Below are 72,089 nucleotides of genomic sequence, written 5' to 3'. Positions count from 1 at the left end.
CAGCCCCCATTCCTAGCATCCTGATTGGCCAGCGCCCCCTTCCACGGTGCTAATGTCTCGGGAGGATAGCTCAGCGGCAACGTGCTCGCCTTGGAAGCAAGACAACACGGAGCAACACAGGTTCGATCTCCAGGTCCGCTCTTAGAAACCTCTGGGTATTAAGCGCGTTATAAATAACCTATCATATCATATCATATTAGATGAAGATGGGTAGCAAGCCCACTCAAAAACCTGCTCTAATTCTGAGCTGCCAGGCAACTTGTATCATTTCTAGCTAAGATTTCCGACACGCTAGGAACAGCCGAACTGTACTACGTGATGTGACTGTCAATTTTCAAACCAAGCATTGTACATGGGTTGCCCTCCTTGTTATCTGAGAAAATCCACAATGGTGGCAACCAATGGTGACTACTCTAATGTTCCTTCTTAGATTTTGTGCTGACATCTGACACTCTGGACCACCCGATCACCATGGGATGTGGTAGGGGGAGGTGATCAAGGTCTGGTACAAAGCCTACAACTGGTTTGCTTCCCTGTTTCATAGCAGCCAATCACAATTAACCTACATGGATCTCACTTTAATGGAATACAGGTCACAATACCTGTTATGTCTTTCAGGATTTTCAATATCCCAATTCTAAATAATCTGTGCATATGCTGAGTTTGCAATTTTTAAAGACATTTCTCCATCGGCATTAATTTGCTGGTGATGATACCCATATATACATTTAGCTGTCAGGGAAGTAAGGGCCAGTAATGTTTAATATCAGCACTATATATAACTTAGTAATACATTGGGGCTCATTACAAGTATGGCGGTGTGGGAAGAAATTGGCGGTAATGGAATTACTTCCACTTTTCCTGCTCCGCCACACCATAAGAATGGCCCTGGAGTGTGGGATTCACCACCAGCATCATGCTAGACTTAAAACCTCCCACTTTCTGCCAAAAAACAGCAACATTGGTGGAATTACCGCCACAGTAATCCCACCAGCGGTAATTCTGCAAAAATACCCCATAGAGTCCAATGGACTCTCAAAAAATGGGGATCAACTCTGCAATTTGTAATCTGGCAGTAATTTCACTGGACCAAGTGGTGGTAATGGTAATTTTGTTGGGTGGCATTCCAGTGAATTTACCGCCTGAATGCCGCCCAACTCATAATGAGTGCAATTGGATGTTAATCATCTGGTTTAGGGACAGCTGACCATATGGAGGCCATTTTGCTTATAAAGTTAATGAAATACAAACCAAAAATACCCTATAAAAAAAGTCAACTTCCCAGGAAACTAGTGTATTGGTTCATTTGATGGCTCCTACCAATATCCTACCAATACTGCTGGGAATAATGACAATTTCAAATATGTGAGTCCTATTTCGGTACAAACGTCTCAGAGAAGCTGTTTAGTAATGGAGATTTGGAGCTACAAAGGGCGGGAATTGCCTCGAAGCCGGAGGTTCTCTGTATTATACTGAAAGCTGGCACTTGGGAGGGTGGTGGTGACGCCCTGGATGGGCATTTTAAACCTATGTCCTGGAATGTCACCAGTCTGAAAAGTAGAAGTATTTTCCCAGATTGTCAAAGACTCATCCAGGGTTTACAGATCACGAGGCAGATGATTAGATTTTCTTTTTCTGCTCAAACCTGAGATGCGCAAGAAATGGGTATGAAATTCGCAAGCAATAGATGCGCATGATTCTCAGAAATGGGCAAGTCAGAAATGCACTATTGCAAAGAACATGATTAGAAGAAAGGCAAAAGATGCTCTTAACGCATGCCACGTTTGGTGACCAGAAGGGGCAAAGATGCTCAAAATGTGTGGACAGCATGTCAATCAGCCTACTAACACATGCCACGAGTGGTGACCAGAAGGGGGCAAAGATGCTCAAAATGTGTGGACAGCATGTCAATCAGCATACTAACGCATGCCACGTGTGGTGACCAGGAGTGGGCAAAGATGCTCAAAATGTGTGGACAGCATGTCAATCAGCCTACTAACGCATGCAACGTGTGGTGACCAGGAGTGGGCAAAGATGCTCAAAATGTGTTCACAGCATGTCAATCAGCCTACTAACGCATGCCACGTGTGGTGACCAGAAGTGGACAAAGATGCTCAAAATGTGTGGACAGCATGTCAATCAGCCTACTAACACATGCCACGTGTGATGAGCAGAAGTGGGCAAAGAAGCTCAAAATGTGTGAACAGCATGTCAATCAGCATACTAACGCATGCCACGTGGGGTGACCAGAAGAGGCAAAAATGCACAAAATGTGTGCGCAGCATGTCTATCAGCCGACTAACGCATGCAACGTGTTGTGACCAGAAGATGGCAAAGATGCTCAAAATGTGTGGACAGTATGCCAGTCAGCCTATTAACGCGTGCAACGCTTTGTGACCAGAAGTGGGCAATGATGCTCAAAATGTGTGCGCAGCATGTCTATCAGCCGACTAACGCATGCAACGTGTTGTGACCAGAAGATGGCAAAGATGCTCAAAATGTGTGGACAGTATGTCAGTCAGCCTATTAACGCATGCAACACTTTGTGACCAGAAGTGGGTAGTGAGGCTCAAAATGTGTAGCCTGCATGTCAATCAGCCTACTAACGCATGTAACGTGTGGTGACCAGAAGAGGCAAAGATGCTCAAAATGTGTGGACAGCATGTCAATCAGCTTACTAACGCATGCCACCTGTGGTGACCAGAAGAGGCAAAGATGTGCAAAATGTGTGGACAGCATGTCAGTCACCCTACTAATGCCTGCAATGTGTGGTGGGTGACAAAAAGAGGTAAAGATGCTCAAAATGTGTGGACAGCATGTTAATCAGCCTACTAACACATGCCACAAGTGGTGATCAGAAGAGGCAAAAATGCTCAAAATGTGTGTGCAGCATGTCAATCAGCCTAACGCATGAAACGTGTGGTAACCAGAAGAGGCAAAGATGCTCAAAATGTGTGGACAGCATGTCAGTCAGCCTACTAACGCCTGCAACGTGTGGTGACCAGAAGAGGCAAAGATGTCCAAAATGTGTGGACAGCATGTCAATCAGTCTACTCACGCATGCAACGTGTGATGACCAGAAGTGGGCAAAGATGCTCAAAATGTGTAGCCTGCATGTCAATCAGCCTACTAACGCATGTAACGTGTGGTGACCAGAAGAGGCAAAGATGCTCAAAATGTGTGGACAGCATGTCAATCAGCTGACTAACGCATGCCACGTGTGGTGACCAGAAGAGGCAAAGATGCTCAAAATGTGTGGACAGCATGTCAATCAGCTTACTAACACATGCCACCTGTGGTGAGCAGAAGAGGCAAAGATGCTCAAAATGTGTGGTTAGCATGTCAGTCAGCCTACTAACGCCTGCAATGTGTGGTAACCAGAAAAGGCAAAGATGCTCAAAATGTGTGGACAGCATGACAGTCAGCCTACTAACACCTGTAACGTGTGGTGACCAGAAGAGGCAAAGATGCTTAAAATGTGTGGACAGCATGACAGTCAGCCTACTAACGCCTGCAACGTGTGGTGACCAGAAGAGGCAAAGATGCTCAAAATGTGTGGACAGCATGTCAGTCAGCCTACTAACGCCTGCAACGTGTGGTGACCAGAAGAGGCAAAGATGTGCAAAATGTGTGGACAGCATGTCAGTCAGCCTACTAACGCATGCCACGTGTGGTGGGTGACCAGAAGAGGCAAAGATGCTCAAAACGTGTGGACAGAATGTCAATCAGCCTAACGCATGAAACGTGTGGTGACCAGATGAGGCAAAGATGCTCAAAATGTGTGGGCAGCATGTCATCCAGCCTACTTACGCATGCAACGTGTGGTGACCAGATGAGGCAAAGATGCGCAAAATGTGTGGCAGCATGCCAATCAGCCTAACGCATGCAACGTGTGGTGACAAGAAGAGGCAAAGATGCTCAAAATGTGTGGGCAGCATGTCATCCAGCCTACTTACTCCTGCAACGTGTGGTGACCAGAAGAGGCAAAGATGCTCAAAATGTGTGGGCAGCATGTCAATCAGTCTACTCACGCATGCAACGTGTGATGACCAGAAGTGGGCAAAGATGCTCAAAATGTGTAGCCTGCATGTCAATCAACCTACTAACGCATGTAACGTGTGGTGACCAGATGAGGCAAAGATGTTCAAAATGTGTGGACAGCATGTCAATCAGCTGACTAACGCATGCCACGTGTGGTGACCAGAAGAGGCAAAGATGCTCAAAATGTGTGGACAGCATGTCAATCAGCTTACTAACGCATGCCACCTGTGGTGACCAGAAGAGGCAAAGATGCTCAAAATGTGTGGTTAGCATGTCAGTCAGCCTACTAACACATGCCATGTGTGGTGAGCAGAAGTGTAAAGAAGCTCAAAATGTGTGAACAGCATGTCAATCAGCATACTAACGCATGCCGCGTGGGGTGACCAGAAGAGGCAAAAATGCACAAAATGTGTGCGCAGCATGTCTATCAGCCGACTAACGCATGCAACGTGTTGTGACCAGAAGATGGCAAAGATGCTCAAAATGTGTGGACAGCATGTCAATCAGCCTACTAACACATGCCATGTGTGGTGAGCAGAAGTGTAAAGAAGCTCAAAATGTGTGAACAGCATGTCAATCAGCATACTAACGCATGCCGCGTGGGGTGACCAGAAGAGGCAAAAATGCACAAAATGTGTGCGCAGCATGTCTATCAGCCGACTAACGCATGCAACGTGTTGTGACCAGAAGATGGCAAAGATGCTCAAAATGTGTGGACAGTATGTCAGTCAGCCTATTAACGCATGCAAAGCTTTGTGACCAGAAGTGGGCAATGATGCTCAAAATGTGTGCGCAGCATGTCTATCAGCCGACTAACGCATGCAACGTGTTGTGACCAGAAGATGGCAAAGATGCTCAAAATGTGTGGACAATATGTCAGTCAGCCTATTAACGCATTCAACGCTTTGTGACCAGAAGTGGGCAGTGATGCTCAAAATGAGTAGCCTGCATGTCAATCAGCCTACTAACGCATGTAACGTGTGGTGACCAGAAGAGGCAAAGATGCTCAAAATGTGTGGACAGCATGTCAATCAGCTTACTAACGCATGCCACCTGTGGTGACCAGAAGAGGCAAAGATGTGCAAATGTGTGGACAGCATGTGGGTCACCCTACTAATGCCTGCAATGTGTGGTGGGTGACAAAAAGAGGTAAAGATGCTCAAAATGTGCGGACAGCATGTTAATCAGCCTACTAACACATGCCACGTGTGGTGACCAGAAGAGGCAAAAATGCTCAAAATGTGTGTGCAGCATGTCAATCAGCCTAACGCATGAAACGTGTGGTAACCAGAAGAGGCAAAGATGCTCAAAATGTGTGGACAGCATGTCAGTCAGCCTACTAACGCCTGCAACGTGTGGTGACCAGAAGAGGCAAAGATGTCCAAAATGTGTGGACAGCATGTCAATCAGTCTACTCACGCATGCAACGTGTGATGACCAGAAGTGGGCAAAGATGCTCAAAATGTGTAGCCTGCATGTCAATCAGCCTACTAACGCATGTAACGTGTGGTGACCAGAAGAGGCAAAGATGCTCAAAATGTGTGGACAGCATGTCAATCAGCTGACTAACGCATGCCACGTGTGGTGACCAGAAGAGGCAAAGATGCTCAAAATGTGTGGACAGCATGTCAATCAGCTTACTAACACATGCCACCTGTGGTGAGCAGAAGAGGCAAAGATGCTCAAAATGTGTGGTTAGCATGTCAGTCAGCCTACTAACGCCTGCAATGTGTGGTAACCAGAAAAGGCAAAGATGCTCAAAATGTGTGGACAGCATGACAGTCAGCCTACTAACACCTGTAACGTGTGGTGACCAGAAGAGGCAAAGATGCTTAAAATGTGTGGACAGCATGACAGTAGGCCTACTAACGTCTGCAACGTGTGGTGACCAGAAGAGGCAAAGATGCTCAAAATGTGTGGACAGCATGTCAGTCAGCCTACTAACGCCTGCAACGTGTGGTGACCAGAAGAGGCAAAGATGTGCAAAATGTGTGGACAGCATGTCAGTCAGCCTACTAACGCATGCCACGTGTGGTGGGTGACCAGAAGAGGCAAAGATGCTCAAAACGTGTGGACAGAATGTCAATCAGCCTAACGCATGAAACGTGTGGTGACCAGATGAGGCAAAGATGCTCAAAATGTGTGGGCGGCATGTCATCCAGCCTACTTACGCATGCAACGTGTGGTGACCAGATGAGCCAAAGATGCGCAAAATGTGTGGCAGCATGTCAATCAGCCTAATGCATGCAACATGTGGTGACCAGAAGAGGCAAAGATGCTCAAAATGTGTGGGCAGCATGTCATCCAGCCTACTTACTCCTGCAACGTGTGGTAACCAGAAGAGGCAAAGATGCTCAAAATGTGTGGGCAGCATGTCAATCAGTCTACTCACGCATGCAACGTGTGATGACCAGAAGTGGGCAAAGATGCTCAAAATGTGTAGCCTGCATGTCAATCAACCTACTAACTCATGTAACGTGTGGTGACCAGATGAGGCAAAGATGCTCAAAATGTGTGGACAGCATGTCAATCAGCCTACTAATGCATGCCACCTGTGGTGACCAGAAGAGGCAAAGATGCTCAAAATGTGTGGTTAGCATGTCGGTCAGCCTACTAACGCCTGCAATGTGTGGTAACCAGAAAAGGCAAAGATGCTCAAAATGTGTGGACAGCATGACAGTCAGCCTACTAACGTCTGCAACGTGTGGTGACTAGAAGAGGCAAAGATGCTCAAAATGTGTGGACAGCATGTCAATCAGCCTACTTACGCCTGTAACGTGTGGTGACAGGAAGAGGCAAAGATGCTCAAAATGTGTAGACAGCATGTCATCCAGCCTACTTACGCCTGCAACGTGTGGTGACCAGAAGAGGCAAAGATGCGCAAAATGTGTGGACAGCATGTCAGTCAGCCTACTAATGCCTGCAACTTGTGGTGACCAGAAGAGGCAAAGATGCGCAAAATGTGTGGACAGCATGTCACTCAGCCTACTAACCCATGCCACGTGTGGTGGGTGACCAGAAAAGGCAAAGATGCTCAAAATGTGTTGACAGCATGTCAATCAGCCTACTAACACATGCCACATGTGTTGACCACAAGAGGCAAAAATGCCCAAAATGTGTGCGCAACATGTCAATTAGCCTACTAACGCATGCAACGTGTTGTGACCAGAAGTGGGCAAAGATGCTCAAAATGTGTGGGCAGCATGTCAATCAGCCTACTAACGCATGCAATGTGTTGTGACCAGAAGTGGGGAAAGATGCTCAAAATGTGTGGACAGCATGTCAGCCAGCCTACTAACGCATGCCACGTGTGGTGACCAGAAGTGGGGAAAGATGCTCAAAATGTGTGGACAGCATGTCAGCCAGCCTACTAACGCATGCCACGTGTGGTGACCAGAAGTGGGGAAAGATGCTCAAAATGTGTGGACAGCATGTCAGCCAGCCTACTAACGCATGCCACGTGTGGTGACCAGAAGTGGGGAAAGATGCTCAAAATGTGTGGACAGCATGTCAGCCAGCCTACTAACGCATGCCACGTGTGGTGACCAGGAGTGGACAAAGATGCTCCAAGAACCCTATTCACAGTAGTTGGGCAAAATATAAACTCCAAAGAATACAGTTCAGAATTTCCTCCCCCAAAAAAGTGGAGCAAACGTGCCAGGAAAATGCGCAACTCAATATAACAGCAAATCTAGTGTGACATGCCACACCTTTGACACCACTGAACACACAAGAAACGGATGCCGTGTTTCATGAGGTGTGCGTATCCACATTGCCTGCACGTTGGAACATCATCCTGGTGCGCCAATATCCCACCATGCCACTGACAGAGAAGGATGTGTAGGACTACTGCGTCTGCCCAGGTAATATTGGGCATGTGAACATCATGTGAGCGGGAGTTTGACAGCACTCTCCATGAATCCAATGGAGCCGCTGCCACTCATGAAGAATGCAAACACAAATGCAAAGACACACTGCAAAAGGCTTCAATGCAATAATGTGTATTATGGGTCATATCACAGCACGCATGGTATATAGGACACACAATGAACACCCTAACCCTAAGTATGAGAAAATATTAGGTGAAAAAGACATTCCCCAATAATGGAGTCATGTACAAAGTGCCTAGAAGGATATATGCTCTTGCGGAGGCACCTCACATTCTCAGTGACTTTCCATACCATGAGGTGTCCCTGACGGTCTTTATTTATGGGTGCGATGTCTGTGGCCTCCTCCAACTGATCGTATGCTTGGGGTTGGCATAGGCAGGGTGCTCTCACCACTGCGCTATGGAACCGGTTACCGTCTTTTCATCGTTTTTGCAGCGGCTGTTGTCACTGTGTTGTTTTCACCTCGACCGTTTTGGTGATTTAAAACATATATATATATATATAATACACAGCCACGGTAGTGGCTGTGTAGTTATGGTTAAGTTGCTAATCCCCTAGGAAGAGCACTTTTTGGGCGGCTTATAACTTTGCTCCCCCTGGACAAATCCTCACGAAACTTTGCAAAAAAAGTATATGGCCCACTCTGAATTTCATTGCAAAGTTTGGTGAGGTTTGGTCCAGGGGGGGCAAAGTTATAGGGGGGGTCCCAAATTTTTTTTTTTCCCATAGACTTAATGGGAATAAACTTTGCTCACGCCTACAGCCCAAACCGCTAGACGGATTTTCATCAAATTTGTGGCAGGAGCGGCGGCTTGGTCCGAAAGTGTGCTTTTTTAATTGGTGTAAATCCGTCCAGTAGTTTTTTTTTAAATGACCCAAACGTAAGGCAAAAAAATGTGTGATATATATGTTCGGTCCGCAGACTCACTTCCCTGTTCGGTCCGCGGACTAGCCTCTGATTGGCTGTGCTGTCCGCGGACTGGCCTCTAATTGGGCAGAAAAATGTGCAGACTTTTGTGTGGTCCGCGGACACCGGGACGCAGCCGCTGATTGGATGATGAGAAAACGTGAAATGTGTCTGTTTTCCTGAAACGCCCGCCATCTTGGATTCGCAGACTTTTTTGGGGTCCGCGAAAAAAAGCAGCATTTCACTTGTCAAACTCGACAAACAATCTCTGTGGGTATGGGGGGGGTGAGGATGAGGATTGGATTGGATATGGCCATAAGAAGCCAAAAAACAGGTTGTTACACCCCCCCGAAAGTCTGCGAACACTCTGGATGTCCTGGGACAGTCTTGTGATGTTCGCAGACACTTCAGATGTCCTAGGACATCTGTACCTATTTCTGCATTACAGGCTTGGGAAAAGCAGTTTTTGGATGGCTTATAACTTTTGCAATACTCAATGAAACTGCATGTCATTTTGCAATTTTATTCTAGAACTAATCCTGAATGATTTTGCAAAATTTTTGGGATTCTGTCAAGAGGGGGCAAAATTAGAGGGGGGTCCCAAACTATTGTAAAGGCACATAAATGTGGTGTCATTTGACGAATTTGCACAACTGTCTAAACTGTTTAAACTGTCCACCATTGGAGGGTCCAGCTTCCCAGTTAGGGCAGCTCAATTGTGGAACTCCCTACCTCTCGCACTTAGATCTGACCAAACGTTCTACAAATTCAGAAAAAACACAATAAAGAGGCCGATTCATGGAATTAATGTGCGCTGAAATTTTCAGCGCAAGTGTGCGAAAGCGTGCGAAAGCATGCAAATCGCAGTGCCAGTGCGAAAATCGCAGCGAAACCCACGCACAGTGATTCATGGAAGTCCGTGCGCGTGTAAATCCCAGGATGTGCACCAAAATTCTGCGTGGCGCATGCTGGTGCACACGTCTCCAAACAGCGTGCGCTATGCGCACAGCGAAATTGCACATAGCGCGGCGCACACAACAAAAGTAGGAGGAACAGAGGGCGTGACATGTGGAATGGGGAACAACGCTTGAAAATGTCGGTGTCACGGGGGAAGTACAGGAGGCAAATGCGCGGAACGCCCACACGCACGTTCAAAATACGTATTCATGGATTCGAACGGGGCTAAAGCGTGCGCCAAAAAAGACGCGCTAATCCTGAAACACGTACGCCAGCAGGAAGCAGATGTACGTGGACCCGAGCAGCATAAAAGTGCACGCAAACAACACACAAGCTCAGACGCCAGGATGAATATACCGTTCCTAGCAGCAGTGGTCGTGGGATACCGCAGGAGGAGGAGGATAGTCAGGCCCAGAATTTTCACACCCAGAACCAGCCTTTTTGGGATGCCTGATGACCCGGTGTATGGGAGGTACAGGTTTCCACCTCACATAATACTCGACCTGGTGAGTGAGTGGGAGGATGACCTCACATCACCCACCCTGTGCTCCCAAGCACTCAGCCCCCTGGAGAAGGTCCTCAATGTACTGCACTTCTTGGCCTCTGGATCATTTCAGCGGACAAGTGCTATAGTGGGGGGGTGTCACAGGCCACGCAGTCACGCTGCCTACACCAGGTCTTGGCCATCATGACTGCACGCCCATCAGTCAGCAGGCACATATACCTGCTCAGGACACCTGCAGAAAGGCAGGCTGTCGTCCAGGATTTCTACGGGGTGGCACAATTCCCCAAAGTCCTAGGTGCCATTGATTGCACCCTTGTGGCTCTACATCCCCCCAGGGCATCTGAGCACATCTATAGAAACCGCAAGCACTGGCATTCCATCAACGTCCAGGTAGTATGTGATGCCAAGGGAATCATCACCTCAGTATATGCAAACTATCCAGGGTCCACCCACGACAGTTTTATTTACAGAATGTCAACCCTAAACCGGGACCTAGAAGCTGGGCGGCATGGCGATACATGGCTGCTCGGTGAGTATAAATGCCACAGCACATGCATGCATGTCACATACTGAGTAATGTCACAACCCCACTAATGATACCCATCACCACCTCCCCAGGGGGCAGTGCCTACCCTCTGAGCACCCGCATGATGATGCCAATTCGGAACCCCACCATGCCACCCGAGGTAAGATACAACACAGCCCACATTGCAACCCGGGGCATAGTGGAGCGCACATTCGGAGTGCTCAAGTCACGCTTTCGCTCCCTTGACCGTTCTGGCGGGCAGTTGATATACGCTCCCCCAGTAGTGTGAAGGATCATAGTGACAGCATGTGTCCTGCACAACGTTGCAACATGCCGGGGCCTGCCCATGGACATGGTGGTGCCCCCAGATCCCCAACCACATGCACGGCCGCTGCACATCGGAGGGGAAGGGCACAGGGTGAGGCAGCCCGTATGCAGCTGGTGGCTAATTACTTCACCTAAAATCACACCCCTGTGGAGTGCACACAGCCCTGGCACATACCATCTGACAATCAATGATGATGACATAAGGGACAGTCAACTGTCACAACCATCCTGAGATTGGTCACCTGGAAGTGTTACATTGTGTGCATCCCTACCTACACAAACACCACCAATGCTGTGTCATCAAAAGACACACTTCTATGCTGCTAAATTCATTAACCCCTTGCAAAATACAACATGACAACAGTGCCATGTCACCCAACCCCTCCCCAGCACCGCCACCCAACACACCATGGCATGTCATGCTATGTGAGAGCAAACAAAGCAATCCCCAAAACATGACACAAGTGTCACAAAGTACAGTGTCCCTAATGGAAACTGGCCACACACAAAATGCTCCCAGTAATGTAGAACTAACAACACACATGACCAAATACTTACCAACAATACAATGCAGCTACACAACCTCAAACATAGCATAAACATGACAGTACTAAGTTAAAGTAGTGGTAGTCTTACAACCTGATTATGCCAGCACATCGACCACTTCCAACTGTACAGTGTTGCTGCCACGCAAATGTGTAAGTGCACTGCTTACAACATGAACTCCATCTCCAAAGTAGACGGCCTTGTGAAGACATGAGGAATGAACCTTCAAATTAGGAGGAAGACGTGGATGCACAAGCACATATCTGTCATGATCTCTGCTTCCAAAAGATCAGGACTTGCCCGACTCCCTTGGAAGCAGACCCATAACCCCGGTTCCGAGTGCCAGCCAGTCCCAATTGGGACCTTTTGGACCCTGTCCTGGCGCCAGTGGCACCAGGCTCATAAAGATGCCCAGTCCCAGCGCTGGAAGCGCCGGGCTCATAATGCTTGGGTGGACTTACCTGCATCAGACCATGCTGCTTACTTACCTGCCAGTTGAACCCCTGATCCTCTTCTGTTTGGGACTACTTTTCCTGTTGGGTGGGGCAGGAGCCACTCCCTAGGTTCAGAACACTGTAACTCTTCTGGAAAGCAGGAACTCTTTTCTTACCTAGGCGTGGCTGTGGAAGGAGACACCTAAGCACTACAGGAGGCTATTTAAACCACACCCGATGGATGAATCTTGCTTTGCGCTATTCTGCATTCTCTGCAGCAGAACGCTCATCGTGTCTTCTGCTTCTGATCCTGGGCCTAAGGGAGCAAAGGCTTACCATCCTGGAATCCAGTCTTCAGCAGCACCTGTAAAGACAAAGAAAGAACAGGTTAGCACTACGGTCTTCAGTGGCAGCGCATCTCTTACCTGGTCCATCGGCTGTCACCAACGCCTCGTGCTGCATTCCGGCATCTGAAAGACAAAGGCTTACCTACTCTTCGCATGCTCCGGAGGTCTTCGCACTGCATTCCGGCATCTGAAAGACAAAAGCTTACCAGCTCTTCGCACGCTCCGGAGGCCTTCGGCGCTGCATCCCGCATCTGAAAGACAAAAGAAGGTGCGTTTAAAGACATTGGGCAACTTTATTACTCACGTGCCATTACTCCTTCCCACGCCGAATCCAGTGGGTATTCCAGCACCCTTCAGCTTCTCTAAAGCTCCGAACTTGTACCTGCAAGATAAAAGGGACAGTTAGTGCGCATCGTGAAGCAGGCTACAAGCGCTTACTTACGTGCTTCCAGGCGCTTCTATTCCTCACGCGGGTTCGATCCTCAACTCTCATCAGCCCGCCATCCGCCATCGCCGCAACCCTGCAAAACAAGAGATATCATTACAAAAGACTTTTAAGACATTTGAAGTGCCCAGAACTTACCGTTCGTGCAGTTAACGACGGACAGCAGTCCTCTGAGGTCAAGAGGCCTGCACCCTTATCCAGTGAAGAAACTGGTTACGGCACCCTGCCCCGAGGCAGATGGAGAGCTCGGCGTTCACTTACCTAAGACATCTTACTCTTCGAGTCAGACATACAGTGCACAGAGGTCCAGGTCAAAGAGCCAACCGTGTGTTACACATCACCTTTGAAGATACGGCATTCACCCAGTCAAGACCGGCGCCTCTGCGGGAATCAGGTGAGCGTTACAATATCAATACACCATGCAGTGTACAATACAACAACAATATCCACTAGGAATGTATACACAGTATTGACAACAGACTGCCCACACAGCTCATGGGAGTCCAACGTCACTGTGTAAGTCACTGTCACTTGGGCACACCCTTTGCAAGCCCATGGAAACGGGAAGCAGGAGGGGTGTGTGTCTCACGAACCCAAGCATCTAACCCAAACTCAGGACAAGCCTGCATGTGCCCAGCCGAATACAGTGGATGCCCACGGGAGCCACACAAGGCAACACACTGTAAAAAAAAAATCAAAAATCAAAAATCAAAAATGGCCATGTAGGGGCTGGGGTGGGGGGAGGCCACCCAGGAGGTCCGATGACAGGGTGCGCACCAACAGCCACCTGTGTGGATGTTGGGAAAAAAAACACCTCCATGGGCTCATGGCCTGCACGGCTATGCCAATGTGGGAGAACTGCTGCTGTCGCTCTCATCACCCTCTGCTGCTGCCATAGGAGGTGGTGGTGCTATGGGAGGCAGCCCACGCAAAGCCCTGGTATGGTCCTCCATGGCAGCAAGCATGCGGGTGTGGAAGGTCTCGTTCTGGAGGATTATAGTGCGGAGATCCCCATGCACCACATGACGTGATGCCCGGATCTCCTCCCGAGTTGCCTGCATCTCAGCTGAGAGCGAACGTGTGAGCCGCTCCAGCTGCTGTTCTGTCCTCAAGTTAGTGGAAGCCTCAAGGTCAACAAGAGTCTCCCTGAGGTGATGGATTTCTACCCTAGGGCTTCCCTGTGGCCCTGGGACTCTATTGATATTGATTGGCGTAGAGTCTCCAGTGCCGCCCGTCTGTCCCTGTGTTACACTTCGCCCTCAGCCGCACCACGATCCCCGGGTTCTTCCTCGTTCCTCCCGTGTACACAAGGACAATTGGGGAGTTCCAGGTAATGCCAGAATAAGGGACAGGAAAGTGATCGCCCTTCATAAAGGGTTATGGCGCCGGCATGCGCCCTTCTTATCGCGCTGGCAGCTGCCGTGGAAAATTGCTACACAAACTGCATTACCCAGAAAACCTGTCAAGGGCTGTAGTTCCCGGCGTTGATACGGGAGCCTCATTTTCAAACGGTACGCCTCCTTGTTGTTACTTATTCCACAGCGGCGTACAGAACGCTGCTTCTGTTTAAAGTTACAACCGGCATACTTTCCGAAGTGCTCTCTCTGTACTTTGATTTTGGAAGTTCCTGTTTTCCCGTGTACCGACCCTGCCTGCACACGGACTCCTTCTTCTTAAACCTTATTTTGATTTGTTTGCTGACCGCCCGTGTACCAGACCTCTTGCCTGCTTCCTGGACTCTTGGATAGTGATTTTGCTGTGTTAATTGACCGCCCGTGTACCAGACCTCTTGCCTGCTTCCTGGACTCTTGGATAATTGATTCTGCTGTTTTTTGATCGCCCGTGTACCAGAACCCTTGCCTGCTTCCTGGACTCTTGGATAGTGGTTACTCTGGTAAGAACAACTCTATAATTGGAATCCCTCTTTCATCAGACTGTCATCACGTCTGTGGATTTTGGCTTCATTTCTAAAGTGCATTTTGGAATGCTTTGCTTGGTGCACCATCCCGAAACCAGTGCGACCCTCGTTCCGCTCGGGAATAGCTGCCTTACTAACCTTCCTTTTTTTTATTTTATACTTTCGTTGTTACCCAGGATTCTTTACACCAATCTTACTTCCACCAGTGGTAATGTATAGTTTTCTTGGTTTTCAATATTGGAGAGTTACACATTTAGCTATATACTAAAGCCTCTTTGCTTTATAGGTTGTTCCAGTTCTTTTGGCTTAAGGGGAGTTAAACCAGGTACTACTTAAGGGCTATAGTCTTGGGGAAACCAGATTTAGAATTGACATATAGTTTAACTTGTTATCCTTTCCTTTACAGCCTGGGTTCGAGGTGGTGTGTTCTCCCCGCTCTTTTGATCGATCGGTCCCCTTGTCTGTACTGTTCAGCAGGTGGTCATATCGGTTTAAAGAGTTCTTTCCCTCACAGAGAGGAGGCTTGGGTGGAGGCTCCAACCCTTGCTCCTTCAAGCAACTCCCCAGCACTAGAGGTCCGGCCTGTTTCACGTACTCCCCATTCTGGTGAGTAACACCCTGTTGGACGCCAACATGTCCTTCCTGTGTGATTGGAAAATGGAGTATGTTGCCTGCTGTAGTTGCTCCATCTGCCTTTCAGGGGGGACAATGGAAGTGGCCACCCTCTCCATTGCTTGAGCCATCATCTCAACTGATGCTGCCTGTTGGGTTGCCATACCGTATATGGATTGTTCCCATTATTGCCTGGTGGCGTATGGCCACCACGTCGGTGGGCACCACACCTGTTTTCGGCAAGGCGATCTGCGCCTTGCTGTGCCGGCACTGCTTGAGACTGCAGGACTGCATTCCCCCTCTGATCTGCTGGCCCAGGAACAGGATCAGATGTTGTGTAGTGTGACCCTGCATCCGTAACCACCAAAGGCGGATTTACCAACACTGACATCCCCATAGAGGGTTCTACCCCTGGTGCAGGTGGGTTGGACAGAACAGAATCCCTGCCAGAAACACTTACCTGCGACGCCACATAGGTCTCATCATCCGAATCAGCACCTGAATAGAGGTCTGTGGAGGTGCACCCAGAGACACCCCTGGACAGAATGGTCTGCAGCAAGATTGGGTTCTCACCCACCACCACACCACGTCCCCCACTGGTGCCCGTTCGTTCCTGAGATCCCTCCTGGGTCTGCACCATCTCCTCAACCTCAACAGCATCAGGTGCATCATCCCCTGCAAAAACATGAAAGACAAAAAATGGAAACAGGCATTAGCACCATAGCACACAAATAGGCCTGACAAGCTACAGAACCAGTACATGATTTACACATGACTATAACCCTCTCATGCATGAACTGTCAATGAGTTGGAAGGGGAGGCAAAAGGCAGACACTGATGACACCAAGATGGAAGAGCAACACATTTGCTGCATGCTGGGTAGCACTGCCATCACACATTGGCCTGTGAGTGGCATGTCCAAAGCACATACATGACACATGCCATCACACAGATGGCATGTACCACAGCCTTGGTACATTCCACAAGTACATCCATATGTCAGTGAATGAATACTGTCAGCCATCCATGTGAGATGGACATGATGAGATGAAAAATGGTATATAGTGTGACAAAATAGGCATGTGCCACACACTGCAACACATCCAGTGTACAAAAATACAGGGATTGCAGGCCGATGTACACATCAATGGTTGTGCACTTCAACATGACAGGAAACAACTATCAATGTCCACATTCAAACAGGCCCCAAAAATGTATGTGATCAGGCCAATATTCAATCAGCCTGAATGGTCAAATCATTCACCTAACAAGGTAACACATGTGGGCCAATGTGGGGTTCATCAATGACAGAAGCATGTCACAAATTTGACAATAGGGCTGAGGAATGCGTAGCAAAAGTGGGAGAATTGAAACAATCAGCCTGAACGAACACTGAAAAATACAAACAATGTTGTTGCAAGATGTCACTTCAAGGGCAACTGCCGTAATGTTGCGCTAAATTACTACTGCGGGTAGAAGGGATACTGTCACACTCAAATCCAAGGCCGCTGAATGTTTTGGATGAAGCACATGGGTGACCCATACCACTCAGGCACACACACCCTCACCTGGCACTCAATCAGAACCCGTCACCCAAACAACACACTTGTGCATTACACACACATGCATGGGCACTCACCGGACAACGCATCATAATCAGGTAGTTCTCCCACACCTTGGATCTGTTCCTCTGTGATGAAGGCCCCAGCAACAGACTCATGTTCAGTGAGTTTGTTGTCCTCTTGTGGAGACCCACCACCAGTCACCAGAGTAGCGGCATGATTTGAGGCCAGCTTGTTCTTTGCTCTGCGTTTCAGGTCATTCCACCGCTTGTAGCAATCATCAGCTGTGCGCCTCACAAATCCAAGGGCACTTATGCGGCCCGCGATGGTCTGCCAGTGTGCCCTACGTTAACTAGGTGTGGTCTTGCACCCTGCAGTCAGCACCATTTTGCGGTTATGTGCTGACTCATAGGCCACAAGTGCATCAAGTTCCGGATCATTAAAGCAAGGCTTCCTTGAGGTACCGGAGTGTGTAGCCGTGTCTGGGGTCTCAGCCTGTCGTGCCAGAGCACCCTTCTTCCTCTTCTTAAAGGTGGAGCAGAGCCAGAGTGGCTTACGCCGCTCTGGTCAGTAGGGGCAGAATCACCGGTGGACTGGGTAGTAGGAGTGTGGGAATGCACAATGACCATAGGTCTTGATGCAGACATTGGTTGCAGGGTAATGTTGGCAGGGGGAACGTCAGTTTGATGGACCTGGACTGACACTGTCCTGGCTGGGAGAGTCAGAGCTGGGGCGGATGGAGCTGAAGCTGCCCCTGCAGCCTTCCCACCCTGCACACTTGGGGCAGCAGATGACATAGCTGCCCCAGATCCACGTGGCTTGGTGACAACAACTTGCACAGCCAGACGTGGCCTAGACTTGCTGACCTGGTAGTCAGCCAGGGAGTCATACTGTGCCAGGTCAGGTGCCACAATGGGCTGGTCCAACAGGGGCTGAGCTGGGATGGTGTCAGCCATGTGTCCCTCAACCATAGGGGGGGGGCAAGGGTGTCCCTGATTGTTCCTCCACACATGGGGGTATAGGGGCACCCTGCAAATCCCGGCCACATCCCCTACCGCGCCCACCACGCCCACCTTTTGAAGGTCGGCCACCTTTGCCTCCCTTACCGCTTGGTCGCCTCCCAACCATGGCACTGATGTTGTTGTGCATATGGGAGTTGCAGTAAACTATTGTCCTGGGCAATTGGGGGTCAAAGGGGTAGAATACCAGATGGAATTCGTACCCTAGTGCTCTAACAAGGCTGTCTGTGACCCCTGGGGGAAGATGACGGGTCACGCAATGCACAGGCAGCCCAAAATCAAAAATTAACGTGCACGCAACCCATCATAGACCACGTGTGTGAAAAAATGAACCCGCACTACGCTGTGGCACCCAGAAACACAAAACTAAGCGTACGCGTAATACACGCAGCCTACAATGACCTCTGAAGCGGAACGCGACACACGGGGCAAGCACAGTTGCTAAGTACGTGCGGAACTCACCGGCTGCCTGGAAAAGAACGTGAAAAATACGCGCGCCAAAAGAAGAATTGTACGCTGTCAGAGGAGACAGGACAAAAGGAGAAGTGAACTCTGTTTGAGGAAACAGGCCCATCAAAAAATCAGAAAAGAGCTGTCAGAGGTAACAGGGAGTACGAACTAGAAACGCTGTGAAGTAATTGTGTGTGAACCGACAAGAAGTACAGATTTCACCCACTCGCTCTCCACAAAAAGCACGTACAAGGAAATGGCGTCCTACATGTAGCTTTTAAACCGGCCCACACGTACACGTCAGAAACGCATGTATGTGGGTGCTTTCCTCCAATTACACGCGATGACACTCGGACGTGCAGTTTTTCCACGTGTGCTCTGTCGTAATGGAACTTGCGTGCGTAATGTAACTTACAGGCTTACGTGCTAAGGGCCTTTGGTCCAATGAAATCGCGTGCGTGTGCTGACGCACTTATGCGCTAAGGCCCTTTCCTCGAATTACACGCTGACGTGCAATGTTTTCACTTGCCAATTCACTCCGTATCAAGCTGGCCACGCGAAAACACACGGTGACCACACTCTTGCCCAGAAGGCCGAATTACTGCCCCCCAGAGCCCCGAGCACACTCCCACCTGCCATCTGCTGCTGCCTGACTGCCTGACTGCCTGCTGCCCACGTGCCCTGCCATTTGCTGCCTGCACGTCAGCCAGGGGTGTAGTTGCTGTGACCACCCCTGCTGGAACCGAAGACTCCCGACTGCGATTCCATCGCTCCAAAGCCCAGCCCCAGGACCCAGTTGCTCACCCACTCCTGCCTCTGGGGTTGTCATGTCCAGCACAACACCATCTGGCAGCACTAGCAACCCCCAGCCAGAGAGGCAGAGGGCCACCAGCTTCACTGCCACCGAAGTTGGTGTCCTGGTGGAGCAAGTCCTGGGGCAGTATGATGCCCTCTTTGGAAGTTTGCGCGCCGACTATGAAGGACGGACCAGGATCTGGATGAACATCGTGACTGCCATCAATGCGGAGGGGGTGGCAGTCCACGACTTACATCATGTCAAGAAGCGCTGGGAGGACTTCAGGTCCAGGACCCTCAACAAGGCCCGGCGCCTCGCTAAGGCAGCAGATGCCAAGGGGAGCCGGGGCCAGCTGTCGAACCATATAATGAGGGTCCTGGAATGCATATGCCCAGTGCTCTACATCCAGATCCTTGAGAGGCAGACCTGTCTGGAGTCGAGCGGTAAGTGTACATGCATGTTGATAGTACGCTGTGCGTGTCGTGGTGTGCCAGTAGTGTGCAGGTTGCACATGTGTTTATGTAGGGCCGTGTAGGGATGTGTATGAACATGGGCGTGAGGCTGCCACATGTGAGTCCTCTCAGTTGTGAGACACATTGATGGTGTATGTGTTCGTAAGCATGCTGGGCAAATGCAAGTGTGGGAGCACACATGTTTGAATTTCTGTGTATGTACATTGGCATGGTTGTGGCTTGGATGGTGGTTCATAATGCATGTATCTGCACTGTGTACATGTGCATGTACGTGTATCTGACAAGTGTGCAACTGTGATGCAACATGGATGCACGTGACAATGATATGTAGAAGGATGAATGGCAAATGTGACATTTATGGCGATCTCATCACTGCAACAGTTGGAGGAGATGTAGACATGCATGTAAGTGTGGTGGCGTGTGTGCATGTCTAGTGCACTCCTTGTGTTTCATGTGATGTCAGGCTCACCTTTGGCTGTTCATGCTGTTGTATGTGTATGGATGGTGCTGCCTGGTGCAATATTGCTGTTGAAATGTTCATGTGTGTGAGTTAAAATGACATGTGTGTCGTGGAGTGTGATGCCATGTCTGTAGTTAAACAATGGCACTCATGTGCAACTGTCATGTGTGTATCAGTCCATTGTACAGTCCCCTGATGACTGTGTTTTATCTCTCCTTGTCTGCAGCGTCAACTGAAGAAGAGGGCGGAGAGGGCGCTGTGGAGCACAGCGGCAGGGATCCTCCCGCCAGCCGGAGACGCAAGGCCAGGCTCGCCTCCCAGGTTGTCATCTTGTCGGGGAGTGAGCAGTCCGGTGCTGCGTCCCAGGCCGCAGCTGCCGAGGGAAGGTCCATGAGGCGGAGGTCGGAGTTGGACTCCTCGGTAGCAGAAGGGGCAGCTGAGACCCCACAGGGTGCAACGGAGGAAGATGGCACGGAGTCATCCAGGTTGGTGGTGGGGGGTTTGGTGGAGGAGGAGGCCATGCAAGGGACAGACACGGGGTCTGGAGGTGGGGATTCCACTGGTGCTAGTGGTGCAGTGCAGGGGCAGGGACAGGAGGCAGCACAGGCCACTGCGGAGGTGCCTGTGTGTAATCCTGTCCCCGATCCTGTGACTGCATCATCCCGCACCAGCAGGGATGCCTACGTCCAGACCCGTTTTCAGGGTGGGGATCCGCTTACAACAACTGGCCTTCCTCTCCCTGCGGACGTGGCTATCCGGGACCGGGTTGAGCTTGTCCTGGGTGGGGTGGCGTTGCGTCAACGGGCCATGCGAGGTGACCTGCAGTCTTTTCATGAGGAGACTGCACGTCTTCTCGAATGGCTCATTGACCGCGTTGACCTACTGGGACAGCTCACCAGGGCCGGATTCCTCCGTTTTCTGGACCTTGTTCCGACCCCCTCCTCAACTGAACCACCTATGCCCCAGTCGTCCTCCATGCCATCTTCCCACCGATGTATCACCTGGGTACCCTGTGGAGCTGCCTCTGACCCTGCGGCCAGGCTGGTGGAGGACACATCCCTGCCACAGTGGGGAGTTGGACGTCCAGCAGGGGTGGCCACCTCAACAACTGCACCCCAGCCAGAGGAGGATGTGCAGGCAGCAAGAGCCAGGACACAGGCAGAGGCACAGCAGCAGCAGCAACAAGGTGGGAGCCATCATGGCTCGGGGCCTTCGACATCGGAGGGGCAGGCATCGGCCAGAGGGCAGGAGGACCCAGGACTGGAAGTGTCTTCCGTGTGGCATCGGTTAGGCCATGTTATATAATGCGGAGCGGCAGCGGGCAGAAGAGGCACGGCTCACGATGGTCAGGGCGGAGAACTCCATGCGGAGGGCCCTGAGGTGCCCGAGTGCCTCGAGGCAATATGCTGGGTGTTGGAGGAGAACATGTCATCGTCCCTGCGAACCCTCGGGGCCATTGAAGAGGACCGCCTCCAGGACATTGAGCAGGAGTTCGATGATGCCCTGGCCCGGGACATCCAAAAGTGAGCCGTCGGACTAGCCCGCTGCCCTTGTAAATAGTTTTTAGAGTTAGGTTTCCTTTTATTTGTGGTCAATGGACAATGCCACACAAATTTGTATATAGTTATATTTTTAGGTAGATTGTTAGGTAGGTTTCATTTGTTTGGTGGGATCATGGACCCTTTACATCGTTGGACAATGGATTGTATATAGTTTCATCATGTATTCATTTTATTATTTTTTTTGCATTATGGACATGGAGCAATGGATTTATTTTTTCCGGACAATGGATTGTAAATAGTTGGACTATGGATTGATTTCTCTTTTTTTTTATTATGAACATGAAGCAATGGAGATTTTTTTTTACATTTCCTTTGGATTTGCGTTGTTGGAGGGTGACTTTGGACTGTTTTTCTTTCTATTTTTTTTGGATTGTTTTCATTTTCATTCAATCATCTTTTTCACATGCTTTTCATTTCATGTTTCATATTTTGGTATGCTTTCATTTCATTTTTGATTTCATGTACATAATACATTTTCATTTTTTAGTTCCATGTGTGGGATTCGCTCATTGGTTTGATGCATGTGAAAATGTGGGTTTACACAAGCAATGCCAACCAGTGTATGTGTGTGACGGACATGTGTTGATGTACATAGTTGACTTTTGGGTTGTGTCATGAGATCGGCATTTCACTGCTGGGGGGTGGGGGTGCAGGGGGACATGAGTGGGACATGAGTGTTGGCCTGCTGGCAGGTGCCCCTCAGTGTTGGGGGGTGGCGGTGCAGGGGGAGATGAGTGGGGGCCTGCTGGCAGGTTCCCCACAGTGCTGGGGGGTGGGGGTGCAAGGGGACATGAGTGGGACATGAGTGGGGGCCTGCTGGCAGGTGCCCTGCACTGCTGGGGGGTGGGGGTGCAGGGGGACATGAGTGGGAAATGAGTGGGGGCCTTCTGGCAGGTGCCCTGCACTGCTGGGGGGTGGGGGTGCAGGAGGACATTAGTGGGACATACGTGGGGGCCTGCTGGCAGGTTGTCACGCCGCGCGCTCGCGGGCGTCGGCGCCACTTACCTGGGTCCCTGGTCCACGGCCGCAGCAGTCTCCTCCTTCATGGAGGCTGTACCCGCGGTGGCGACTCTCTTCACGCCGACCCGCGGTTCGGATGGGCGCCGTGGACGCCGCCATCTTGCGAGGATCTGCGCATGCGCGGATCGTCAGTATTCGACGTCCCGCGCATGCGCAGCATCGGAACATGCGTTCCAAGCCTCGTTTTGACCCCGGACCATAAATAGGCATCGCATACACAGGGACAACGCGTCTCAACGCGGTTGTTACTGTGTATGCGCTGCTGGAGCCCTGGTGCTAGGTTTTCGGTCCTCCAGTTTCCAGGTCTACCTTTCCTGCTCAGTCCTGCCTCTACTCTTTACTCCTTCTTACTTACTGGTCCTCCTACCCGTTCTTCCCTTATCTTCGTTACTAGCCAGTCCCTGGTTCAGGGTGGAGGAGGTTTCGTCTGGGTTCCTAGTAGTAGTGGGGACCCCTGTCAGTACTGCTTCTTCTTGCAGTTTGCTTTCCTTTGCCTGTCTTGTGCCCTGCCGGTACCTGTGCCTTACTGCCTTGGAAGTTCCTGAGTTCCTCTCCGTTTTCATCGGTGATTTCATCAAGCCTTCTCAGCCAGTGGAAACACTGTCCCGACGTCACGCTAATCCTGAGAAGTGCCACCCGTGGCGTTGGGAGTTGGTTCAGTGCCATCCTGTCATATACCGTCAGGAGGGGATTGGGCTAATTCCTCGCGTTACTCTTTCATCGGCTATCAAGACTTCGACAGACTGGCAACCTCAACTCCACGGTCTACAGGAAAAAGAGGTAAACCACGATCCCGTGAAGATTCGTTTAACAGATTGAGACGCCTTAACCCCAGTTCCGACATGGACGACATACAGGAACTACGTGAAGAAATGCGTGCCATGCGTTTTGAAATGACCACTCTCCGCCAGGAGAACAACACGCTCAGACAGGCATTGGATCGGTGTTTGGCTAGTCCCGCACAACCTGTCACACCGCCAGAGAACTCCATGGCCTACACGACTCCGATGAAGTATGATGGTGATCCGCGTCGAGTGGCTGAGTTCTGTACTCATTGTCGGATCCATTTCCAGTTCAGATCGACTCATTTTGCTCAAGACAAGGCCAAGATCGGGTACATCCTTGGCAATCTGACCGGCAATGCACTCGCCTGGGCAGCACCTCTAGTCTCTACTAACAGTCCTCTGTTGGGTGATTTCACTGCCTTTGAGAAAGCCTTTTTGGACGTCTTTAAACCACCCAATTTGGCAGCCATGGCTCAGAATCAATTAATGGAGATCAAGCAAGGGTCAGATGACATAATCCGCTACATCAGTCGGTTTCGACAATTAGCAACTGATTCACAATGGCCTGAAATTACTCAAAAAACCTTGTTTCGTCGGGGATTACGAGAGGAGTACAAGGATGAATTACTGCACATTCCAGAGCCAGAAACATTGCCTGCTTTGGTGGAACAAGTCTTACGCATTGACCACAGGTTGACCGAACGACGGAGTGAACGCCGCAGGTCTGCCAGGTATCAACCGATTCCTCTTGCACAGAACCCCGGACCAGCTGTTTCTACTGAAGTAGGTCCAGAACCCATGCAGTTGGGTGCCGTCCGTGGTCCGTTGTCCGAGACCGAAAAGAAAAGAAGACGACAGAAGAATTTGTGCCTGTATTGTGGTGGTTCTGACCACTTTTTAGGCACCTGTCCGCTGCGCCCGCTGAAGAAACAGGAAAACTAACAGGCCCGTTGTTTGAGGCGAAGGCAGCAACGGGCCGCCCTTCTGATTCCGTCCTTCCTCCCATGAACTCAGTACCTTTGTTGATCCTGAAAATCGGTGTTGCCTGGCTTGGAAAATGTGTGCAGACCTGGGCCCTTTTGGATTGCGGAGCATCCGGCAACTACATCGATGCCTCATTTGCGATTGCCAAGGGGATCCGTTTACATAACAAGGAACGACCTACAGTGGTCGAGGTGATCGATGGTTCTACTTTGTCTTCGGGTCCTGTTTGCCAACACTCTGATCCCTTGTGGCTCTCTGTAGAAGGGCATCTCGAACGTATCTCCTTGGACGTCATCAAATCCCCCTCTTTTCCGGTGGTTCTGGGGTTACCATGGTTGTTGTATCACAATCCCCAGGTCGACTGGACCGCTCGCTCTTTGATGTTTACTTCGACACGCTGCCCTAGTGATTGCGTAATCCATGAAACCTTTCCTGCAGTTATGGAGTCCCTCAATCCTGCTGACGTGTCTACTCGTCTATGTGCCACTCAATCGGTACCTCATGAATATGCTGACTACCACAAGGCGTTCTCCAAGCCTGAAGACATACCATTACCACCTCATCGGTACTTTGATTGTTCCATTGACATTCTGCCTGGTGCGATCATTCCCCACGGCAAGATTTATTCGTTGACTCAACTCGAGAAAGGCATCCTACAGGAGTACATTACGGATTGCCTGAACAAAGGCTACATTATACCCTCCAAATCCCCTGCGGGATTCCCGTTATTCTTCGTCAAGAAGAAAGAGGGCACTTTGCGCCCTTGTATCGACTATCGTCAATTAAACGAAATCACGAGGAAAGACAGGTACCCGTTACCACTCATCCGGGACATCATCGAATCTCTGAAATCAGCACAGATCTTCACCAAACTGGATCTAAGAGGGGCCTATCACTTGGTGCGGATTAAGAACGGAGATGAGTGGAAGACGGCCTTCAAAACGCCTATTGGTCACTTCGAACACAGGGTGATGCCGTTTGGACTCTGCAATGCCCCGGCAGTCTTTCAACGGTTCATGGACCATGTCTTTTCTGACCTTATTGGGATTTCTGTCTGGGTTTACCTTGACTACATATTGGTTTTTTCTGACTCTCGTACTGCACACGTAGTGCATGTTCAGGAAGTCCTCCAGAGGTTAATACACAACGGCCTGTATGCCAAAATCGAAAAATGTCAATTTCATAAGGAAAGCATGGAGTTTCTGGGTTATGTGATCAGCAACACAGGAGTACAGATGGATCCCGCAAAACTGCAAGCTATACAAGAATGGAAACCACCACATGGCGTGAAGTCGCTTCAAAGGTTCTTGGGCTTTGCCAACTTTTATCGGCGTTTCATCCCACGCTTTTCTAAACTGGCCAACAGTCTAACTCGCCTGACCAGTACCAAGGTGCCGTTTATCTGGGACACGCGGGCCGAGGAGGCATTCCTGGAATTAAAGAAATCTTTCATGTCGGCTCCTGTTCTTAGACATCCAGATGAAGAAAAACCATTTGTGGTTGAGACAGACGCTTCTGACTACGCAATCGGTGCGGTCTTACTACAGCAAGATGCAGTCACAGGAACAGAACACCCGGTGGCATACTACTCAAGGAAATTGTCAGTGAGCGAGAGAAACTATGCAGTGATAGAAAAGGAACTACTGGCAATAAAAGCTGCCTTCAAGGAATGGAGACATCACTTGCTGGGTGGGAGGTACTCGGTGGTGGTTCGCACTGATCACCGCAATCTACAGTTCCTGCGCTCTTTGCAATGCAGAACTTCCCGTCATGCTCGTTGGGCCTTTTTCTTTTCACAGTTTGATTTCACTGTCACGTACATTCCTTGTTCCCAGAACACGAAGGCTGATGCCTTATCTCGTTCTTTGGAAAACAACGTTGAAGGTGTCAATGAACCGGAACCTTTGATTGCATCCAAACATTTTCTATTGATGCTGACTCCCCGGCTCCAACAGTTTGTTGAGGCCACACGTACGGATCCCACAAGAGCACAGATACTACAACGTGCCGACATTAAGGAACGTGACGGCTTGTTGTTCTTCAAGGATCGTCTGTACGTTCCCACATTGGAACTCCAGAAAATCGTTCTACAGAATTGCCATGATTCCGTCGTTTGCGGTCACCGTGGAGTCCGCACAACACAAGAACTGGTTGCACGACAGTACTGGTGGCCTGGATGGGCTACACTGGTAAAGCAATACGTGGACTCCTGTCCTGTATGTGCCCAGACCAAGATTCCTCGCAAAAGGCCTATTGGCCTTCTGAAACCCACGCCTACGGTGGATTTACCTGTATAATGGTGGTGGTGGATTGTTTCACCAAGACGGCTCATTTCTTGCCCTTTCCTAAGCTGCCCACTGCATCTCAGATGGCACAATGTTTTCTACATGAGGTGTATCGCCTTCATGGTCTTCCGGAGAAGATCTTGTCAGACCGGGGGTCTCAATACATCTCTTCCTTTTGGGGTCAACTGTGTCGACATTTGGACATTCAGCGAGCCCTGAGTTCCGGCTATCATCCGCAGACTAATGGACAGACAGAACGTACCAATCAGACCCTTGAGCAATACCTACGTTGTTATGCCAATGCTACCCAAGACAACTGGTCGGAATGGTTGGACACCGCGGAAGCAGCTTACAACAACGCTGTTCATTCCGCTACTGGACTCAGCCCCTTTTATTGCTCTACTGGTCTTCATCCTCGCCTGCTGCCTGTTCATCCAACGTATTCCAGCACCGTTCCTTCCGCAGATGCCCTGGTGTCCCTGATCCGCGATCAACATCGTCTGGCGGCCAGTACCTTGGCAGCGGCACAAGCACATATGAAGGAGCAGGCTGACAAGAGACGGAGCCCGGAGCCTGTCCTTCATGTTGGGAACATGGTTTGGCTATCCTCCAAGAATCTACCAGTACGCAACTTACCTGTGAAACTAGCCCCCCGCTTTTTTGGTCCCTTCCGCGTCTCTGAGCGTATTTCCTCTGTTGCCTTTCGTTTGTCTTTGCCTCGCTCTTGGAGGATCCATCCTGTCTTTCATGTTTCCCTTTTAAAGCCCTATGTGCCCGATGTTATGGGTCGTACCTGTTCCCGTCCTGCTCCGCTATTGGTTCGGGGGGTCCCTGAATTTGAGGTGCAGGAGATTTGTGATTCACGAATTTGGCGCGGTGTTCTGCAGTTCCTGGTCAGCTGGAAGGGTTATCCAGCTTGTGACCGCACTTGGGAACCGCGCTCCTTCGTGCATGCACCGCGCCTGGTTCGGGATTTCTATCTCCGCTTTCCTTGGAAACCCGGTGCTCCGGGGTTGTCCGGGAGGGGGTATGGTGTCACGCCGCGCGCTCGCGGGCGTCGGCGCCACTTACCTGGGTCCCTGGTCCACGGCCGCAGCAGTCTCCTCCTTCATGGAGGCTGTACCCGCGGTGGCGACTCTCTTCACGCCGACCCGCGGTTCGGATGGGCGCCGTGGACGCCGCCATCTTGCGAGGATCTGCGCATGCGCGGATCGTCAGTATTCGACGTCCCGCGCATGCGCAGCATCGGAACATGCGTTCCAAGCCTCGTTTTGACCCCGGACCATAAATAGGCATCGCATACACAGGGACAACGCGTCTCAACGCGGTTGTTACTGTGTATGCGCTGCTGGAGCCCTGGTGCTAGGTTTTCGGTCCTCCAGTTTCCAGGTCTACCTTTCCTGCTCAGTCCTGCCTCTACTCTTTACTCCTTCTTACTTACTGGTCCTCCTACCCGTTCTTCCCTTATCTTCGTTACTAGCCAGTCCCTGGTTCAGGGTGGAGGAGGTTTCGTCTGGGTTCCTAGTAGTAGTGGGGACCCCTGTCAGTACTGCTTCTTCTTGCAGTTTGCTTTCCTTTGCCTGTCTTGTGCCCTGCCGGTACCTGTGCCTTACTGCCTTGGAAGTTCCTGAGTTCCTCTCCGTGTTCATCGGTGATTTCATCAAGCCTTCTCAGCCAGTGGAAACACTGTCCCGACGTCACGCTAATCCTGAGAAGTGCCACCCGTGGCGTTGGGAGTTGGTTCAGTGCCATCCTGTCATATACCGTCAGGAGGGGATTGGGCTAATTCCTCGCGTTACTCTTTCATCGGCTATCAAGACTTCGACAGACTGGCAACCTCAACTCCACGGTCTACAGGAAAAAGAGGTAAACCACGATCCCGTGAAGATTCGTTTAACACAGGTGCCCTGCACTGCTGAGGTATGGGGGTGCAGGGGGACATGAGTGGGGGCCTGCTGGCAGGTGCCCTACACTGCTGGGGGGTGGGGGTGCAGGGGGTCATGCATTGGTGATCAGTAGTGCAAGCTGACATGTGGGAGCATGCCCATGGTGGATGGGCTGCCTGCGGGACATGACCAGTGGTGCAGGGTAGTCCCCTGTGGTGTGGGCTGCCTGCAGGGGCCGTGGAGGGTGTAGAGGGAACACCTGGGAGGACCCACACTGCCAATTCACGTGTAGGACTCCCCTGCACCCCCGAAATACACGTACCCTGCTGAAATCGCATGTAAGACTTCCCGCGAACCCCAGGAATACACGTACCCCACTCGCACAGGCCCATTCGCGTGTGAAACTTCCTGCGCACCTCCGAAATACACGTACCCTGCTGAAATCGCGTGTGAGACTTCCCGCAAACCCCAGTAATACACATACCCAGCTCGCACAGGGCCCTTTCGCGTGTGAAACTTCACGCAAACCCCAGGAATATTGGCCCTGTGCGAATGGGGTACGTGTATTCCTGGGGTTCGCGTGAAGTTTTACACATGAAAGGGCCCTGTGCAAGCGGGGTACGTGTATAACTGGGGTTCGCGGGTAGTCTCACACGCAATTTCAGCAGGGTACGTGTATTCCTGGGGTTTGCGTGAAGTTTTACACGCAAAAGGGCCCTGTGCGAGCGGGGTACGTGTATAAATGGGGTTCGTGGGAAGTCTCACACGCGATTTCAGCAGGGTACGTGTATTCCTGGGGTTCGCATGAAGTTTTACACGTGAAAGGGCCCTGTACGAGTGGGGTACGTGTATAACTGGGGTTCGCGGGAAGTCTCACACGTGATTTCAGCAGGGTACGTGTATTACGGGGTTCGCGGGAAGTTTCACACACGAAAGGGCCCTGTGTGAGCGGGGTACGTGTATAACTGGGGTTCGTGGGAAGTCTCATACGCGATTTCAACAGGGTACGTGCATTTTGGGGGTGCTGGGGAGTCCTACACGTGAATTGGCAGTGTGGGTCCTCCAAGGTGTTCCCTCCATGGCCCCTGCAGGCAGCCCACACCACAGGGGACTACCCTGCACCCCTGGTCATGTCCCTCAAGAAGCCCATCCCCCATGGGCATGCCCCCCAGTCAAGCCACATGTCACCTTGCACTACTGGTCACCAACTCATGTCCCCTTGAACCCCCACCCCCAGCAGTGCAGGGCACCTGCCAGCAAGCCCCCACTCATGTCCCACTCATGTCCCCTTGCACCCCCACCCCCCAGCAGTGCAGGGCACCTGCCAGCAGGCCCCCACTCATGTCCCACTCATGTCCCCTTGCACCCCCACCCCTCAGCAGTGCGGGGCACCTGCCAGCAGGCCCCCCACTCATGTCCCCTTGCACCCCCCACCCCCCAGCAGTGCAGGGCACCTGCCAGCAGGCCCCCACTCATGTCCCACTCATGTCCCCCTGCACCCCCACCCCCCAGCAGTGCAGGGCACCTGCCAGCAGGCCCCCACTCATGTCCCACTTATGTCCCCTTGCACCCCCCCCCCCAGCAGTGCGGGGCACCAGCAAACAGGCCCCCACTCATGTCCCCCTGCACCCCCACCCCCCAGCAGTGCAGGGCACCTGCCAGCAGGCCCCCACTCATGTCCCACTCATGTCCCCTTGCACCCCCACCCCCCAGCAGTGCAGGGCACCTGCCAGCAGGCCCCCACTCATGTTCCACTCATGTCCCCCTGAACCCCCACCCCCCAGCAGTGAGGGGCACCTGCCAGCAGGCCCCCACTCATCTCCCACTCATGTCCCCCTGCACCCCCACCCCCACCCCCCAGCAGTGCAGGGCACCTGCCAGCAGGCCCCACTCATGTCCCCCTGCACCCCCACCCCCCAGCAATGAGGGGCACCTGCCAGCAGGCCCCCACTCATATCCCACTCATATCCCCCTGCACCCCCACCCCCCAGCAGTGAAATGCCGATCTCATGACACAAACCAAAAGTCAACTATGTACATCAACACATGTCCATTACACACATACACTGGTTGGCATTGCTTGTGTAAACCCACATTTTCACATGCATCAACCCAATGAGCGAATCCCACACATGGAACTAAAAAATGAAAATGTATTATGTACATGAAATCAAAAATGAAATGAAAGCATACCAAAATATGAAACATGAAATGAAAAGCATGTGAAAAAGATGATTGAATGAAAATGATAACCAATCCAAAAAAAATTGAAAGAAAAACAGTCCAAAGTCACCCTCCAACAACACAAATTCAAAGAAAATAGAAAAAAAATCTCCATTGCTTCATGTTCATGATAAAAAAAAAAGAGAAATCAATCCATAGTCCAACTATTTACAATCCATTGTCGGAAAAAATAAATCCATTGCTCCATGTCCATAATGCAAAAAAATAAATAAAATGAATACATGATGAAACTATATACCATCTATTGTCCAACGATGTAAAGGGTCCATGATCCCAACCAAACAAATGAAACCTACCTAACAAACTACCTAAAAATATAACTATATACAAATTTGTGTGGCATTGTCCATTGACCACAAATAAAAGGAAATTGAAAAGGAAACCTAACTCTAAAAACTATTTACAAGGGCAGCGGGCTAGTCCGACGGCTCACTTTTGGATGTCCCGGGCCAGGGCATCATCGAACTCCTGCTCAATGTCCTGGAGGCGGTCCTCTTCCATGGCCCTGAGGGTTCGCAGGGACGACAACATGTTCTTCTCCGATTCCCTGTGAATTGCCTCGGGGCACTCGGCCCGCCTCAGGGCCCTCCGCATGGAGTTCTCCACCCTGACCATCGTGAGCCGTGCCTCTTCTGTCTGCTGCCGCTCCGCATCTATAGCATGGCCTAACCGCTGCCACACGGAAGACACTTCCAGTCCTGGGTCCTCCTGCCCTCTGGCCGATGCCTGCCCCTCCGATGTTGATGGCCCGAGACATCATTGCTCCCACCTAAAGCCTGCTCCTGCTGCTGCTGTCCAAGTGCCGTGTCTGATGGTGCCTGCACATCCTCCATAAGCTGGTCTCCAGTTGTGGTGTCTACCCCTGCTGGGCCGCCGACTCCCGACTGTGGCAGGGATGTGAGCTCCACCAAGCTGGCTGTGTTGGTCGGGCCAGGTCCACAGGGGGCCCTGGTGGAATCTGGGCCCCAAGACGGTGTGGAGAAAGACTGGCGCATAGTCTCCACAGAGGAGGAGAGGTCCGCCAGAGTGTGCGACACATGTAGGAACTCACCAACCAGGACGGAGCCCATACGTTTGTGGGACCCCTCGTCCGCAGGTAGTGGAGAGGCAGATGACATGGCACTCTCCCCTACCTGCGGACGGGCCTGGGACGGGGCCTCCATGCTGGTGCATGGTGGTGCAGTCACAGGGTCAGGGACAGCGACATGCACAGGCCCCTCCACGGTGACCTGTGCTGCCTCCTGACCCTGGTCCTGGACTGCACCACTTGCACCAGTGGTACTACCCCCACCAGGCCCATGTGCGGCTCAGTAGCAAACTCCTCCTCGTCTGTGGAGACCACCAACCTGGATGTCTCCACACCGTCTTCCGCCATTGGAAGCCCCTGTGGGGGCTCACCCGGCCCTTCCGCCACAGCCGTTGTGGCAGACGCAGCACCAGCCCCCTCGCACCCGGATGATGGTAATTCCTGGGTGGGTGGCTGGCCCTTGCGTCGCCGTCCAGTGGAGGCATCCCCGCCGCTTGGCTCCACAGCGCCGTCTCCGCCCTCTTCTTCACTTGACGCTGCGTAGAGGGAGACATAGAACACAAGCATCAGGGTACAGTGCAAAATACCCTAGACAGGAAGCAATAACACATGAGTGGCACTGTCAAATGTCACTTCCATCCTGTCATTCCACAACACATGGGTGAATGCACACAACACACATGCAGAAACAGTCCTGGCGCCTGAAATCAACATCAACATCCATGTAGAAGGGCCCCTGTAAACCAAGATGTTGCCTTCAAAGTCACATGCATCCATGGCGTTTCAAAGTCACACACACACTTCTCAGGCACACACACACACACATGTGCACCATACATGCACATGACATCAGCACCCATTCCTCACCCCCCTTCATGTCCAGGAACAGAGACAGCCATGCTTTATTGTGTGCATTCCGCATAGAGCTTCCCATGTTGCATTAAAAAATATATGCACCAACCATGTGGTTCACACATAACTGGTCTCACATGCATGACCATGATGTCCCTGCACACACACATCCATACATGGCCTATGTCACACATACAGGCAAGCATCAGACTACCAGCACACTGCAACATGCCCTGTCTCACACAGCAATGCTTGGCCACTTACCGCTCAACTCCAGACGGGTCTGCCTCTGAAGGATCTGGGCGTGGAGCGCTGGGGCTACGTGTTCCAGGACCCTCATCTGGATGTTACTCATGCGTGCCCGGCCCCCCTCCGCGAGGCGCCGGGCCTTGTGGAGGGTCCTGGACCGGAAGTCCTCCCAGCGCTTCTTGACGTGCTTGATGTCGCGGGTTGCCACCCCCTCTGCGTTGATGGCAACCACTACGTCGTCCCAGATCCTCTCCCGTCCTTCCTTGTTGGCGCATGATGTTCCGAAGAGGGCATCATAATGCCCCCGGACATGCTCCACCAGGACACCAACTTCGGTGGCAATGAAGCTGGTGGCCCTCTGCCTCTCTGGCTGGGGGTTGCCAGTGGTGCCAGATGGAGATGTGCCCGACATGGCAACCCCAGAGGCAGGAGTGGGTGGGCAATTGGGTCCTGGGGCTGGGCTGTGGAGCGATGGTATCCCAGTCGGGAGTCTTCTGTTCCAGCAGGGGTGGACACAGCAACTGGACCCCATGCGGATGGCTGATGTGCAGGCACCAAATAGCAGGGCACGTGGTCAGCAGACAGTCAGGCAGCAGCAGATGGCAGGTGGGAGCGTGCTCGGGTCTCTGGGGGGCAGGAAAATGGCCTTCAGGGCAGGAGCGTGGTATTCCGTGTGTGTATGCGTGGCCAGCTTGATACGGAGTGATTTGGCATGTGAAAAAATTGCACATTAGCGTGTAATTCGTGGAAAGGCCCTTAGCTCATAAGCGGGTCAGCATACATACGCGATTTCATTGGACCAAAGGCCCTTAGCGCATAAGCACATCTGTGATGTATCGCGCACGGGCGTTGCCCTTTCGCGTGTAAAACTTCATTCGAACCCCAGGAATACACGTACCCCACTCGCACAGGGCGCTTTCACGTGTAAAACTTTACGCGAACCCCAGGAATACAGTACCCCACTCGCACAGGGCCCTTTTGCGTCTAAAACTTCCCGCGCACCCCCGTAATACACGTACCCTGCTGAAATCGCGTGTGAAACTTCCTGTGAACCCCCTAATACACGTACCCTGCTCCAATCGCGTGTGAAACTTCCCGCAAACCCCCGTAATACACGTACCCTGCTCCAATCGCGTGTGAGACTTCCCGCGAACCCCCGTAATACACGTGCCCTGCTAAAATTGCGTGTGAGACTTCCCGCGAACCCCAGTTATACACGTACCCCACTTGCACAGGCCCTTTCGCATGTGAAACTTCCCGCAAACCCCGTAATACATGTACCCTGCTCCAATTGCGTGTGAAACTTCATGCGAACCCCAGTAATACACGTACCCCGCTCGCACAGGGCCTATCGCATGTGAAACTTCACGCGAACCCCAGTAATACACGTTCCCCACTTGGCGTATGCGGTTTGGCAGCCCTGTAAACTGGTCCAGGGTTAGCGCAGCCCTTTGCGCTGGATTGGGGATTTTGATGGCTTTTCCTTGCGTGAGGGCGTTCTTGGGGGCGTAATTGGTGCTGCTGCAGGGTCGCTGCACCACTCTGCGCCACAGCTGGTTTTGGAGGCTAAAATCCATGAATACGTTGTTGATTTTAGCGCACACGGCTGGCACAGACATTCGCACGCTCACACTGTGCGCCAGCCGCGTTCACCACTTTTGTGCAAAATTCTATGAATTACCCTGAAAATGGCTTATTGAGAATGATATGTAACCAGCATTCTCCCCACGTACTTACTTAGTTTATCTGCATGTAATGTACCTGATATTGATTTGCCATTATGTAACATCAGCTATTTGGTGACCTGTTGTCTATATACCTTTTGCACATGTACTGCCTTACACTCATCCTGTTGAGCCTAAGAAAATTGTTTTTACCATGGTCTGTAAAATTGTAACTTCTGTAACTAAGCTGTAAGCCTTCTTTTCACATGCGCCCTGCTACCTCAGGGTCCGGCGCGCACAATAAATAAATAAACAAACAAACAAACAAACAAACAACATTTGGCAAAGCGATTTTGGATCTAGATATAAATGGTTTTCTAAAGTTTGGTGGGATTTTCTCAAGAGGGGGCGAAATTAGAGGGGGGGTCTTAACATTTTTTGATGGCTTATAACTTTGTTGCTATTTGACGAATGTGGACAAAAATGTTGAGAAAGGTTATAGACCAAACCTTCAATGTTTGTGTAAAGACTGAATGGATATTGTTGAGTGGGGGCTAAGTTATATGACTATTGTATGTACATACATTTTGACACTTTTTAATAAATAAAACATGGGCGGATTTCAAGCAAACTCGTGAGGAGCATTGACAAGGACATTAAAGCATGGTTTTGCAAATGTGCCCGTGTTTTATTTTTTGACAAGTGTAATAATGTAGGTACAAAACATAGTCATATACCTTTGGTGACTGAGGTATAGCCTGTGGCCGTGGGCAGTAGCCATATTGTCTGGGTCATGGCATAAGGTTATGACACGGACAATCTGGCTACTGGCCATTACCGCTAGGGACGAAAAATTGTGTTAAAGTGGCTATGTCTACCTGGGACCGGCTATATGGTAAAGTTATTCGAAGGTAGGATAGGTTTGAAAGGGAAAAAAGGTGCTTGTGGTAATATGTTCATAAGGTTTTGCTGGCTGCCATGGCAAGGGAAGAGGGGCTGTGTATGGAGCCCCGCCTTCCCTTTCCATGTTGGCTGTCTTGGAAAAGGATTTTCCTTCCTTCTTAAAGCGGGACGCCAAAGGCGTCCCGCTATAGGAAGACAAATCTACGTTTTAGCACCCTGGGTTCCCGCTTTGGGAACCAGGGGTGCTAATGGCCTTTATCCCACATTTCAGGGGCTGCAATGGATGATAATGGTCCATAGCCCTCCTTATTTATTTATTTATTTATTTATTTATAGCACACCAATGCCTGCAGAGATCAGGTTGTGTGGTTACAGTATTTGTGGTCATTGGATTTGGTGTGGCAGCGCATGGAGGTGGTCCCATAGGAGTACTGTCCAGGTCGTCTGCGACTGAGTACAAAATTGCACTCAGTGCATTTGACTTTGGTAGCCATAGCCTTTGGTACACTCCCAACAGTAGCAAAGAACTGCTACACCCATGATTCAATCTTGGTGCTAGAAGTAGGCACTTCCTCTACCTCATCTTCTTGGTCCTCTTCATTGTCTTTGAAAGAACTGTGCTTTTTTTGTTGTGAAGGTCCTCCAGCTGGTAGTGGTGATGGCTCTTGGGGACGAGGGATGGCAATAACTGATGCCATTTTTAAGATAAATAGCAGTTTTGATAAAATTCTTCCAATTATGTACTGTGTACTAGATGGGTAATGGAAAATGAGTATGAAAAGGTGTAGGAGGTGTGCAAGGGAAATTTTGAAGTTGAAAGTTCCTAGATCAGTAGAAAATGCAGTTCTGAACTGTCCGGGAAGGACGGATCTTATCGTGAAGTGCGGACGGGTTCTCGGACACGTCATCATGCCGCGCGCCAGCATATGGTCATGTGGCACTGTCCGGAAGGTCCGCAATGAAGTCCGATGTTCGTAGCGATCTACGGATGCAAAACTAGTTGAAATAGCTGCCAAAAGTGTATAGAAGTTTTAAAAATGATACTAGAAGGTAGGAAATGGCAAAGTTTTAAGATGACACTTTGTAAATTGGACACAAATATTGTTATATTTGGTAACTATGATATTAGTAAGTTGTAGGAAAATAGCATGCACTGGTAAAAACCCATGAAATTCACTGAAAAAACGTTGTTAAAGGGACATTATGGTTAAGTTGGACTAATAAAAAATATTAAATTCAATGAAAAAACTTTGTTAAAGGGTCGTTATGGTTAAGTTGCACTAATAAAAACCTATGAAATTCAGTAAAAAAATGTTGTTAAAAGGACGTTATGGTTACAAGTAAAATCAAAAAAACCCTGAAATTCGCCAGTTATGGTAGTCTAAGCAACCATAACTCACGCCACCACCGTGCACTGCACAGACTAACACTCAGGACATCAAAGATGACATCACAAATATCATTGATGACATCACTGATGACATCACATGTCTAGCCCCTTCTTTTTTGTTCACTGCCTTATCTAGGCCTGGTGGGTTTATTTACTGACAGTCAGAAACTTAAATTTCAAAAGGTATTACATTTATAGATATTACTATTCTCACATGTTCTTACACTACTTTTCTTAGAATTTAATCGCATGTTATGATGTACATATATAGGGGTAGAAGCAGGCCTGAAACACAGCAATCATTTTTGTGCGTGAATACAATCATGTAGATTATACACAGTTGCTAATGATACTGCCTCTTGTTTGCTTACTTTACTCTCCATATATAAGCCCCATATTTATATGCATTGTAGTCTATTTATGTTTTGTGTGTAGTAGTAGAAATATGTAGTAAGTGATGCATTATTAGCTACTTAGTACATGTTTTACAGTATGGAAACGTCTGATACAGAAGCATTCACTGTTTTATTATATAACTTTGCAAAATTACAAATATAGCACCTCTGTGGTGTATGCTTCAGCCAATACCTACATTTCTGTATGAGTAGGTTCCTGTGCTAGAAAGAACACTGCAATGGAATGTTCTTTAGAATGCTACATTGCATGATGAAGTATGTAGTTTATTACACATCTCCCAATAATCCCTGATACTTTTTTGCCAACATTACATTCACAAAACCTTGTACGAAAAGTAAATAGACATGTGACGTCATCAGTGATGTCATCAATGATATTTGTGATGTCATCTTTGATATCCTGGGTGTTAGTCTGAGCAGTGCACGGTGGTGGCGCGAGTTATGGTTGCTTAGCTTACCATAACTGCCAAATTTCAGGGGCTTTTCGATTTTAACTGTAACCATAACGTCCTTTTAACAACGTTTTTTTACTGAATTCCATAGGTTTTTATTAGTGCAACTTAACCATAACGTCCCTTTAACACAGTTTTTTGATTGAATTTCATAGGTTTTTATTAGTGCAACTTAACCATAACATCCCTTTAACAACGTTTTTTCATTGAATCTATATATTTATATATATATACACATAGAGCGAGAGAGAGAGAGAGCAATGTGTGTGTGCAATGTGTTTGTGAAGGGGGTTAGGTGGTGGGTTATAGTCAGTGGTGTAAATGGCAAAAAATTGGTGGGGGATCCCAAAAGGGCCGGGGTGGGGGCAGTGCGCGAGGAGACGGGGTTAAGGAGGGCGGAGCTGGCAGTTGACCTCCGATCAAAGGAAATGTCCAAAATAATAGTTTTAAACGGCGCAATTTCTTTCATGTGGCTTCTTTTCCAAACTATGAATTCCACTTTAAATCACTTCCATGGCACCGGTGACGAGTAACTTCACTATGCGGATAATAGTTTTGACCAGTGTTGCTGAGTAAATATTCTTTAAAATGCACAATTTGCATCCCTTTTTATTAAAAATAACTTCCCCTTGGGTACTATTCAAACACAGTGATTTCTGTTTGCCATAAGCAACGTTTTCTTTTACTTGAACCACACCTGGCACAGCTCCTACAGCTCCCCTCCGAAAGCAGTTGGGTGGCTGCATCGTTGTTAATAGGAGTATTTATTTATGCAATGTTCGTCGGATACCTGTATATTTATTTATTTATGCAATGTTCGTCGGATAGAGGTATCCGACGAACATTGCATAAATAAAAAAAATAATCTGGATCCATGTATCCGACAAACATTGCATAAACAAATAAATAAACTGGTTCCTGGCTGAGGACCGGGTCCTGGCTGAGGACTGTAACTTCCTCTTGTGACCTCTTGCATGGGGTCACCAGAGGAAGTTACAGTTTGCTGGCGGGTGCTTTCTTTTTTTCCTTTCTCCCCAGCCAGAGCATGGGTTTGCGGTGGCTGACTCTGGCCGGATTCCGAGATCATCTGGTGCCGGGTCTCAGATCCGGCGAGAGCCAGCCTAATGACCGGCGCTGGTTATAGTTGGAGGTTGGTGCGGCAGACCTCCCCATTCCAAGAAAAGATCAGCAAAAACAGCCGGTGTGATAACAGCACAGTGGAAACAGCCACAGCGAAAATTGCAGCGATGAAAACACGTGAATGCGATGTAATACTCAGAGACAGAGGTGAGGCGATTGCCTGCAGCCAAAGGCGTTGCTAGGAGGAGGCTGAGGGGGCTATAGCCCTTTTCCTTTGGTTGTAGCCCCGGGTAGAAGCTCAGGGGCTACAACATAACGGCTAGCTAGCCCCAAGTGCCGGCAGTCCCGACATTACCATAACCCCAGATCTTTTCCAGACCTAGCAACACCCCTGGCTGCAGCCATGTTCCCCACATGCTGCCACATGGGCATATAGATGTGCTGCCGATTGGCGAGTTGAGGCTGCCCGCACATTGCCCGCCTGGTCTCGCTGGCCACTGCATCAATGGCCAGGCCAGCATCAGCATCTTCCTGCCTAGGAACCAGGAGTCCCTGACCCAATATCAGGGCAGAGGTTAGCAGTGTCCGGATGGACTACTGGGGTGTGTGCATTTCCTCCTTCCAGTCACTCTACGGGGGCTCTGACAGGCCAATTGGTGTCCACCTTCTTGTTGGCCGCCTTGGTGTCTCTGTGTCAGATGCCAGAATCTCCACGGGTGCTGCTTTTTGACGCCTGCCCTCAACTTCACAGAGAAGCAAATGTCCTCCATTGTCTGGCAACATGTCAGCCCCAGAAAAGGTGGGATGACCTTCCCTGGCCTCTACGGTGTGTTTGGCCACACAGTGTTGTCTTCCAGGTCTTCAGCCTCTAGGCGAGGCACGTGCTCAAATGTGCCCTCATTCTTGTCAGCACCTGAATAGTAGGCATGGGATTGCGTGCGCATCCCTGTATTATGAACAGCAAGGACAGACTTAATGGGCAGGCATTCTAAAATTGACTGTTTAGGAGCCAGGCTACCTATTTGTGCGCCACATTATTTATCTCATGTATTGTTCCTTCTACACACATCAATGTGTGGATGGATTCCCCCATCACATCTCGCGCATGCTCCCCTCTGATGGCCAAACATAGCTGGCATATATGTATTCGTACAGACGTTGCACATCACACAGCGCCCATTTTCCATCATGTCCCTTTGCTTGTCACTGCAAAGTAGACATTTGAAACGTTGACAGAGAATTGTCGCAACTCGGTCTCATGACAATTCGCTCGGGCAACATGGCACTCTACGGCTGTTAGCATAGATGCATGGCTGTGTGGCCACGCTGAGCAGCCATCATGACATCACTGCAATCTGTGCTTTTTTCTAATGTGTACAGTATGAGGCTGTAGGGTGCCGCCTGCCCTACCACACTACTCACTGCTCTGAACAATCATTGGCCAACTCATACTCAGACAAGGGAACTGTTGCCTAAATAGTCTTCATGCCAGTCGAAAAACACCCTGTTGCTCACACACCTCTGGTTGGCAGCAACTGCATCAGTTACACCGTAGATTACAGTTGCTCATGGGAACTGTGTCAATTTCCCAGATGCCAACTATTGCTTCCTAGTCGATCATTGCAGACAAAGCCTCTTCTACAGGTGTTACGGTAGCCTCTGTGGCTTGACCATCCCGGTGCGTCTGGATGGGATCTCTGGTCTTCCAAATTGTTATTGGCAGGTAGGCCTTTTCACATTCCCCAGCACATCTTGGCTTCCTTTGGGGTCTGGTGGGCAACACCAAGGACATTAATGTTCGTGGTGAGCTTCATGTAGTGCGCAATTCTATCATGGACTTCAAACCAGGGAGTTGAAAACGTGTTGTTCTCGTCTTGGTGAATTCAGTTAATAGACTCCCCTCTTCAGATGCAGAGTTCCTTGCCCTCCTGCTCTTATCCCCATCCTGATCATCCTTGGAAGCCACATATCTCATCCAGGACATCGTTTCAAGGTTCTACAGGCATTGTGGGTGACAAACACAGGTGCCGAGAGGCTACTTTCTAGGTTATCTAGGTTTTTGAGAGTTATTGCACGCATATTTGACCACTGATGTGATGCATACTTTTTTCATGCAACGCAATGTGCATGGTGACCTTTGTGCATGAAATATGCGCATCTTCCAGGTACGTGCAAAACCTGGACATCACTTCTAATGCACCATTATAAATGCTATTTTTGCACTACTTTTGCAAAATAGAATGTGCTGCCTGGTGCAAGCCGCATTTTTTTTATTTTGGCTATTGTTATGCGAATACATGGGTCCCAATGACATATGCAATGGCCCACGCGCATCAGTGTCCAATCACACATCTCATTGAGATGCCCATGGTTTTGAGAATCTACGCCTGTAAGGTTACAATAAATCTGGGTTATAGAACAAATACACTAACCCACTTTCACTACCTTTTTGATCACCCTTGTGAGTCTCGGTGCTGGCGGCTACTTCTGGGGCTTCCTGTAGAATTGAATGCCAGAGTGACTACGATTGATACCAGATTGAACAACATCTTAGGGATACAAAATGCACTATTCTTGTGAATCTGAAGATATAACTCTTATTGATATGATGTCCCTGGTCATACAGGGAATTATAAGAACATTATTTAAATCCAATTTTGAGTCTGAATTCCTAAGGGGAGGGCTATCCATTGGCTATCACATCCCCCATGACGCAAAGAATGTGTTTGGACAATGGAAGTAAATGGAAGATCCCTGGCGGCTTGGAGTAAATGAGCGGGACCTATCACAGGCTCTGTCAAATTCAAAATTGCACCTTCAATGTTACTGCATGGGTGAAGTCTTCTGGGTACTAAAACCCAAACCTTTAGGAAGACAAAGAGTCTTGGGCAAGCAGAAAAGGACACGAGACTGTTTGACAGAAGACAAGTGGATTGAGGCTCCAAATGGAAGAAGCTAGTGGATATTCAGCCAAGATGGCCTTTTCCTTCAGAGACCTTTTCCAAGACAAAACTAGATTACCTGAGAGGGATATTGGGAACTGGTAGACAGGCCAAAAGGAAGAGGCTATCTGGAAGTGATGCTTGGAGCAGGTTGCTATGCCTACCTGTCCTTGGACTTAGTAAGATAAACTAAAGGTGAACACAATAACCCCAGAGCATTTAGACACCTACGACTTCATTAAATCCAAGATAGCAATTAAAAGCATTTTGGAGAAACCCTGTTTACAAGCTATGTCACTAAAATAGGTAATATACTACAAGGTGTGTGTGATTTGTGCTTGATACATAAAGTAGGGGGGCACTTTAATGCTTCTCTAACCGTGCCTATTGCTCCACATTGTTTATAGGGTTGAGTTTAGCTGCATGTGCACCAGTCAGAGGTGGCGCTACAATATGTCACTGAGATTTGACACCATTGTTCAATAGGTACTGTAGCACAATCGCGCTGACTCAGTCTATACATTCTATACATTCTATATATCAGTCTATACATTTTTCAAGGCATCAATGTATGAAACATGTTCATTGATTTTACGTGTAAGAGAAACTCAAAGAATCATCATCCAATTGTATGTTTTTGATTAGGAAACATTAAAGTAAAATGTTCTCAACTAACACACTTTCCACCCCTAGGGTCTTCCTCAAGCCTGATGTATACATAGCACGAGATTAATGCGTACACAAAATGAGGGGAAAGAGAACAAACATATTTAGAATGTGATCAAATGCAGTGTATAATGAATCTAAGTGATACGACCGCGGCTGATTTTGCCGCGGCCGGAAAGTGCGCATGAGAAAGGTGCGACCTACAAAAAGTTTCCACCTTTCTCATGCGAACACATTTACATACTACGGGGGCTGCAGGGGTTTCCCCTGCAACCCCCGGTCACTATACTGTAAAGTATAGTGTGCGGTGTGCTGCGGGGGAAACCCCTGCAACCCCCGGTCACTATACTCTAAAGTATAGTGAGCGGGTTGTTGCGGGGGAATCCCCTGCAGCCCCTGTTTTCTTTTTGCGTGTGTGCTGCGGGGTGTCCCCAGGGGTCAAGTTCTAAAAAGTAAAGTGGGGGGACTCATCAACAAATGCAATGGGATGTGACGTCGCCAGAAATTAGCATATCAAGGTGAAATATGCACATTTCATTAAATCGGCTTTTCATTACCACTCAAATTGAAAAGGACAAATGGCATTTGCCTTTCATAAAATAAACACACACACAAAACCAAGAGAAGATATTTTCTTTTAATGGTGTTCATGTTTTAAACTCCAAGAACCAATACATATGTTTTCCCTGGGACTTCCAGTACCGAAATGGGACATTTCACCTTTAGCTGTTTTATATTTTTCCTCAGGTTACATAGTGCAATGGTGAAGTGCAAACCTTAATTCATAAATTTGAAGAGGATATTCAATGTTTCTCATTTTAGCTGCGGGGGACTGAGTCCACTCTCTGAATAAAGTGGGTGGACTGCGTCCCCCCGCGTGTACCCTCGACTTTAGCCCTGGGTGTCCCCCACAACACCCCGCTCAGCATAACACTTGTATAGTGAGCGGGGTGTTGCGAGGGACACCCCTGCAGCACATGCAGTCTTTTTAAAAAAATATGTTTTACTTACCTTCAATGCTACCACCAAAGGTTCGAACTTTTGGTGTTCGAACCTTTGGTGGTAGCATTTTTTGGGCTTTTTGTACGGTTAGACCTTTTTTTCGGTCCGATCGTACAAAACCGTGTATCATATGCAAATTCCAATTGCATTTCACGTGCAACACTATAAAAGATGTAGTCATGTGAATCAATGGTATTCATCGCAGAATAGCCATTACATAGAATTTTATATAACACATTTTGCCACAATGTAGACAGGGGTTGGGTTAAGGTATTAATTAAGGTGGGAGAGACATGGGGAGGAGTGTGGGGTAACTCCCTCCGCATTGATTTGCAGTAAAATGTGCTAAAATAATCAATGTAATGGACTTTACAGAATTATTCTTGAAGAAATTACTTAGATCCAAATCAGTGTGCGTACCATAAAAAATAAAAAGGTTCAAACGCAATCTTTTGAACGATGAGTAAAAGAATTGGGAAAAGAAAAACACAAGAAAACATGGTTAATTGGTTCTATTATTTCCAGTGAAATCATTATAGTAAGAGGACCCAGTAATAAACATACGCTTCTCTTGTAGCTCTCTTACCCAAAAGTGGGTAAATCTTCTGAAGATTAAATTATGTGAGTGACAGAGAAACCTAAGATAACATGGCTCGCCTATTGTGTTCCTTGTGCGCAAAGTTAAGCAAAGTAAGAGTGGCAACATGTGGTTCATGTAACACTATTGGATAGTCATTTATGTAACAATATATTTCTGAACATGGAGCTGCTTTTGATATTACCTCTCAGAACATGGAGTTCCCTCCTGTATGCACGATGTACGAATCTTGAGTTTCTTTCAGAGAATTCCAAACTTTGTATGTATTATCGATGATATGACCACGAGTTGGATAGAATTCTAAGAGGAGTAACTTGTAGAGTGAGATCACTTATTAGTTTCATGAAATAATGTTCGAGGAGTCTTTCCCTTACCATATTAAATATATAATGAGTTAAGTTGCAATATTTCTTGAGGTTCGTCCAACGGGTTATCTCTGAGCTGTTTCTCAAGGGATTCGTTTTCAACGTGTATACCTATGGAAGCCATGGATAATTGTTAGTGAAGTTTTCAGAGAAGTTTATTTCTGGTTTTTAAAATGATAAAACATATACAGGTTCTACTCATTATGACAGTTACCCAAAGTAATAGTAGGATGTAGTCATCCTGGCTGTGCTCGGCATAAGGTGGCATTGCCCGTGAAGTTTGCGGATGCCATGTTTGATCCTGTAGTATACAGACAGACGTGATGACTTCATACATTAAACATATGACATCATTGTTATAACCCCGGCAGATAATCTAATTGTAAATTATGTTTTTATAAAAGCAAAGGTAGAGCGCTGTGTTTATATTTGCGGTATTTAGCACAATTAAATGTAAGACAGGTTAGATAGATGATTACATGATAATATAGTCGCAATGAATTGGAGCAAGCTTATATAATCGACTGATTTAGGTTGGCAATCCTATCATAAACAAACTGCTGTATCCTTATATAGCCTGTCTCTAGACAATTAACAATGGATTAGTGTATAAATGTGCCAATATAATTTGTCACAGTATAAGATACATAAATTATCAAATTGAATGCGGTCAAATAGCATACATAGCATGATACAGTTATTAATGAAATTCACTTGGGAATCACATGGTGTAGATAATGATGCACTCTCATGTAACATGCCTGTTGTAAATTGGGGTCAGTCTGTGGTCATGCCTTGGAGTTCAATTAATATTTGTGCAACCAATGTACCATGAATTGGTCTGATATTTCTAAATTGAAAATAATACTTGATTGCTCATTAGTCCATATCACATAACAACATGTTAGTGACTAGTATTGTGTGTTCATAGAGGGGCCTAAGCTAGAGTCAGTTGTGGATGGGTGGGCAGTCTTTCTCCAAAATGTTAGCCTTTTTATATTTCCACCCTTTTTTCAGTTGTGACTGTTGCACTTATTGATCACGGGAAAGACCAGTGAATTGGAAAGGGAAAAAAGGGTGGCAAATATACAAAGGCAAACATTTTAGAGAATGACCACCCACACATCCGCAACTAACTAAGACTAACTAACTAAGACTAATAATAGACTCCCCATTTCAGTGATATAGGTTTCACAACCAAGATCAGCAGATCTCACAGTTAAGCTCACTGGGAAGATATGCCTAGGTAATATTCAGACCTGATGACACCATGATGTGGATTTATTAAATATCTAGGACATGTTTTTAATGTGCTAATTTAAGCTCAAAACCTTTATAATAGAAAGTTTGTGTCTAGCCTAGAAAAATCCTAATTTCTTTCAGCAAAACATTTGTACATGCAGCAGTGGGTTGATGTTTAAGTCTAAAGCACAAATGCATAGGGATACAGGTGCTAGTTACAGTTTTCAAGAATTACATTGAGGAATTATTCAGCTATAATGATTATGACTTTACTGACTTTCTTTTGTCTTGATAGTAATACCAACTGACAGCACTAGGGGGGGGATTCCTCATTGTGTTTACTTATACTGTTTTGAGTGTTACAGTTGTTTTACCTCAGCAGTTGCTGACAGTTGATTATTGATAGATAAGGTTCTGGTTCACTATTTGAAGGGATTAGAGTGGTAAACGATTCTGGCTAGCGCTCCACACCTTAACACTGCTCAGCACACTCCTATAACTATCTGAATTGAATCTAGTGATGAATATCACAGTTTCATTTTTGCTGGTATTAGTTCTTTTTCTAGGGGCCAGTAGTTCCTCTCTGTTGAGGGTTGATGCTTTTACTTCTGCTCTTTTAAGAATTGTTTTTGTGTAACTTTGTCCTGATATCTTTTACTCAGTAGGGTACATTCTTGTTTGAAACCTGTGCCATTGCTACTTTTCTGACTTGCTTGGATAAATTCCCCTACTGGGATGTTATCAATTGTGTTCCTATGATGGCAGCTAGTTTTGTGAAGGATAGAGTTTACATCTGTGGATTTTCTAAAGGTATACAAATGTTGTCTGTCTTGTTTCACATGAATACGAATATCCAAGAATTCAACATTGTTATATTAGTTGAACAAGTCAATTGTATGCCAAGGTTATTTGTGTTAAGGAATAGAGCACAATTCTCCAAGAGGTCCAGTGGACTCTGCCAAACCAACAGAATGTCATTGATGTATCGATGCCAGGTAATCGCATGTTCATTGAAGGTTGTGCTGGTGAGTGCATGTGTTTTCTCATAGTGGCTCACAAACAAGTTGGCTAAGTTTGGTGCATAATTGACACCCATTGCGATACCTTTTGTTTCCTTGTTATGTTTCCTGTTGAATAAAAACATTTTGTTAGTCAGGGTGAATTGCAAAAATTCCTTTATCATCTGTAGGTGCGTATGAAATGAAGCTGATGTATCAGCATAGGTATAGTCAATGTTCTGGAGTGGCAAATTATGTGACCAATAGGAAATACAGTTTCCAAAGTACATTTTTCAAAATCTATAAAATGTGCATGATGTCTCTTATGTATGAAGGTAATTAAAAAATATTTGCCCTATCACATTCTTTATGTATTTGGACAGAGGATCTGTAACCCAGCCAGCACCACTTATTATGGGTCTGCCTTCAGGGATATTCTCACATGGTTTATGGATCTTGGGAAGAATGTAAATAGTCAGAATCTTTGGATGGTCAATGATTAGATAAGCTTTTTCTTTATCCGTAAACATTTCCCTCCTGTACCAATTGTTAATTAGCCCCTTTGTTTCTATAGTAATCCCTTTAGCAGGGTTAGCGTGAAGTAGGTCATAGCAGCCTGGTGTTTGTAGGTGGTTGGTGGCCATTTGAATATAGTATGTTTTGTTAAGTATCACAATGTTCCCTCCTGTATCTGCTTCTTTATTTACCATTCCATCATACATTTTTTTAAATGTAGATAGGGCTAGTCTTTCCAAAATGTTCAGGTTATCTGTGTACTTAAGTTGAGTTACGTTTCTATGTCAATTAGCTTATGTATATTCAAAGTCACAACGTTATGGAAAGTATCTATAGCATTTTCTGTTGAAAAAGCTAACATACATCTTGCTTTCATCTTTAATTCTGGTATATTGAGAGTGCTGCATGGATATTGAGATGTTGCATCAACTGTTGTTCAGAGATGGGATCAGTTTCCTCTAGTGATACAAATAATTGCATGTTCCCCAGGTCATCTATGGTAATAGTACTGATGGGCAGAGTCAGTTCCAGGTTAGATCCAATCTGTTGTTTATGTAAGAAAAACTTCTTAAATTTCAATTTCCTGGCAAATGAAAATACATCTATCTGAGTATGTATGTGATTACTTTGAATATATAGTGCAAAGGATAGGCCTTTATTCAAGATTGCTATTTCCACACTTGTGAAATTTCTATTTGAAAGGTTCAAGACTAAACCTGATGTCTTGCTTGCCTCTGTTGCTTCTGATAGCCAGATCTTCTTAGCCTTCTGTTCATTGCTTGTCCTTGGCACAGTGACTTGTCTTTGATTGTACATCAGCATTTGGTTCTTGCTCACTGTCCACGTCTGAGATAGTTGGAGATAAATTAGGGGAACTTTCTCGAGAGCTACTTCTATTTGGGTCATCATATTTGGATTTGAAGGTATACACCATGTCCTCACAGTGATCTTTACCATCCCTAAAAACGTCCTGGACTTTGTGGTTTTAATTTCATCCTGGTGAATTATTAAAATCTCATACATCGGTCGATAATTCTTTTCTTTAGTTGTTGCTGTAGAATCCATCAATTATATCTCACTTTTTAATTAAAATGTGATTGCGTTTTTCTAGAAGGCAAAACAGAACAAGAGCCCAGCCCTCAACATAAGACACACACCTAATACATTTCTGTAAAAGAAGGAACAGTAAACTAACAATGAGCCTTATGGCCTCTCCGGCAGTCCTCTTCAATGCAGGGGCACCCTCACTAAATAATTAGCCAGCCGCTCCTATACTTCAAAATCACTCCCAGTGGATCCCTAAGCATCCCCTTCCACTAATATCTCCCCTGCAGGTGCTGCATTCTGGTTACGGATCATCCACTACTGTCTCCAAATGGGGCTTGTTGAGCCCTGTGATCCCTGGAAATCCTCACTATGGAGTACATTTTCTCATTCCTCCTACCCTCAATTTATCCAGAAATTAATCCCTGGTCCACTCTATATAGGGTGGGACCACAAATCAACATAGACATTTAACACTACTATGGCTTAGGGACATAGTCCATCAGTCCTTTGGTGCAGTCACTGTGGCTTTCTCTGGGATGAATGTCAACAATGCTTCGGCTCTCTCAGCATTCCAGAATAGATACTCTTTGTCCTTCCATGTTACCCTCAGCTTAGCCAGTCTAAGCAGGACCGCTTTCACGCCTCAGGCCAGAAAAGAATTTTTGAGAAAGTTGAGCTTCTGTCTACTCCTTTCAGTTGCCGGTGCCAGATCAGGGAACAGGCAAATCTTGTGCTGTAAATATTGCAATGATTCCCTCCCAGCCGCCACATTCAAGACTCTCTACTTGTCTTGAATGTATGCAAACTTGACAATCAACGTGGGTCCCCCAGCCGACTCAGTCCTCTTGTTGAATGGCCTCATCTTGATTCTAAAGCATTGATCCACCTAAATAGGATCCACTCCCCCATCCAGAGCCAGCAGGTCTGAGAGCCATTTGGTGCTGAAGGCTTCCGGGTCATCTCCCGGGATCCCCGGGGGGAGGCCCACCACCCTGATCTGTTTTGCCCTCACCACGTTCTCCAGATATTTGAGTTGAGATTCCAGGACCTTGTTGGCCCTGATGACTGCCTCCACTTCCTTGTTCACACATTGAACCATAAAAAGCATGTATGTTCTGTTGATCCAGGTCAGTGGCCCTCTGTTCAAGCACTGATGCTCTCATGTCCAGCTGTGTCACTTTTTAGTTTAGTTTCTCATATTTGCTGTCCAACCGAGCTATTGACTTTCAATGCATCCAAGAGACGCCAATGCTGGATCCCTAGATGGTGAAGCGTCCGAGACTCATTGATACTGGGTTATTACTGTGGGGTGTGAAGAAATCCAATTCTACCCCTTTGGTCTTTTTCTTAGTTTTTCATTATGCCATTTTCTTTTACCTCTGCTGAGGCATTGCAACTGCGTGACTGTAGGTGAGAAAACACTGAATCCTGCTTGCTACCACTCCCTTTTTTCCTGCATCATATAATTGAGAGCTGTTTCGGTGGTATGCATTCATGCAATTGGTAGCGCTTCTGGGACCTTCAAAGATGATGCCCAATGGCCCTTTCACGTTACATACCTCGCCTTACAGGAAATCATAAGTGTCACACTCGGCGATGGCCGCTTCCATAAATCCTCCAGCACCCAGGGCTGGACAAAGAAGGTTGCTCTCCTTCAAGATGGCTTCTGCCTTTTCCAGGCCTCTGTGTCCGTAGGCCCACCCCTCTCTGCTGCCTCCAGAGGTGTATGTCTCCCAAAGAGAGCTCCAGTGAGGGAGCCAGAATCCGCTAAGAGACCCCCGGGTCCATCCTGTGTCTCTGTCCCCTCTCCCCCGATCCCAACTCCGGCGCTGTATGTGCCATGGCAAAGCACCATTCCTCCACAACCCGATGTGCTCCGCTGTGCCGGCGCAGAGACTTCCATCACCTCAACAGTGCAGCAAGGTCACTCCCAAGGGCATCTGCTACTCTTCACCACATTTCCATTTTCAGTCGCATTGAGGGGTGCTCGGAGCTCATGAGAGATGGTCCTGCGCCACCGCCATCGTGGCCACGGTCCCTATATCTCACTTTTCAGCTTTTCTATCTGTGAAGGGCTTAGACATCCCAAATGGTTGTGTGGAATTAAAATACTTTGTTATTGGTGTCTGACATAGCTAATAAAGCTATTGAAATCTATTGAACTGGGGTAGTGAGAGGGTGAACCTGATTCCTAGAGAATAGCAAGGGATTGGGAACTACTGTCCCAGCATTCACAAAAGAAACAGAATTCCCAACTCCGGCGCTGTATGTGCCATGGCAAAGCACCATTCCTCCACAACCCGATGTGCTCCGCTGTGCCGGCGCAGAGACTTCCATCACCTCAACAGTGCAGCAAGGTCACTCCCAAGGGCATCTGCTACTCTTCACCACATTTCCATTTTCAGTCACATTGAGGGGTGCTCGGAGCTCATGAGAGATGGTTCCTGCGCCACCGCCATCTTGGCCACGGCCCCTATATCTCACTTTTCAGCTTTTCTATCTGTGAAGGGCTTAGACATCCCAAATGGTTGTGTGGAATTAAAAGACTTTGTTATTGGTGTCTGACATAGCTAATAAAGCTATTGAAATCTATTGAACTGGGGTAGTGAGAGGGTGAACCTGATTCCTAGAGAATAGCAAGGGATTGGGAACTACCGTCCCAGCATTCACAAAAGAAACAGAATTCCCAACTCCGGCGCTGTATGTGCCATGGCAAAGCACCATTCCTCCACAACCCGATGTGCTCCGCTGTGCCGGCGCAGAGACTTCCATCACCTCAACAGTGCAGCAAGGTCACACCCAAGGGCATCTGCTACTCTTCACCACATTTCCATTTTTAGTCACATTGAGGGGTGCTCGGAGCTCATGAGAGATGGTCCTGCGCACCGCCATCTTGGCCACGGCCCCTAGATCTCACTTTTCAGCTTTTCTATCTGTGAAGGGCTTAGACATCCCAAATGGTTGTGTGGAATTAAAAGACTTTGTTATTGGTGTCTGACATAGCTAATAAAGCTATTGAAATCTATTGAACTGGGGTAGTGAGAGGGTGAACCTGATTCCTAGAGAATAGCAAGGGATTGGGAACTACTGTCCCAGCATTCACAAAAGAAACAGAATTCCTGAACTCAAGCCTTTAAAATAGTTATCATTCAACCCCACCAGAAATGTGTGCACATATGCCCAACCTGGGAACTAGTAGTGTGCCACAAATAGTGCCCAATATTTCAGATCTGGATCATTCCTAGAATAACAAAATGATGTGTTGAGCTAATATTTTTCTCTGATACCAACACTTGTCACAATTTCAGAGAAAACTAAGAACATTGTTTTTTCCTCAAACTTTATTCAAAGAAATGTTCTTTTTGAACAAGGCAACCAATGTCAATGTGCATGTTTACATTGCGGGGCATTCCATTCTATTGCTTAGAATAATCATATGCGTTTATTTTTGTCCTTATGGATGTTTTTGTGAATTTTAATGAAAACTTTAGCAAAACTACAGCAGGCAGGTTGTGTCTTCCTTTCTGGAGAGAAGCTGCCTGTGTTTCATTTATTGATTCATTATTTTAAATAAAACAGAATACTCAGATTAAATACAACACGTTTCTTGACCCACATGGTGGTGTTGGGCTGCTGTGGGGAGGGTAATATAGCAGGGATATTTTGATATAAAATGAATCACTAGAAAAGAAAATATATTCTGTAGACAGAAGCCATTACAGGGTGGACCTTGAAGCACAGACATGAGGTGACTGCTGTTCGAAAAGTTCCAAAGGCCATTGGTCCCATTACAGGAAAAATACAGAGCTGTAGTTGTTGAAATGTATCCTTTCTTTAAAAATAGATACTGCAAATGTTTACATGCTAAGGTCAGGGATCAAACCAAACAATACCTAGTGGTTAACTTATCATCCAAACAATTATCAAAAAACCAACTCGAGGTACTGAACATAGGCTTATTCTTTACCCCTACGCAAAACACCATGCACTTAGGAGAACGCATTCATCTGTATAGACTGATGAGAAAGATGTGGTTGAAAGTGTTTTTCGATATACAACCACCAATCGACAGTCTACCTAACACTGACTTTTTGGAGATCAAACCTAAAAGCACGTTCGATCCTCGGATTCAAAACACAACTTTGAAACTCTTCGAAACACAAATGCTAAGTCAACTTTAAAGAATTGACTACAATAAAATTAGGAAATATAACATCAGGAAACATCAGAGTAAAATCATCAAAGATTTAGCAGATGACAATACGTTAACGTTGAAACCTGCTGATAAAGGAGGAGCAATAGCTGTGATGGACATGACATTTTATAATTCACAGTGTCTGGTACTTTGAACAGGGCCATCTTAAGCACTTTTGGGGACCTGGGCACGGACATCTTTGGGGCCCCCCTCCACCAAACCAAAGGTATTAAGTGATCAAGAATATCACTTTGGGGCCGCCCCCCCACCACGATCACAACCCATAGGTTGATATGCTGCCTCACAGCATTACAAATAAGCATGTTTACTCCCTTTAAGTCCCCTTACCCTCGTCATTCATGCTATAATCAGAATGATAAACAAGTACCATTTGAAGGCGAACATTATCAGTCTACAAAGAGGTTACTTGTGTTCTAGCATAGATTCAGGAGACTTTTTATCAATAGCATCCAGGCAGGTATGCAGCTTGTAGTATTAATGCAGGACTGTATGTAAAAGGTACCCATAACCCAGAGTAGACAGAGAACTCACATTTGCTGCCTCACAGAATGCAAACATGCTCAAGCATGGATAGAGCAGACCAATTGAGAGGAAGGAGAAAGCTACATATACCATAGCATGGATAGTGGATGCAGATTACCAGCTACCAGGAAGGTGTCAATATGCAGAGAGACTGAGATTATAAGTGGGACATAGTTTTCAAATAGCGTTGCCATTAGAGATCAAAAGAATAAGGGCCTTTGGTGTGCAATATATTAATGCCCATTATTGTAGTGGAAGCAACACTATAGCCAGTGACACCATAAGTGAGGCTGTTTTGAAGATCATACCCTGAGAAGGAAATCACTCTGAAGGGCTGACAATTTTGAAAGGTTTAGGGACTAGCAATTTCGAGAGGCTGGGCAATACAAGATTAAATTAGATGCCCAGTATTACACACACTGGTTATGGGGTGAAGCTGGTATTTGTGCCAACTCTGCAAGTTCTGCATTTGAACACTTTCATTACCAGTTCTTACCATGAACTAAAATAATCTCATTTTATAAAAATGACTTGGAAAGTCTATCAATCACATTACCAAACGTGACCATTTTTAAAAACAAAATATTATGGAAGGGTGAAACACAGAACGAGTCTATCTTCACTCTTTCCATCATCAAGAGAAGTATATAAGTACCAACATGCCAATCAGTGTGATTTACCAGATTTAATCTGGGTTTATGAAATTGTCATTTCTAAACATGCAGAAAAACCTTTGACTTTTACAAAAATGCATAGCCTTTTTTTGTGTCAAACGAGCAGACTTTAAAATATGCTTGCCCGAGTCATGAGCCCTGCACCATCTGGTCCGCTCCCTTCTGTCTACCAGCCCTTCTGCTCAAATGGCCTACAAAAGAAGAAAGATCAAGTAATGGGCTAAATGGTGACACTAGCACACGAGAAGGCAAACTTCACAGAAGACAGTACAGTAATGTACAAGACATTACTTGATTTGACCAGGATCAATGTATTCTCGGCTGGCAAAGCCAGATTCAAGCATGAATGCTTTGGTTCCGAATTTGGATACTTATTCATCTCTTGGACTAAGAGTTTATGCTCCTCATTGGAGGTGTTGGCCTAGGTTTTACCCCATCTGAACAAATTCATTTCTAGACCTTCACCATAAGGATGGCTTGTTCTTTTTTATTGCAACATCTATATGGTGCAGGTATATTGCTGATAATAGCACCTGTTGTCCTGCAAGACCAAGTACATATGCAGTCAGGTTTACAAACTTCAGGAATGGGAAAGGATCAGACAGCCTTAGAGGAATGTGCTATTCTAATCTTGCATAGGAACACATATCTGTGCAATGAGTGCTTAAGACACTGAGCTAACTTCTGAACCAGTGTGGCACTCAATTTACCAAAATGGATTTCAAATGTGGCTATTGCACATGATCAACATAATTCCCACAGGAAGGAAAGAATGCTACAGTAGTTGTGCCGCGAGGAACACACAAACAATATTTACCACAGTGAACACAGAGAGCATTACATGATGAATTGATCGAGGCAGAATGTACTTACCAAAACAGTCAGGCAATAGGTTTAGATCCTGAGCACAAAACATAAAATATCCTGATGTGTGCTATTTAAGTCTGGTGAACAAAGGCATCTTACTTCTTTAGATCAGGCAGCCTTGTGGGGCCCCTCCAAGGTGGGGGCCCTGGGCAAGTGCCCCTCTTGCCCTCCCATAAAAACGTCTCTGCTTTTGAATGACCTACATACCTATTAATCAAGACCCCACATTCAAAATCCTGGCCATGATCGAGGCCACACTTGAGAAAGCTTTGGAAAATGGTTGGATATGAGAGAAAACGAAGAGATACCTATTCAAAACCAACCCATTAACACCTGTATTTTACGGTCTCCCAAAAATTCATAAACACCTTGAAAAACCCCCTTTGAGACCGATTGTTGCATTCGGTCAGTGTGTTCGACCTACTGGCAATTTATGTTGATCAGGTTCTCCAGCCAATTGTGCAAAAAAACAGTACTTATCATAGAGACACCAACCACTTTCTCAACATTTTGCATAATCTTTATTATCTCCAAGGCAGTGACCTCCTGTTAACACTAGATGTTCAGAGTCTCTACACCTCTATTCCACATGATAAGGGCCTGGAAGTATTGCAATGGGCTTCGCTAAAAGAAAATGACTGCAAAGCAGAAAAAACATTCACACTTGAATTGACCAAAATTATACTACACAACAACTTTTTTAGATTCAACTGGCAATTCTACCTACAAGCCTCAGGTACCCTAATGGGGTCAGCAATGGCCCCTGCCTATGCTAACCTCTTTATACATCATCTGGAAACACAACATATAACTACACATGTAGAATGGGGCCCCAAATTAATATGTTGGATGAGGAACATCAACAATGTTTTTTGTAATCTGGAGAGGGGACAAAGAACAACTTGAAAAATTCCTGAACTACATCAATTCGGTAAATGACAGAATAAAGTTCACAATGGAGATTGGTACATCCAAGATCCACTACCTGGATGTCGAACTTGAAGTTAAGGAAGGAGAAATCATTACGAACTTATTCACCAAATCGACAGATGTGAACAACAACTTACATTAATATAGCTACCACCCGAAACATCTAAGAGATAACCTACCTTACAGCCAATTTCTCCAGGCCAAAAGAATTACATCAGTGGAGTCTACATTAACAATGGAAATGGACAAAATGACATAGAAATATACAGAGAGAGGCTATCCGCAGACGGTAATAACGGCAGCTAAAGAGAGACCCTCTCAAACATCTCCAGAAGAAATATTGAGAAAGAAACCAGAGAGCAAGGAGACACCGTTTTTATCCACACTTAAATACACAAGTCAGAGTCATCAAATTACTCGACTGATAAGAAAATACTGGAGGATCATTCATATGGACCCTCAATTACAGAAATTATTTCCAGAACCACCGCTCATTGCATACAAAAGAGGCAAAAACGTCAGAGACCAGTTGGTGAAAGCGGAACGTGTCCCGGACCAAAGACAAAGGACACTACAAACTAAGAAACTGGAGACATTTGTGTGTCTACACTGCAGCAATTGCAACAATATTACAAAAGGAAATTATGTGAGACACCCTCGGACAGGTGAAAAAATTAAACTCAGACACTATGCAACCTGCGATACTAAATCAGTAATATATGCACTGAGTGGCCCATGTGGCATATATTATGTAGGACAAACTACACACAAGATGAAAGAAAGATGCAATGAACACAAAAGCAAAATCAGGACCAAGAATCACCGGTCATCAGTGGCAAGACACTTTACTGATAAACGACACTCTGTAGCTCAGTTGAGATACCAAATTCTAGAAGTGGAATCAAAAGCCCAGAGGGGAGGAAATCACGCAAAGAGGCTCGACCAACGTGAACTTTACTGCATAGATAAATTAGACAGCATGAGTCCATATGGGATGAATGAGGATTTCCACTTGGGAGCATTCCTCTAGACACCAACATTATTCCCGAGCACAATATAGGATCTAATTTAGCTTATCTTTCCAGAAAACTGGAACAGTTTGACTCCTTCACTCATAAAAGAATAGACCACTGATATACACACTGCTCCAATTAATTATTTACAATGCAATCGACCAGTTGGTATATACTGAACAAGAGACATGGATGAACACCACATTACACTCACTATGGTACAGCTAGATACAGTATGCATAATAAACAGAGGCTAAGTTAGAAGATGAATGTACAGTGAGGCGATATGTGAAAGTCAACATGGACACACATAGACAATGGGGGTCATTACGAGTGCGTCAGTAAGGGGTTAACGGCACCGGTAAGGATGCCGGTGCCGTTAACCCCTTAACACTGCATTCCGACGTCCCTTAGCGGGTCCCACTAAGGCCGGCTGGTAAAACCAGCCATCCTTAGCGGGATCCGCTAAGGGACCAGGGAGCTACTAACGGGCCCGTAATTTACGGGTCCATTATTAGCTCCTTCCCCATTCCCATTGAGCCCTATGGGGGTTCAATGGGAATGGGGAATGGTTTTCAGAAGGGGGACTTACCAGGTCCTCCAAGGTTGGAATGATCCGGTAAGTCACCATTCTGAGAACCCGGACCCGGACATGAGTTTGGAGGCAGCCATGGCGCTAATAGTGCCATGGCTACCTCCAAACTCGTAATGACCCCCAACGTCTCTGACCGACATCTTTGACATGGTCTATTGACAGTGATTATTGTGACCTATGCACGAAGTACTAGTCATGTAAGACAAGGAAGGTACGCAATACAACTATATGCCTAATGTTGAACACTGGATGTGGTTACTAATTGAAAGAGGGAATGGAGTCTTATGAAATTAAAAATCAACATCAAAATTACAATGACATCAAAAATAATGGCTACAGTGTAAACCATGAATGAGATATTATGGTGATACTGATCTCCATACAGAATGTGAGCAGAGGTACCCCTGGCCTTAGAATGGAATGTATAGCTATGGAATAATGCAATAAATAAAGTGCATGCCACATGTGGATGCCATATGCTCCAATGTGACTTGATCACGTGCACTCAATTATAGGTTATAATAACTTCAAAGCCTATCCCTAAGATCTTGAATGATACATCATGAGGAAAGACATTCTAATACAGAATGCGAACTAAGATGTCCCCGGTTCAAGTTAATAAGTTTACTTGATTTCCAAGAAACACCACATTTAGTAACACATGCATCGCATGATGACGTCCTTTGTTTACAAGTGACATCATCACGCACATGCGAGTGTACGTTACAATTATCAAGAAAACCATTCACAAAACCGCAGATTTTGACCCGCGGATACCTAGAGATCTTTGAGAACAAGACGATGCGAATAACCCTAGGTAAGTGATAAGCACAGTCTCGATTCACTGCTTGCTTGATGCAGGTTTATGACACCAAAGTATTTCAGTGTTGATAGGAAACTATATTTACTTTTAGGTTTGTCAGTTTGTCTCGGCGCAAATACGATCCATATGTCTGCTCAGAGCCTAATGTCCTGGTTTAACTGAAGACTCACTCCGTAGGTAAACGCCACACAGAAATCTTTCCTACACAGTTTGCCTGGCATTACTACGATGGCAGACTGATTTTCACATTATGAATATTCCTTACTTTTGGACTACAACTCATTTAACCGAGAGAGCTGTTATGTCAGTACAATAACGTCCAACATAGGACAGACGAACATCTGACTTACGGTAAACAAAAAATGGGACGTCTCTGGTTCATTCGTAAAAGAGGAGTAGTATTATAGGTACCTCATGAATAGATACAGTAGGATCCTCAGTATAATTATGTCTTTTATATAGACGGAGAGTTGCAGCTAATGGCCAGCGGGATTTGGAATTGTTAACTTGAGCTATACAACGGAAATCTCAGAAGAAGCTGATCACCCTCAGAGAAATTAGAGCCGGTGGCCACAACCATGCAAGGAGGTAGGTCCTGAAGGAAGAAGTAGCTAGGCAACTAATGTTAATACATAGTTTATCAGCAAGGAATTAGAGATAAACCATTTCAACTCACCCAATCATCATTTGTTTTAGGTTCCTCCGGGATAGTGACGGTCAATCTGTCCCATATTGCCGATAAATCTACACCTAAATACCATCAGTTACAGACAGCCACGGGGCACCAATGAGAGGTAGGGCCACCTTAATAATGAGAATTAATTTGTAGAGTTAGATTGAACTGGTGCTTAAGCAACAAGATCACTAAGACAAGATTACTTTTCACTATCTTTTGTTACACAGATTTCTTCGAAGAATTTAAGAATATTAGAACTTGTGAACACTGCATAAGTATATTCGTTTGCTCCTGAAGAAGGGAACTTGATTCCCGAAACGCATTGAGCTTGTGCATCTGTACTGAACAACATAATATGCAGAGATTGATATCTGTATAACACAATATTCACTGAATATTGTCACAATAGATGTGGTTTAATGTACATGAACACTGACAATGAAATTTAGGCAGATTCTATTATGAAGTAGCATGTATCAATAAATTCTATACACTTTTGAAAATTGTGCAAATTATATTATTAGAATATTTTTGTGAATATGATGTCAATCATATTTGCCTCAAAAAAAGTTTTGAAGAAACAGATCTAACTGATTTCATGAATAACGTGAAAGACAACCACTGGTAAACCAAATTATATTTGAAAACTATCAGTAAAACTCAATTATTTACTGTTTGTCTGTTGACAATACCTCGAGTGTGCAGGGGACGCGAGTGCTCCACAGCCCGTGGACACCCTTCGTCTTTTGTTCTTTTGATCATCACAACCTAGTGTCAGGGTTGTCTCCTTCTCCTCTGCACCTCACTACTTTTTCTAAATCTTATAAATGGTAAATACATATTGGTGTTCAGCAGTGTTTGTTCCTTTTCCAATGTTTACTAGCTACAATAGTGCGTTCATAAATATGTTTTTTTCCATTTCTGTGAAAATGCCTGTTGTAAATATATGTGAGATGTATAATTTTCCTTTCTGAAAATTAAGACGGAAATGAATAGGTATTTTCATGCAATATCTGGGCCCACTCATTCTACGTTATCCTCATGATTGTATTCTGGGAAACATTGTGTAGGCTGCAGGCTTTTTATTTTATTACTTAGGCTTGCTTGATAAGCCTGTCAGCATTCTGTAATGTTGTGGGTGGAGGGTGGGATCTTTTGGCTGCGGGATGACTGGGGTGGGGGTTCAACATCAGTGGATAAGGAATGTGGGCCCCTCATTGACACTAATTCCTCTGAAGGGACTTCATGAATAGAGTCACCAATGTCACTTATTTGATTTTACGTGGTTGGGCTCCTTTGTCTAGAACATGGGGACTTTAGGTTCAGGATCAATGATAATGTTACTTATGAGACAGGACTTTCGGTTCAGAAATGAAGGAGGCACAGTGAATGTCACAGCGTAGCATTGGGCTTCGACTTCGGACACTAAAAGGGTGGGTTTATACAAGAAATTGGAAGGTTGTGGGAGGAAAAGGTCAGTTTAGAATAGAACTGGTAATAGGGAGTGGTGGGGGCTCTGTTACAGCCTAGGGCAGGTGGTGGGGGATACTAAGGAAGAACATGGGTCAGTCATGGGCATACAGCTGTGAGCCTTAGACAGGAAGGAGGCAGAGCATACATAACAACCTAGGGTAGACCTCCACAAAGAGACATGAGGAGGCTGGACACTAGACATTATGTGCCAAGTGCTTAGACAGGAATGACTCAGGATTGTAAGACATTTTTGTTTGTATTCAAAAGGTAGGAAATTAGTCTATAACCATCTATTTACTGGTATGCATTTATTTTTGGATCCTTGGCCAATGACTCATAAGGCTTTATACTACACTGGGCACACCAGAATTTCACACCAACTGCACTTAACACACCCAGAATCAACACTATGGGCCTCATCATGAGTTAGGCGATAACACCGGTGCTAATAGCGCTGGCGTTATTAGCCCTACCGCCAAACCCACCAGCGCTATTAGCGCCGGATCACAGGTTTGGCGGAACGGGTATTGCCCATTCCCCATTGAGCCCATTCAGGAATTCCCCATTCCCCATTGAGCTCAATGGGGAAATTTCACGCTTTTACCGCCGGCGGATTTCCCGCCGGCGGTAAACGCGCTGAAAATCAGCAAATATTCGGCGGATTTCCCCCCAGCTGAGAGCTGGGGGGAAATCAGCCGAAGCCATGATTTGGTGGACCCTTAAATTCAGCGGTAACAGCGCTACTGCTGCGTTTAAGGGCTACCGCCCTATGCATTGTGAAGTAAATAGGCCACACAATAACAAACCACCATACAGGCTTTCACAATTCTGCCTTTAGGCAACTTTATACCAATTCAGCAGAACCAAAGAAAAACATGCAGCAGGGAAGCATCAAAGTTAGACTCTCAATGACATATGCAAGAAACAGGAAAACACATTGCATTGGAATACAAATGAATCTAAAGTCAACACAAATCAATATATTCAGCCATGCACGCTATCAGAGAGAAAATGTCAGAGCAGTGAACGGAGGATAGCACAGGGGCAATGCGCTGGTCTTGGAAGCAAAACCACGCAGAGCAACCGAGGTTTGAGTAGTAGATCCGCACTTAGAAACTGAATTCAGGTACGGTATTAGGCGCATTATAAAAAAACTAATAAATAAATAAGCATGCATTTTGCAGAAACACAGCATAGTTATAGTTATGTTGGCATCATTTTAAACTTCCCTTGATAATGCACACTCAAGACAATGAATTTGCTTTCCCTTAAGCAAAGCTAGCTACTTATTAGCAAACATGGCATAAAACATTCATTCTTTATACGCTGCCTTAGAAGAATAACTGACAAACTTTTAGCTCTCCTGCAATACTCCCCCTCTCTCAAGAAATTACCATTTACGCACGGGCAAACACATTTGTCCTTCGGTACTTAAAGAACAATTGTGTTTTCACCCTTCTGTGTTCAACTCGACACTTCACTAATTAGACTACGGGAGTGCCCTGCTTAATTATTTCTTTCTTTTTTTTATCTCTGATACTCACCAAGAGTTTAGTGCCTGAAAACTCTATCTGCACTGACAAACGCTCTTTTGTCTCATGGCTGCTCTCTCTCACTCCCACAATATGCTGCCTTCAGTGAGCCCTCAGCCAGCTCCGACCCCCACCTCTGCAATGAGCACTCCTTTCTCCACAGTCTCATGGTGCACAGCACAGCCAGCCAGCACCCGATCCAACCTCCTTAATTTCAGTTGTTCTTCTCTTTTCCTTTTCTCTGCTCTTGCTCTTGTGTGTCCAGCCCTCTTTTACATCAATTCCTCAGCTTTTAAGCTGCCTTTCCTTCACCCCTATGCCTATATTTTGTAAAGATGCTTTACTGTTTTTTCCACCCATTCTGATGCATTCCTATCGTGATGCCATGGATGATGACTCTGGTCAATCATCACCCTTTCAGCCAACGGCCCCAGTAGTTTTCCAACCCTCTCTGCTCTTTTATACAATGGCCTTTACACAGCAAATCTTGTTCAACATGCCACAGAGATGAATTGTGAAACAAACGCCCTCGCTGTTTCCTGGATTGCACCAGCTTAAACAATGAAATTGTTCTTTCAAGTACACATTCTGCTAATTCATTGTGATGATGCCAGCACCTGCGATCCACACTGCTGTTCAATTTTTAAATGTTGCTTTTATACTGATATTGCAATGTGAATGTCAATGCACCTACATCATGCAGTCTAATTACTAACGTCAGTATTGTTAAAAATGTGCATTGTTAGCAGTTAATGCTATGCTAAGCCCCCAAATCAACCCCTTCTTTAGTTTACCCTCAATGTCACACATATGTACTAGTATCCTAAATCACACACATAGCACCTGCTGTCATTTTAGACTGGTGCGCACTGTCACTGTGGAAATCCGTGGCGCTGTTGAAATCAGTGCACCGTTGAAATTCGTGCACTGCATTATTCCAACAGGATTGGACAGGACAGGGGTAGGCACACATGCCACAGTCCAGCATGCAGGATTTAGGGAGTTATGGGCTGTATGGAAAGGTAAACGGGTGTGGACGCTGCCCACTTTTCAATTCTTAGTTTCCAATTTTCCTCTGGATCTGAGACCAGCAATCCTGAAGCACTTATCATCTATATTTCTGAATGTCCTGCTGACATCAGACTAACCGTTGATGGAGAAATCTATGTCTTTCAGAGACTAGATTTACAAGTGACTGGCTTGTGCATCTTATGAGAAAGAAGGCTTTTTATCCCAAACTTTTCCACCAGCAGGGAATACCCCAGAGAGTAGAAAACTTCTGATATCTACAGATACTGAGTTTATGGCCGTTAGGAACGTGCATATGGAATGGATGGGATTACACCAGTGTAATTCTGAGTCCAAATAACGGAACCAACTCAGGAAGATGGCAAATTACTGTTTTATTAACAATTATCTAAAACAGGAAGGTTACAACGAACATCAACGGACGTACGCTCAGTCTCTCAATGATCGCCACAAAAAATATAATTTCTATAGTGATAATGCGTCAGAGTGATATCATGCTAATCATATTACGTCGCAATAGTGAAAAAACCTATCAAGGGTCGGGATTGGTTAAGGGAAACATCTAGATATACAATTGTATAGGAGCTAGGATTGTTACTGGCTGTCCGATATCAGGTGGACAACTTATGCCCACCTCCTAAAACATGTAATTTCAGAAACATTAGATACATAGCTTCTCAGTGGTACTACAAACTATGAGGTCCTTTGTTATATGGACTATTATAATTGGTTGTCACAGGTGTTCCATGTCTGGAACATTCAGTTCATTTAGCAGCATGTAAGGCCAGACCCAGGTGCAGGGAGACAGGACATGATACTAGCTCACCACCCAATGAGCCCCACGTCTCTCATCACCCAGGCCTTTTGCCATGACATTGTCTTTGCACTTGGCCTTGTAGAGTATTCTCATCTTTGGGAATGCATGGGAGTGAGGGCACTCACTATCGTGTCTGGGACTCCAAGTTTGAACTCAATTTCCATCCTTGGCTCGTCTGACAGTAGACCATGATCTGGTCGATTTTGTAGGTCTTAAAGGCTCTAAATGAAATAAAACATGGCATCCTTGATGTTCTTTCTTGCATCTTAACCTTTGCATGCTTGCTCTTTTTCAGATTAGATAGCTGACCTTGGTTTCTTCAGTCTTGGCTTTGGGCCAGACAGCCTCACCACATAGCTCCATGAGCTTGCTATTCTGATGCGACACAACTTTCCATCTCCCTTCATGGTTTTCCGACTTACTTATTTCATGATATACTAATGTCCAGTTCTGTACAATGGCGGCTTCGTCTGCATTCTATTTACTACTTACAGCTGGCCTCTATGATGACTTAATCTACCTTGCGTTTCAGCATTTGTACTTGTGTAGAACTTCTGTTTTCATCAACATCTTAATTACTGCATACTTTTCTTCTTGTTTACATCGATAGTTCATTTGACCTCTTGCGCCGTTGTTTGTCCCCAGGACTGACTCCATGTCATACTTCTTTATCTTGCGACATTGTGCACACTTCTTTATGACATCAGCAATTCACCCGTTTAGCTTCTTTTCATACTCCTTCAGGTTTTTTCTACTGGAAATTATCATCACGTCGAGGGTACATTTGGTAGGGTTGCCTCAACGGATATCTTCTTTCAAACACACACTGCAGTGTTGATATTATGGCTGGTGTCAGGCACGGCACGATCTCATGTCTCCAATACAGTGGATCTAGGGGGGGGCGGGATCGCCTGCAGATGTAGACTGTTGCTCCTCTACAATACTGAATGTTGTGTTTATGTAAAATGTAGACGGCACCCTCACTACATAGTACAATGAAGGGTTGTTTGTGTTATAATGGGCTCAATAATACATTTTTCCCCATGCCTCCTACATTCCAAACTGATGCCTAGTAACCAGGTCCCAACATTCTGATCATAGCTCTCAAAGGACCCTCATTTGAAGGATTAATTTCACTTCAGTCAATGTTCTAGTGGAAACAATTACCATTTTCTGCTGTGATCCTCCAAATATTAATGCTGTCAAAAGACTCTGAAGTCATGGACAAATTATAATGTGACCAGCCTTGCAATGCCAGAGGACCTGTACGTTTATAAGATATTAATTCATTATAAACGTATGTAGTGTTCACCTCACCACATTACGCCGAATGCTTTATGGACTCTGAGAGGAAAAGAGGAGGAAACAATGCAAGGAGAGAAACAAATGAAGGTCATTAATAGTTCTTGGAGCATTCACAACCTAAAAGCACAGAGAGGACAGCAAACTATGGGAGTTCAAGTTCAGGGCTAACCTAAAGTATTAAGTGCAGTAGTAAACAGAAATATTACGTGCAGTAGTACACAAAATAGCGTAAAGGACTGGTGGATTTTAGAAAAGTGCAACAGGGAACAAAGCATATGAAGCTGTGCTAGAGGAGCAGGGCTCTCAAGTCAGTTACAGAGCTTAAGTTCAGAACTAAGTGCCTTCAAGTATGTGGTCCAGTGCTCCCATACGCAACAGGGCAATCCTGTTTCACAAGGGGACCTTTAATCATTGTATCTAAATTGCTGGTGTCTTTTTTCAGACTTTAGGTTCAGAGGTAATTTGTTCCAAGGAGCAGATCCCTGCATAGAATAGAATCCCAGTTTCTTTTTCCGGAAGGTGATAGATCAACCAGATCTAAGTTGACAATCTATGTCCAATTAAAAGATCAGCATCTGGAAGAAGTCCTACTATCGATTCACTTGAGAACACTCCTACCAGATGATCTTGCAAAGGCCTTAAAGATAATGCCTCAAGACCAGATCAAGCGAAGGAGTGCAGCCCATGATTTATCCTACTAAATTAATAAGTGAATGTCAATACAAGGGACCAAAAGTAAATGTAGCAACTACAAAAACTACCGAGTCGATTAACAGTGCACAATCAGTGTCGACGCACCCCCACTTGTAAAGAAGTGTTTTATGTGCCCTAATATTAATAGCTATCTTGGAATATATAGGGTTAACCAGCTAATTACAGACACAAGATTGACACTCTTTTCTAGAGAACTATCAAATAATCTACCTACAAGAGACTTGGCTATTGGATAATGTTTATAAATCAGGGTATATTTTATTTTATTTATTTATTGGTCACTTGTTAGGCGCTTATACAATTATCAAAACTGTTTGAAAGCGCCCAAAGGGCAAACAGGGTGGGGACAGGGGAAGGTAGACAATGAATTACAGAACAGATACATAATTAAATTAATGTTACAAACAAATAATGAAAGTAAGGGAAGGGGATACAAACCTACTATGCCTTGTGAGTGTTCTGAATGTGTAAGTACAGAGGGGGGGAGGGATAGGTGCTTTGATGCTCATGGAGAAGTGCTCAGGGTAAGTGCTAAGAGGAGAAGAAGTAAGTGCAACCACCTGTGGGTAGGGTGAGCCCAGGTAAGTGCAGCAGAAAGACAGCGGCTGGAAGGAGAGATGTGGGCGGTCAAGGCCCCGAGGACACATAAGGGCCCTACACATCAGTCGTGCTGCTATAAGATTAGCAGGGAAGAGAGGAGGAGAAGGAAGAGGTAAAGAGAAAGGTCTTGAGGCAGTTCCATAACATAAGGAGGTCATGCTCAAGATGCAGAGGGAGAGGGAGGTTGTTCCACAGGAGGGAGCGAGCCGAGGAAAGTGATCACCCACAAGCTCTCTGTTTAGCAAAGCACTTAACATGCAGGGAGTTGGTGCCAGAGGAATGGAGGAGTCTAGAAGGGGAGTATTTGGTCAGGAGGTGTTGAAGATAGAGAGGTCCCCGGCCCCAGATAGCCTTATGGATGATACAGAGGGATTTCAATTTAATCTGTGCTGAGACTGGGAGCCAGTGAAGGCTTTGTAGGGCAGGAGAGATGCGGTCCCTGGGCTTGAGGCTAAGCATAAGTCTCACTGCCCTATTCTGGGTTAGCTGGAGAGGTCGCAGGGTGGAAGAAGGAAGATTAAGGAGGAGGCTATTACAGTAGTCTAGCCTGGAGAGAACCAGAGCACAGGTAACATTTAGTTTCTGGAGGAGGGTGAGGGAGGGTAGAGTCCCTTTGAGAAGGAAAAGCTGAAAGTGGGACTTTTTGATAATGTCCTGATTATGAGGGATGAAGGAAAGGGAGGAGTCAACGATGACTCAGAGATTCCTAGCTTCAGTAGAGGGAGGGAAGGGGGGGACCCATGGAGGTAGGCCAGAGTGCAGGGAAGAAGTATGGTGCAGGGGACGCAATAGGGAAAATCTCTGTTTTACTGTCATTGAGGCAGAGGTCATTAACAGTGCACCAGGCCTGGATGGCAAAGAGGCAGTCAGGGATGAAGGAGGGTGCAAGAATGTCAGTGGGAAGTTTGAAGAAAAGGGGTATATCATCAGCGTAGCACTGGAAGGAGGATATGAGTTGTGCCAGCAAAGAGAGGTATATGTTAAAGAGCCTGGGCAAAAGAAGGGAGCCCTGGGGTACACACAGGTGGCGGAGTGAGAAGGGGAGGAGAAAGGGCCCAGAATGCTTTTGGAGTAAGGGTCAGTTAGGAAGGAGGTAAGCCAGGCCAGTGCCCGCTCGGAGATGCCAGAGGTGTCATGGAACCTTTTTATGAGGATAGAATGGTTCACTGTGTCAAATGCAGTAGAGCGATCAAGAAGGATGAGGACAGCAGGTGAGTTGTAGTCAAGAGATGCAAGCAGTTCTTTGCGGGTGTTCAGAAGAGCAGTTTCTGTGCCTCTGGATACTCGGAATCCAGACTGGTGGTCATATAGGCCGCCAACAAGTTCGGTATGAGCGTTGACTTGGGGGTGGGCCAGCTTCTAAAGCAGTTTTCCCAGGAAGGGGGTGATGGAAATGGGGCGGTATTTGGCTTGGCAGGAAGGGTCCACAGAGGTTTTTTTTAAGGAGGGGGTTCACAACGGAGTGCCTTGGGGAAGATGGAAAAGAACCAGTAGCAAAAGAGTGGTTGCAGATATCAGCCAGAGCAGGGGCGATAGAGGTGATATTTTCCTTGATGGTTTTGAAGGAGCAAGGGGCAACCTGTTTGGATGAGACCTTCATGGAATTGACAACTCTGGTGACTTCTTCAGGGGAGACAGGAGTGAAGGAGGGGAAGGAGGAAGGAGGAGGGTGAATGGTAGGGGCGGCAGCGGAGGGAGGGTTGGGTTGGGAGGCTGTTCAGTATGTCCTGGGCTTTGGAAGTGAAGTGAGTGGCAAGTACATTGCAGAGGGCCTGGGAAAGAGTAGTGGGAGAGGATTCTGCAGATGGGTTGGCAAGTTCCCTACTGATTTTGAAGAGTTCAGCCGTGTTGTTGGATGCATTGGACACTTGTGCCTGAATGTGGGCTCTTTTTTTGGCATGGATGGAGACTCTGTAGTGTTTCTGGAACAGGCAGCAGGCCAGTTTGTCAGAGGGTGACCCTGAAGTATGCCACTTCCTTTCAGCAGCCCTACACTTACGTTTTTGGTCTGCAAGGTGGAAGAGAAGGCGGCAGCTGACACTCGTTTCATCGGACGGATGTTCATGAACGAGGTTGGCAGAGCATTAAGTGGAGTTTTCAAAGTGCCATAGGGTCCCAAGTGGGAGGTGAGAAGAGATTGGTCAGACCAGGAGAGAGGGGTGACCAGGGGAGTAGAGAGAGTGAGGTTGGAAAGGATGATGGCTTCTAGCGTGGGTCCAGCAGAATGGGTAGGGTTAGAGGGAGGAATGGAGAGGGATAGGGAGGAGCAGAGGTCAGTGAAGAGGGTGGCTGCTGTGCAAGGGGAGTCTAGGTGGATGATGAAGTCACCTACTAATAGCAGGTTGGAGGTGGTAGAGAGTTGGGAAGAACAGAAGTCCACCCACTCAGATAGGAAGAGAGAAGAAGTGCCGGGTGGCAGGTAGATGGAAGCAATGGTCAAGGTGGAGGAAGGAGAGATGACCAATTTGCACACTAGGCCCTCAAAGGAAAGATAGTGCTGAGTGGGTAGGATGGTAGAAGGAACCCACTCTGGGAAGATTAAGGCAACTCCACCGCCAGCACGTTGGGGTCAAGGTTTAGAGGTGATCTTAAAGCTGTCCGGCAGGAGTGAGTCAAAGGAAGTAACTGAGTTGGCGTTGAGCCAAGTTTCTGTGAGTGCAAGTATGTCCAGTTCAGTGTTTTCAAGGAGAAGGCAGATGTCAGCAGAATGTTTGCAGGCTGAGCATGAGGTGAGGGTTGCCAGATGGAGACGATTGCTTCCTTTGAAGGTTTTTTGAGGTGTAGTGATGAGACATGGGGCATCGATCTGAAGAGGTGTACTAGAGGGGATAGAAGGGGAGAGGCAGGGGAAGGAAGGAAGTTGATGAGAGGGGGCAGGAGCCGGTCAAATAGGAGGAGGTTGGCATGAGGGCCTTGAACCAGGACATTGACATAGCAGCGAGATGAGAAGAAGCCCGGAAGGAGGACTTCCCACTTGGTGCCGTCATTAATGGAAGTTGAGGAGTAAGGTGGGAGAGTGGCTGTGAGCTGAGAGGTCCATAGGTCAGAAGATGGGACGGAAAAGAGGATGCCAGTGACGATTTCTCTTGAGGATGCACTGACATAGATGTCTGCAATTGGGAAGCCTGGGTCAACAGCAAGGATGTCTTGTGTATGCTTTTTCGGTCCAGATTTAGTGAGAGAGGGAGGGTAGGTGATGCTGTAGCAGTTGTAGACAATAGGGGAGATGGAGAGTGCCATCTCAGAACAAGGGAGGAAGAGAGAGGCAGAGGGAAAGTAAGAGGTGAGTAGGCTGCAAAGCACAATACTGAACTTGATCCACTTGGCACAGTGGGTCAAATGGGTAATAGGTTTAAAGTCAAACAAGTAGGATGGGGGCACAGCTAAAACGATTTTCACACAAACAGGCAATTTCAATGGAGGAGGAGGCATGGCTAAAACGATTTTCAAGCAAACAGGCAATTTCAATACAGGAGGAGGCACAGATAAAAACGATTTTCACACAAACAAGCAATTTCAATGCAGGATGGAGGCACGGCTAAAAACGATTTTCACACAAACAGGTTAAAAACGATTTTCACACAAACAGGCAATTTCAGTGCAGGATGGAGGCACGGCTAAAATGATTTTCACCCAAACAGACACAGTCTTGGAGGAATGGCAGAGGGAATGTAGCACAGAAATACAGTAGAAGGTGTCTGTGAGAATGAGACACAGTGAGTGAAGGCAGAGTGCAGATCACAATAGAGCAAGGGGGATCTGCAAGGTGGATGACTTGAGAAGCAGAGGTAGTTAGTTCAGTGGAGCCGGGCAGCCACTAGGAAGCAGTACTCAAGTGATGGTACGAGTAGGGAATTCACAGTCAAGAGGACCATTAAACGTATACATATAATTCAGGAGCATTTTGATTGTAGATTTGGGGAGGTGGGGCCCGGAGCACAGCAAGGCACTGACAGGAACGGACAGGGCCTAGATTCTTTTTTCTTCGATTATCTGGAATAAAATGTACCACTCATTAAATGGACACGGACGTCTTCAGGTGAAGTGCTACCCCCAGGGACTGTGTTGCGGGCTCCAGTAATGCCCAACAAGGTGAGGAAGACCAGCTCATTGGGACTCGTGGAGAAAAGAGCACCTGATGCAGTTCCCTGGGTCTAGATGTGGGGCTTTGGAGAGGGGCCGGCTAAAGCCTGCTGGTTCCCCGATAGGCTTTAAGAGGACAATGAGGCCCAATCAAATGCGGAAGGCGGACGCAGGAGCTCAGTGGTGCCTTCCAGAGTGAAGAGAGAAGGCAGCAGCCATCTTTGAAGTGCTGCATGGAGCCCATCTTGAATGGGCAAAAAAGGCTTCCTTCCCTAAATAGCCCACTAGACGCAATGCAGTTGGTCAAGTGAGCGAGACTAGCAGAGCATATGCATGCAGAGTCGCACCTCTGTAATCACACAATTTTAACAAAATAAATGTTGGATTTATTTTTTTGTTGTAAATTCTTTCTTTTTCCTCTGATTATCTGGGATAAAACATACCGCTTATTAAATGGACAAAGATGTCTTCAGGTGAAGTGCAGCCCCCAGGGACTGTGTTGCGGGCTCCAGGAATGAGGAGGGAGAGCAGCTCATCAGGACGCGCGCAGGAATGAATGATATATTACCTTTTTATTCCAGCAACTGAGAATCGCAAAGAGTGACTAAGTGGAGGCCTTTTGGCATGGATAGATATTAAATTAGACACAATGACAGCTCTACTGGAGACACATTGTAATTATCTGATGTGTGTGACGATTGAATTCTTGCTGGGGAAAATCTTTCTGGTTATTAACTATTATTTAACACCTTGGAAATATAGCAACTAGCAACCAGTTTCAGACAGATTTGAGGATATAGTTACCCAATATATCGATGTAGATAATAATGCATCCTCCATTCAAGTAATTGTAGGGGATTTCAGTACTCACATAGAACTGGTCCCTATACTTGAAAACCTCCTTGAAGAAAAGGATCTGGTAATGGGAGTTCAAACTTTAGACTGGGATCCACGTAAGTAGAGATATAAACATGCACATGAGATAGGTGCCCCATTCAATACTCTAGAGTTCTGGTGCTGTGATGGTTCACTAGCAGGAAATTGCCTTGCAAAGCCAACCCTCAGATAAGGCTTGAAAAATGTGCATATGGATTACATCCTCTGGGAAGAAATTGGAAAATTGGGCAATTCTTGGAGGTGATCCAGAGGGTGGACAGTGACCATGACCCTATATGCCTCTATTTTTTGGCTGATTATCATATTTCTAAGTGACAAATTGAAAATAGCAATGCTGTTGATATTATTCTTATTAAAAGTCAGAAACACATGAAACGGCCAGAATATTGATTAACATGTTATGGCCCCTGTTGTATATTGAGTCGTACACCCTCTTGTAGAGTCGCAATCGGCAGATGAGATTTGAAGTACAACTACAATTGAGATATTTAATCAATTATTGATGGTAGCTCACAAACCTATAGTCACTAGGCCTCCTGCCCAGAACAAGAAGCAGGTTCAACGTCGTAATACCTGGTATGACTCAGAGTATCGCCAAACCAAATCTGAGCTCCTCTGCAAATTGAGAAGAAGTACTGTGGAGATTTAGCCACTGTTCAAGTGGCATACAACAATGTAATTCTCAAAAAGAAAAAAAGCCGCAGAGTATGAGAATTGGGACTACCTGACTAAAGCATTTAAAAAATGACACCCACTGCTTCTGGAAAGCCATTTCAAGTCCATTGGGGGGAGATTCACTCTCATGTACTGTGGTGGAAAATTAGATCCCCAATGACATTTGGCCAGCCCCCTTCAAGTGATTTATATAAAGCTACATCAATATGATTAGCACCTATGGGAAGAGTCCACAATCATTCCTTGAGACGGCTGTAA

This window comes from Ambystoma mexicanum, chromosome 12 (genome assembly GCF_040938575.1).
Source record: "Ambystoma mexicanum isolate Mex_15411 chromosome 12, UKY_AmexF1_1, whole genome shotgun sequence".
Lineage (NCBI taxonomy): Eukaryota > Metazoa > Chordata > Amphibia > Caudata > Ambystomatidae > Ambystoma > Ambystoma mexicanum.
Note: the sequence above shows the minus strand (reverse complement) of the source record.